Here is a 72,089-nt window from a genome sequence, read left to right as displayed (position 1 = left end):
ATGGATCAGTATAACAAAGACAAAATATAAAATAAAACTTACCTAGAATTGCAAATATCTAGTGAGAAATGATAATAAGTCATACTTTAGTAGCACTCATTTATTCTTTCTTTTCACAGTCTTTAGGATTCTCTCAGGAGTTTTTATAGACAAGGAAAGTGGGTTGCTTGAGACATAACAGCACAGTTTAAAGACATTAACTTTAATTTTTTTTTTTTTTTTTTGGCCGCACCGTGCAGCATGTGGGATCTTAGTTCCCCTAAAGACATTAACTTTAAACTTCTTTAAAAGTTTTCAGGTTTTTCAATCATTTCCTAAATCTATTATTTATAAATTATATATATTTTGTCTATCAGACACGAAACACTATTATCAAATATAAACAATAGAGGATTTTTTTTCCCCCAATTTCAGGAAATACAAACTCAGCAGCCATTTTTTTCTCCCTTACAACATTCTTTTATGTAAATTAATAGAAGTATCCATGAATCTTGGTTGGGAAGAATGTTAATGATCACCTAGTTCATTTTTTTTGTTTTATTTTATAGAAGCAAGACTTTATTCATTAGATTTCAAATTTAGTGAGGGAAAGAAGTCCATATCTAGGACATAGTAGGCATTCAGTATATGTTAGTTAAATGAATGAATGAAAACGTTAATTTTTAATTTGAGTAACTTTAGCTCGTTAAAATAATTCTGAATCCTGATTCAGTAACAAAAAGCTCAATGTATGTCTTTTCTCTCTGAATGAAGGTTGGGTTGTAAGAATCATAAGTACCTTTTTTATTCTCATGTCTTGAGTGCCATTTAATCCTATTATGGAATTATTTTCATTGAGAGAGGAAAAAATAAATAGAATACACAATTCCTTGTTCTAAGGATTTTATAATCTTATGCAGAAGGTTTAGAAAGCAACATGCAGATGAGCATAGTACAAAGAAAAGGGAATGAGAAAATAGGCTTGATTCTAGACTTGTCTATGTATATTAATCTATATATTAGAAGTAAATGCATAGTTATCTATGTGAATATTTATAAAAATAATGGGTAATAAATGATCAAGAAAAAAATAAATAGTAAATATAAGTAAATAATTCTTAGAAACCCACCTCTATGCTTTACAAGTATAATGCAAGCGTTTCAAAATCTTACAAGACTATATGCTTCATGAGGACAGGGACCATTAATGTTCATCATCATATTCCTTTCGTAGAATAGTTGTTTAAATATTTATTGATCAGAGTCCTTGGAGAAATACATTTTATTTTAAAAATAAACCTGGAAATAATATAAAGGTAAAAGGCAGCCTGTGAGCCAATATTTTGATGTGGCCCTGTGGGAGACGTCATCAGAATGTGAAAGGTCTGCAAGTACAAATGGAGATACTCAGAATGCATATAGTTGCTCAAGGACCAAGCTATATTTACTTCAAATACTTTTATAGGATTTTGGGGGGACATTTATAGTAGGGATAATACTTAGGCTGTTGTTTTGATTTGGTCTCAAGAAAGCACAGAGAAACATAAACACTTTTGAGTCAAGATTTCAGCATCATAGATTTCTACATAGTGTGATTCCCAGTGGCAGCTTATAAAGAAAGAATAATGCATTTCTTAGAAGAAACTGAAACAGCAAACTTTTTCTTCACTAATAGTAAAGATAGTAAATATTTCTCTAGAAAGTGCAGTAAGTAAAAATCATTAGAACCTTGCATAGAGAACAAATAACTCTGTGCTTAACCTCTTCAATCTAAATTATTAGCTTTCCAGTATCATTTAAATAACTCTCAAAGAAAGATTAAGCCTCTAGATTCATGTAGAAATATTCCCACTCTTGGAAAGATGGTTTTAAAAAAAACAGACCGGTCACTTTAAAATAGTAGATAAGGTTACAAAATTATATCAGAAAGCACCTGAAAAAATATTCAACCAACCTATACTTTCTTTTGTACCAGTCAGTAATTATAATCCTGAACCCAGAATGGTCATTTTTAGATCTCATCTTTGAGATTTTTCAAAATCTTAAAACATTAGCTTTTACTTCATATTACGCAGGAGTTTTTACTAAGTACAGACTTTCGTCGATGCTTTTCTAATTACTTTGACCCTTTTCTCTAACATTGTACAGTTTAGTGAACTAATTTGCAGTTTGCCTAAAATTTACTTGAAGGGAATGTTATTATGAAAGTGAAAGAAAAGCAAACCTTTCATGTTACTGAATTGTAAATGAAATAATCGAGTCAGGCCATGTTTTGTGACGCTCTTCCTATCCTGAGCAGGGCTGCCTGGATGGGTGGATGAGCTGAGTTTCAGGCCTCAACCCACTGTGTCAGCCATAGCTGTTCTGCTTTTATCTGTTTTCCATGTTGGAGTTAGCGTGAGCTTTCCTTTGAAGAAAAGCCTCTGTCACTGAAAACAGAAAGATTTGCAGCCAGAGATTGTGATTTCTCTCAGGTCTGATCAGAACCAGGTTCTGTGACGTGACTAGTCATTCTGGTTGAATACTTTCATTGTAATTTGTAGGGTTTTTTTTTACTCCCCTAAATGCAGAGTTATCATGTTTTTGTTTTAGAGAACTAGCTGTGGTCATTCAAATAAATGTTTGCAAATTATAGTTTAAATTTGATTTACTTAACTTGGTTGGACTCTTAAAAAAAAGAATGGGAACATTTTCCACATACTGATATTTTTTCCCTGTAGTTTGAGATGAAGCTAATCTGTCTAAGCAGTGTTAAAAAGTGAACACCAAAGTTGGTTAGTGGAGATTTGCAAAACCAAATAAAATGGGAATGAATATGAGGCTTTTAATGAAGTTGCAAATATAACGAATGTGATTTTTTCCTGAGGCGTAGGAGGAAGGGTCAGTGTTGAGCACGTAAAAACACCCTGAGGGGGAACAATGAATCTGTTTTTGTTATTGTGGGCAAGAAGAAAATATTGGCAGATTCACTGTTCGTATACATTTCCATTAGCTGCAATCCTTAAGTTATTTTTGTAAACTGCTTTCTGTATGTAATTCTTCTCTGCCAGATCCACATTGAGTCACATGTAATTGGTTTCATTCTTAATAACTTGCAATTTAACCTGTTCTTTGTCCTAATTCTGTGTCCTAATTCTGTGAAAGAAAGGTAAGACAAATCGTAGTCTGGTTGATTAGATTACATCCTTTATAGCTATCCATGGCATAGCACTGTTATAGTTTCTATGGAGGATAGTCCAAGAACTATCGAAGAAATAAGATCAGTGTTTACTTTTGGAGGCAATGTCATTGTCAAGGAGGAAATAAGTTAAGCTAGATGGTATTGCTTCTACTTTACATATCTGAGTTCCTCAATAGATTGTAAGCTTTTGGGATCAGTTGATAACTTTTTCATTTCTTTATCTTTTCTTCTCAACATCAGTGCTAGTATATGTTAATATAGTTTTTAGTGAATCAAGTGTTTGTTGAATTAATGAATTAAAACTCTTTTGCCAAAAGTAATAAGAAAATGTACACATTTAGCAATATCTCCCTTAAGGATAGTGTTTGAGCAAAAAAAATTGTAAGTCTCTGTCTGGTTGGAGGAATGAGTTAGGGATAAAACTGATAAAGCTATTTTTTTAGTACTGATTTATCTCCAGGAACACAATGCCAATTTTTACAAAATATCTCCTTTATGCCATCTGTTTTGATAGGATTGTATGGCTAAGCTATGGGCTTACACATTGAATTTCAGTTATTTTATGGGATATTTTCTTCTTATCTTAGTTTTTGGTCGTCTGTTTTTCTCTTGGGATCTTCCATGTATGTATTTGTGTGGTTTGGGTCTAGCTACTTATCATTTCCACCTTAACAGACTCTAGCCACTTAGTGAAGATCATTTTTTGGTCTGCAAGTGTAAGGAATATGAAGAGACAACTTCCCTGCCCTTCTGACATTATAGGATATCAGTCGAATTGTTTTAAGCACTTTATTCCTATCTATGCTTTCTGTAGAGTAACTGCTGAAGAAAATGGTCATATTTTCCACACACCTCAAAAAGGACATTCTAGTGAAGATACCGGCCTTGTTTCTTCTGATGTACTTGAGACCGCTTCTAAATCAGCCCTTCCATCCCACACCATTCAAGCATCAGAAGAGCAGAGTTCAACACCGACACCAGTGAAAAAGTCTAGCAAGCTGAGGCAACAAATAGATATCAAAGCGGAGCTGGAAAAGCGGCAAGGAGGGAAGCAACTCCTCAACCTAGTGGTCATTGGTAATGCCCTTTGTTCCTCTGGATTGTCAGTCAACTGCTTAAGCCCAGAAACTTTCTAGTGGCAGCATGGAAACTCGTTCCACTCTGCATTTCTCTGTGGGTGTAAATAGACATGAAGCAAGGAGGCATTGCATCATAATGTCAAGTTTCCAAGGTCACTCTGGGTGAAATAATGCCAAGTCACTAAAGAGGTCATTAGACTTGGTTGTGGCATTTTCATTTTGTGAACATTTGAAAATTGCCTGTCTCATTGATAATCTTAATTTCCAGAAATAAAGGAAAATTTCCCCCCTTTAAAGAGACATGCTTTTTTCCCTCCATTTAGACATCTTAACTGTTATTTGATAAAAATTGGTATTTATTACTCTAAACACTGACATGAACTATTGAATTACATATTCCTGCAATGCCTCAATGTGAACAACATCTAGAAAATGTATCTAGTATTAATCCTCAATCAATTTTCCTTAGGTCATGTTGATGCTGGGAAAAGTACTCTGATGGGCCATTTGCTTTATCTTCTGGGTAATGTAAACAAAAGAACTATGCATAAGTATGAACAAGAGTCTAAAAAGGCTGGCAAATCTTCGTTTGCATATGCATGGGTCTTGGATGAGACTGGCGAAGAAAGGGAAAGGTAGTCACTATATTTCAAAATTTTCATTCTGAAATGGTATATAGTCTTTTAAATAAGTATGTAAATATGTTGAATATGCATGAAACAAAGCATGAAATATTTTAGAGACTATTTTTAGAAAAAAGTTTTCAATTATCAGGGAAATGTTTTTATTGTAGTTTTCATTGTAGTCTACATACATTTTTTACTCTTCCAAATTCTATGAAAATAGTTTAAAAAATGTTTATTAAAAATTTTTTTTAAAAGCAGAGAAAAAGGCAGTAAAAACCCTTAGCTAATTATTCTGTGGGAGAAGTTTCGGTTGTCACTTCCCTGAGTATATGTCAAATTGTCTTGATTTTGAATGAAAATTATGAGCAAGACTCTTAATTTAAAATTAATATATATAATGTTAATATACATAAGATTATTATATCAGGTTATAAAGGAAAGGTAACTTTTTGTAGTAAACTGTCTTCTGTCTAGAATCAAAATGACCGGTAAATTCAAATTACCAGGCTTAATTCATCTTTATACTTTCTGTACTATGCTTTTATGAGACAGAGTCAACAAACAAGTAATTAAACCTGTCTCCTACCAGGTAGATCTAATCCATTTGGTTACTTCTGTATGTGTTACTGTGTTCAATGCTAACTTTGGTGAGATTTTAGGAGAATATAGATATTCATATACCTCTGGCCAAAGTATTTCTTTTGAAGTCTTTTTAGATATTTCATGTTAGAACTGGTAGGGATGGGGAAGCCAATGGCACCTTTGTCAGGAAAGAAAGAGGACACTTACAATTAAGTGAAATGGCAAATATACCTACTGTCTCAAAATAATAAAGACTGAAGCCCTCTGAAAATCCTGAATCAACAAAGAAGTTACTCTGTTCTCTGATGTCTTCATTCTGAATATGATTAGAGAACATATTTGGATTTTCATACTTTTTAAAAGTATGTTTATTTTCTTGGAGTATTGATATAAGATAATTCTCAATAAAGCAGGTCACAATATTCCTTAGCTCTTCTGGTAAATAGAATTTTATATCATAGTGGTTTGAGTTTTGTTTTGTTTTTTTCTTGTAGGTGTCTTTCTTATTCTTCATAGTATCACAAGCTTGTTTTACAACCTAGTAAGAAAAAATAGTTGGACAGTTACACATTTTGGGAAAATGAATATTGGAAAACAGAATTTTGTATGATATCAGTATTAGAAGACTAAATTTCCACCTATCAGCTTATTAAGCAGATTATTGACATATGGCTTTTTAGTTTTTTTGTACTATCTATTAAGTAGGTAAAGAGATTGAGGACAGTATAATTAAGTTAGAATGGCTTTGTTTGAATTTACTTCATGTGTGAGTTGAGCAGGCAAGTAAGCTAATAATCTATCTCCTAGAATAATTAATAATTTTAGTGTTTTTTTAACAATAAATCTGCTAGTTGGCTGTCATATTTTTGCTGCTGGTAGTTTTCTGTTGCTCAGCATGCTACAATTTTTAGAATATTCCTTTATTCTGTAGGTAGCAGAAGCTTCCATATACATAATGGGAGTTTTAATTCACCACTATATATTCCTTAGTAGCATTTCAAAAATACAGTGAATTGCTTATCCTACCATGTTAAATATTTATAAATCCTCTGTTCTGCTCATGTGTTGGACAGAAATTAGTAGCCTGAGTGACATTTTCATATCCTCTCAGTTACAAATGCAGAGCAGAGCTGGGTCAAAAGAGTATGGTCAAAGCAGTCCAGGGAGGAGCTCAGACTCAGTCTTGGTTCATCACTATTCTCAGGCACTTACTTGGGGATTATTAAAGAGAATTAAGTATCATTTTTGCAAACTCAAATGGCCCATGGTTTCGGATTAAACTAGAATAACTTGACTAAGGAGACCCACAGTTACCTGACTGCTAGGGTGAACACATAATTTACCATTATAATTGTTGGGACACTTTGGTAGTAGAAGGGAGTGCTCATTCCTTACTATGGACTATCCTGGGCAAACCAGGATGAATAATTACCTAGTTTATTGCCCATGTGATTTCCCTTTTTAAATTCCTGCAGTCTAGAAAGACTTGCTACTTTTGTAGACCCTCCTGGGCTTCCTTATATCTGAATCTATGTTTTTGTGGCTAAGAAGAGGCACTGTGTTGGACTCCAAGAGGATGACATGGGATGTAAAACCACTACTGTCCCTGTCTCTCAATTGTTAAAAAATTGTTCATCTCCTTTGATATTTCCTGTTTGCTAAATGTGTAACATACTGACCAGCCTTACAAATGAAAGTTTTATAAGTTTATTTCTATAATTAGTGAAGCATAAATGTAAGAAAATGAGGAAAGGTACATCCTGATAGTGGTCATTCTTCATTTTTATCTTTTCTCATCTGCAATATTTATTGTTTCCCACTCCAGATATGTCTCTATATATCTTTCTTTGTTCACAATCTGTACTGCTTCTTACTGAAAAAAAAAAGGAAATGGGAAGCATCAATCATTTTGATTAAGCTCTTGTTGTATCCAAACCTTGTTTTAAAGCCATACCAGTGTAATCTGTTACAGCAGAAATTCCAGATAGCCTAATTATTCAAAATAATAGACTATATAATAGAATTCCCATTATTACTTAAGAATTTAGACTGTCATTTCACCTATATTATTAAATAATCCATAACACTGATTATTTCTATGGTGCATTCTAACCATTTTATGTTTTCTTTAAGGGGAGTAACAATGGATGTTGGTATGACAAAGTTTGAGACCAAAACCAAAGTTATTATATTAATGGATGCTCCAGGCCATAAGGATTTCATTCCAAATATGATTACAGGAGCAGCCCAGGTACCAGATATTTTCTTAACCAAAGTACACTGATTGTACATAAAATTTCCTGATGCTGAGGTTATAATGCTAGGATTATAACTTTTAAAATATTAAAATTTTAACTTTTTAAAAAATTTGAAAAAAAATAGAGAAATGTATTTTTCATGATCTCTATTGGTGCTTTATAAAACCTTTTTTAATTTATTACAAAGAAGCAAATGTGTAAAAGCTACAAATTTCTTTGTAGTAAAAATAATGGTAAGGGCTCAATGAGGCATAGCTTTATAATTCATTTATTACTAAGTTGGAGTGAATATTTCAACATCTGCCTTTTTACTATATTTATATTCAAGTCATATATCTTTTTAAAGAGCTAATTTATGCAGAAATAGTGAAGCTTGGGAGTCTTCCCCCTGTGGTTTATTTGCTTTCTTAAGATTAAAAAACCATTGCAATTTGTAAGCTTACATGATTCTTAATGAGGATACTGAAAAAACCAAAGATAATAACTTTAAATAATTAAAACAATGCAAATAGCACTACACATATAGGACATTGATTTCTTCTATAATAGATGACTACTGGAAAATATGGAGAGTTCAGAAGTTTGTGTCACTTGGCAAAAGTGTTCAATGATTGACCGTTTTCTGAGTTCTTCCACCCATTTAAAGGGAATGTTTATCAACAAATGTTATGAGCATGTCAACCTAAAAAGGATGTTATATGAATAAATTAGAATATATTTGAAGATAAATAAGGAAGTATTTGATTCTATTTAAGGAAGTTGACATATAATTTCAGAATATTAATTTACAGTCCATGGACTGAATGAGATAATGAAGATTGAAAAGTAATAATTATCACGTTGATTGACTACTGAATACAGGCCAGACTCTGTACTAGGTATTTTGCATGCATTTAGTTTAATCTAATCCTTGTAACAATTCTGTGAAATACATATTAGCCCCATTTTAAATTGATATACTTCTCATTGCATTTACCAAAGGGTATATTTTTCTTTGTTTCCTTATGTGTATGTGTGTGTACGTATGTATGTATGTGTGTGTGTGTATGTATGTGTGTGTATGTGTGTGTATGTATATATGTTTTCATTCAGTGAAAACTTACTGAATGTGCCAAGCACAATGGTAGGCAGTGTGGAGATATGATGGACTACAAAGCACATTTTGATAGTTTAATGGGAGAGGCAAACACCAGAACATACAATGACACTGAAATGTTTTTTAATCCTAGAATCTTAGAGTCCGGAGTAATCATAAAGAACATTTACTCCAAACTCCTGATGGAATTAGGGTAGGAAAGGATTTTAGAGATTATTTAATTGAATTCCATTATAAGACAAATGAAGAAATAGGCTCAAAGATATTAAGTAACGCACCCAGTGTATGAGGTACTGTGGTAGGCTTTTCTGGATACAGAGATACATATAGCACATGTTGCCTCTCCTCAAGGAAATCACAGTGTAGAAAGGTAAGACATGTAACAATGAAAGGCTAACACAGATGTACTACAAGAAGAATATACACAGTATACATGATGGATGAGGAGAGATCGCTTTTTACCACTGAAAAGGCTTCCTTGAAAATGTATAGCCATTTAAGCTCCCAAAGACAAGCTGTTGCTTAGAAAGAATAGAGAAATTGCCCAGTAATGTTTTTTGAGATGTTAATAGGAAAGAGGATCAGGAAGGATACTTACTGACTTAGGTATCTTAATACCAGTTCAATGACTTTCAATTTTTAATCTAAAAAAGTAAATATAATTTGATAGTTATTAGCAAAACCTGATGAGAAGGAGATTTACAGTCATTGAGCCTAGGATTTGGATGGTCAGGGCTTTAAGTAAACTACATTTATCCCCCAGTGTTTCTGTGAGGTGAGATAGCTGTCTATTTGCCTGAGGTGTGAGACCTGCTAGTGACTACACATGAGTGAAAGAGCCAATTTTCACATTGATTGCTTTAGTTTGTGCTCTTAACTAAGAATCCTTGATCAAAAGAACTGGATCTCATTGAAGAAATTAGGAGTTTAACATTAGAAGTCATGAAGGATTGGGTATGAATGATGCACTTAAGAGTAGATATAAAGCAGAAGGAATATTTGGGTAAGAATTGAAGGAAAAAGAATAGAAATAATAGTGTAAATTGCCCCCACCAAAGTATGTACATGATACTTCTGATTTAAATTATAAAGTTCTGTTGTATCCCGAACAAAGTACCTGATAAATTCTTTACTTACTTTATGATCATTTTATTTCCTATTATGGTGTGGATTATATGATGACATGTGAAAATCTTTAAAAACTGATAGCAGAAACATAACCCCTTTGCCTGGTTATAATAATTATTATGTAATCAAATATGGGAATTTTTACTTTTTTATGTCATTATTTTTTTGGCACATGCTCGTGCCAAAATTTTAATCCATTTGTGTAATTCCTTTGATTTGCTTTGTGTTTGGTGTCAGGTTGGAGTCTGCCTTTAAAATCTCACCCACACAACTAATTTAATAATCTGTCCTTTGAATTAAAATGCTGTGACATTATTTGCTGTTTTGATTGTTATTTTTTTCTTTTTTAGGCAGATGTAGCAGTTTTAGTTGTAGATGCCAGCAGGGGAGAGTTTGAAGCTGGATTTGAGACTGGGGGACAAACACGAGAACATGGCCTCTTGGTTCGTTCTCTGGGAGTGACCCAGCTTGCAGTTGCAGTCAATAAAATGGATCAGGTATTTAAAGGCTTCTTGAAAATTCGTTTTCGATGGTAGTTAAGATGATGTTCTGCCGTACTGATGACCTCAGGTGTGACTAGTATACATTTTCTTAGTCCAGTTGTCATATTTTAAAAAATAAATTCATGATGCTAATAGTAAATAAATGAGGTATTAGTAATTTTTAAGCAAGAAGATAAATTCTCACTTTCAGAATTAATTTATAAATCTTAAAGTCATTTTAAGTTATAAAAATGCATATTTATTTTAGTATAAAGAAAACCTGAAATAACCTATATTTCTAACTCCCCCGCCCAATTTTTAACTTTTCATTTTGTACTTCCATCCAATTTATTTTTACACGTAAAAATCTTTTCTTAATAATATTGGGTTCTAGTCTGTTTCATTATCTACTGTTTCAAAAAATTGACAATATTCTTGTTCATGTTTCCAAGTAATTAATAATTTTTATGCAAAGAGGCAAAGAGGTAGTTTTTATAGCTTTATTCTAGTGTATTTTAAAGATACACTAACATTTATTCAGACAGTCCCCTACTTTTGAATATTTCCAGTTTTGTGTATGTGTGTGTTTAGAAATAGTCTATTCTATGGAAATTTCTGGGCCTAAGGATATAAATATATATTTTAAGACTTGCTGTACATGATGAAAATACCTTTGAGAAAAGTTCTAGTTATTTACTTCTATATGATGTGTTCACTTCCCCAAATTCTTATCAACACTGCTGTTATTAAAAGATTGTATTCCAATTTGATATATAAAACATGATTTTTCTTCTTTAAACTTACTCTTCTATGAATGGTCATAATATTTAAATATACCTTGTATATTATCATTTGTATTTTTTCTTTTGGAATTTATGTAGTTTGCTCATTTTTGAAACTTTAAAAAAATCAATTTGTAAGCTTAATTTAAAGATATTACTATTTCCTTTTGATTTCTTTCATTATGCTTAGGTATTTTCTTACCCTGGGATCAAATTCATATTCACCTAAGTTTTTCTACATGCTCTTTTATAGTATCATTATTACATATACCTTTTATTTTTTCCCAGTACTTTAGTATGTAAATTTTCAGACATAAAGAAAAGTTGAAAGAATGTTACAGTAACACCCATATTATACCTGCTACATAATATTCTGCCACTTGCTTTATCTCATTTTTGTCTATCTACCCCTGTATCCATCCATTTATCTATCTTATTTTGACATGAATTTCCATGTAAGTTACAAGTTACAGACAGTGTTACATTTACTCCTAAATACTATAGCATGGGAATGGTTATCTAGAGTTCATATTACATATACATACACTAAGATGTCTGTTTGACTTGGGGGGGGTGTCAGTAATTTTATTTTATTTCAGCAGTTGGTCCAGGCACAATTTAATAAGTTTTTCACTTTTTCTCCCCACATTTGAAGTCACTTTTAGCATATCCAAAAAATTCTATAAACATTGGAGTTTGTTTCCAACCTTTCTGTTGTAAGAAAATTTACTTTTAGATCATATTAATAGTAAGATCTGACATTGTGAGCTTTAATTTTAATAGATTTCATATTTAATAGATTTTATAATTTTATAGTCTTGACTGTTTATATTTTATTGCAAAAATTTTAATTTTTTATATATAGCATGGTCTGAAGCATAGTTTTAAAAATAAATTGGATCTTTATCAGGTTAATTGGCAACAAGAAAGGTTTCAAGAGATTACTGGAAAACTTGGGCACTTTCTTAAGCAAGCAGGTTTTAAGGTAAGATAATTTTAAATTTATTTGGGTACTTTCCTTAAGTCTCATCTTACTGATATGAGAGAAAAAACTACTTTGCTATTCTTGTTCAGTATTTTAATTCTTTTTGTTTTTATTTCTCCCTGATATTATGTATGTCTTACATTCTTTGGATTACTTTGTTTGTTTGTTTGTTTGTTTGACTGACCGTTTATTGCCATGCCATGCGTGGCATGCAGGATCTTAGTTCCCCAACCAGGGATCCCTGCAGTGGGAGCGCAGAGCCCTAATCGCTGGACTGCCTGGGAATTCCCTGGATTACTTCATTTTAGAAAATTGCATACATTTTATAAATTGGCTTGGATCTAGTATAAGTAGAAGACTTTTTCTCCACCTATTAAATTAGATGTATAGGTTTAGGGAGGTCACAGAGGAATGTGGAAACTAGTAGAGAGAAATTTCTCCAGCAAAAATGTGAAATATGCCTACGTTACTAGGTAAAAATGCTTGAGTGTTTTGGAAACACTCAATGCTTAATGCTTGTAAGTTTCCCTCCCACAAAATCAAGAAAGTTGAAAACTGTTGTATCAGATAACTTCAGGGCAGTAGTTCTCTGATTTCTATTACTTTTTAAAAAGTACACTGTTGCTTTTGCAAACTTGGTACAGTTATGCTAATAGTGAACCTTTTAATTTTTTAAAAACAATGTTGTATTGAGTTTCATATGTTCAATCTTTTTTATAGGAAAGTGATGTAGCTTTTATCCCTACAAGTGGTCTCAGTGGTGAAAATCTAATCACAAGATCTCAGTCAAGTGAACTTACAAAATGGTATAAAGGACTATGTTTATTAGAACAAATTGGTAAGAATACTGCCATATTAATTTTAATGCATTATGAACTTGATATTAATTATTATTTAGAGTTCTTTATGGGGGACAGTGATATGTGTGAAAAAGCATAGGATTTGTAGTCAGAGGAGCTAGGTCACCGATTTTGAAATTATATGCAATATTTAAACTGATGCTAAATTTTTCTTGTTTAATTAATGCCTGCCCTACCTACCTCACAGACTGTTGTGACATTAATGAGAAAACACATGTGAAAACATTTTATAAACTAGAGTATTATATGAATCACAGTCAATTTGCTGTTAGTTTTTATTAAACAATTATTTTCTGAGAGACATGGGAGTATAGTGGACTCATTGGACATGAGTCAAAAATTACTTTAGGGCTTCCCTGGTGGCGCAGTGGTTGAGAGTCCGCCTGCCGATGCAGGGGACACGGGTTCGTGCCCCAGTCCAGGAAGATCCCACATGCCGCGGAGCGGCTAGGCCTGTGAGCCATGGCCGCTGAGCCTGTGTGTCCAGAGCCTGTGCTCCGCAATGGGAAAGGCCACAACAGTGAGAGGCCTGCGTACCGCAAAAAAAAAAAAAATTACTTTAAAATTAAACCTTGCCATTTTACCATTTTTTCCAGATTCCTTCAAGCCTCCTCAAAGATCTGTTGACAAGCCTTTCAGATTATGTGTATCTGATGTTTTCAAAGGTAAGTGCTACCTCTATTGGCCTACTTCAGTATGGTCCCTGCCTTTCCATTCACTCCTGACCTCTTTTGTTGGACAAAATTATTATGTTGTCTTCAGATTCTTCCTTCTTTATGCCAGTGGTATACAATTATAGTTACTTAACACCCCTGCCTAGAAGAATCTTCAATTTACTTACCATTTCCCCATCTCATACTCACCTTCCAAGTATAAAAAAACCCTGACCCTTTATCTGTCTAGCCTCATAGTTTTTTTCTCCCGTTGGATTCCTTTAGTTTCTGTATCCTTCAACTGAACTGGATCATTCAGTATTTCCTAATCACATAGGGTTTTTATTGCCACTATGTCTACCCATGTTGTGCTCTTCTCTCTCTTTACTTGTCCATTTCCTACCCATATATAGCAGTCTGGGTCAGGAAATAGACACCACACATACGTAAAATGGGAAGTTTAATATCAAGGATTATTAATATATTAAAAAGAGTGACTATAAGATACAAGGGCACTACATGGTACCCTAGGGCTGAGGAAGAGAACCCAAGGAAGGACAAACTCAGAAGAGGTGTTGTAGGAGGTGTGTTAAATACCTAAGAATACATCCAGTTTAATGTGTACAAGGCCCTACACAGAAAAATATAAAATGGAAATGGAATAAAAGGTCTTAATAAATAAAAGGATGTAACTTATTATTCCAATATATAACTTATATATTGGAATAATCGGTATGGTAAAGATGTCAGCTGCTCCCCGAGTCTCCATTATCACAGAGCAGGAAGTAGAGAGTAGATTTGGAACTGAGCAGCAATAAATTGATAATTCTGGGGTGATAATTGAGGTCACCCACACACATACCCTAAGGTGTTGCTCTGTGTTCTCTGTATCCTCTGTCACTGCATTTTTCATGCAGTTTTATAATTGTTCCTGTGCTGTTTATTTCACTTAGATTGTGAACTCCTTGAGGGCAAGTACTGTCACTTCTATATCCATATTTGCAAGACCTAGCTCAGTGCCTGGCGTATAAAACATACTTAATAAATGTTGTTTAATAAATGAATAAATGAAGGTGCTTCACAAAAATCATTCAATGAAATTGAAATTTATTATTATCATTTTCCAGCATTCTAGTAGAAGAGGAAGTACGGTAATTCTTTTCAAAATGCTTATTATCTATTTAAAATATAAGAGGTGCTTAATTTTCTTTTTGATTAATAGGGTTTGCTGACTCTACTTGTTTACCTCTTCTTTCTTCAGGCAGCTTCCTGGCTTCTGCCTGCATTACTTGCCTCAATCTCAGTTCCCGCTGAGATTATCAAATGAACTCTTGGTTGCCAACGTCAGTACACATTTTTCAGTTCTATCTTACTTCCATCTTACTTGAATTTGGCATTACTTCTGAGGCTTGTAGCCACATCCACCTTGAAACTTTTCCCCCTTGGTTTCTGTGACCGACTTTCTCCTGCTCTTCTGTTCCTTTCACCTCTCTGTATCCTCTCTGTGGGCTCCTCTTTCCCTGTCCCTTGACTCGTGTTCTGTCACTTCAGTCCTCTTCTTATTCTGCATGCTCCCTTTGGACCGACATCCATGATTTCATCTATCTCCTGCATCTTGATGCTTCCCAAATCTCCAACCCAGACCTGTTCTCACTCTGCAGATACATCTGCTAACTGCTGCTGGGCATCTCCACAGGGAGTGTGCTCCCAGGGTACCATTCTCATGGGTTTGGTGTGATTGGTGCCCCCCTGAATGCATCTTCTCCATCTGTATGTCTTGCAGATACTTCAAATTCACCAAGGCTAAAATGGATCTTGTTCTTTAATTTTCTATCTCACAGTTAATGCGCATCTCAGATTTTTCTGTTTTTGCGATTATCCCCCATTTACCTTATCACCTTAAATCTGTCATACCTTATTCTCAAATTCTTGAGTTTCTTCCCTTTCTGTAGTCCATGTATGCATTTCAATCAACCTCCCCATCTCTCTGACACAGAAACACCATCATGTCACTTTTCCATTCACAATTCTTTTCTGGTTTCCCATTACTTAACTGAGGATGAAATTCAAGCCCTAAGTGTGATTTATGAGGCCCCGTTATTATTTGTCCCATGTCTACCTCTTTTGCCTCCTGTCTTGCCCTTTCCCTCATTATTCCAAATGGTCCCCATATAAATTCCATATAAATGACACATGGGTCTTAGCACGTCCCACATTTGGTTATGACTGTGCCTTTGCACGTGCACACAAACTATCTGGTAAACTCCTGTTCCTTCTTCTAAGTGCCTTGCTAAAGTGTAGTCATTCCCCATCATCATGGATTCTTTGATGAACCTTGTTTTTTTTCCATTGCACATTATAAATAACATTTGTCTCAGGACAATGTAATTGTTTTTGCCTTTCTCTTCACTAGTGTAAACTCCTTGTAGGTAGGGGCTTATATTTTCATCTCTTTATTCCCAGAGTTTAGCACTGTGCCTGGTACTTAGTAAGTATTCAATAAATTTCATTTCAATAAAATTGAAAAAGGAATGAATTCCCACTTTTTCTAATATAAATATTTTTATTTATAAGAAAATCAAGAGTAGAATGTGGTGTGTCATATTTAGTAGATATATTAAAAATTCTGAAATGATCATTGCTTAATGTTCATTGAACTACTAGTTTTATATAACTACTAGGAAACTTAGTATAGCTAGCAGTATTAAACATAGATGATATTGTTATGTGAACCATTATAAAATTTTGGCATGTTTTGTAGATCAAGGATCTGGATTTTGTGTAACTGGTAAAATTGAAGCTGGTTATATCCAAACTGGTGACCGACTACTAGCAATGCCTCCTAATGAAACTTGTACTGCAAAAGGTATTCCTCTGCAAGATTCTTTTGTTAAATAACCCTTAAGTTGAGACAGCGGATTTTTAAAAGTAGTTTAGTTATTAACTCCAGAGTAAATAACCTCTTACTGAAATTGTAACTGACTGTCAAAATGATACTAACTGTTGAAGGTAAAAATGTGAAAACATTAAACGATTTTTTTCTGTTGTGACTATGTGTGTATAAATGTACATATAACATTCTAACTGTGGTAGCATTTTTTTTTCTTTTTTTTGACATTGATTCAAGAAGGCTGGCTAGGATTGACCCAGATGTATAGACACCTGTCAGATACATTTAAAATAGTATTCAGTAGCAGAAATTAAGTCTGACCCCATCCTGGCACTAAATAGTCAATGGCAAAGCAGAGTGCTACAGTCTGTTGTTTTGAAATGTGTATTTCAGAATTACTATAAGTTAACAACCTAGATCATGTTTATACCAGAAGAAATTTTTCACAGGAAGACTTAAGAAAATAAGATGCAAATGGAGAGAATCCTAATGTTGAAAAGAGAAATTGAGCTAGTTTTAAGTGCCGCAGTTATTGCTTTTGCATGTATATGACCTTTCATAATAGCTCATAACTGTTTCTATCTTCTGATCATTTGACCTTACCTGTATACATGTTCTTCTTTTTTGAATTCTGCTTAAAAGTTTATAATTCTGCACTTACCTTATTCTAGCTTCCAACTAAACTTCTGACTTCAACATAAAACTGAAGATCTGTTTTATACTATAAAGTAAACTTGCAAACAAAAGGTCTGTGGAAAATGATTCTTTTTTAAAAAGTGTATATTATTTTTATCAAACAAAATTTTCTTGATCTCTAAGCAAGTAGAAAGAAAAAGGTTAAATGGAAGTAACTTGGCTTTCATTCCCTTATTCATCTTTAAATTTAGGTTAAATTATCTCTGCTGTTGTTTCTTAAAGTGATCAAGAGCTGCAATACTATTGAAATACAAATTTCTTTATATGTTAAAGACCTTTTTGAGAATAGGAAATTTTTTTTAATATAATCAGACATGAATTAAAACCATGATCCTAAACCATGGTCATAGACCTTACAGATTGGCTCCTTTGTGAGCTCCAAAATCATAATTTGGTCACCTCTGAAAGTTCTACATTCTTTCCCTCTTTCTTTCCTGTCCCTACCCTACCAGAAAAACTCCAACCACTTATCTTTAACCCAGTGGTTCTTAAAGGGAAGCCATATGAGAAGCACTGCTTCACTCCTTGAGAGCCACCCTTCTAACCCAACTTGGAGATTCTCAGTCCTCAATTTCTCACCCTAATGCTTTTGATTGATTTATTTGATTTTTTAATGCACGCTTTTGTCTGAACACTTTAGGTGCTACTATGGCTCACTAACCAGTAGTGTCCTAAAAAAGAGAACTGACTAAATCTGCTACCAACAAATGGAAATTCGAAATTACATTTTCACTTTATTAACATATAAGTTCATAGAGTGTTAAAAAAGAACTTCTTTCTCCAGTGAAGAAAGTGCTTAAGAAGATAAATATCACAGGTAGGACAGTGTAACATGTTTGGGGGAAGGAAGTCAGATTATATATTATCTTCAGAAAATTTTATATTGTTAATTGAACTCCTAGTATGAAAGCTCTTAAATCCTAAGCTAAAGGCAATCTCTAGTCTATGTAAGTAGCTAGCTCCTGACTTGAATTCCACATTTCATACCAAAACTCAGATATGGTCATTTTAAATTTACATGTAAAAACTAAATGTAATTAGTTGAAAATTTGACAGACATTTTAAAATATCATAATTGTTAATGTTTTTAGAGTCAGGAACCTCTTTGATACCTTGATGAAAGTATGGCCCCTCTTCTCAGATTAATGCAGATGTGCACCTACATGAAACTTTGAATAAAACTTTAGGTTGTCTCAGAGCCCTTAAAGTTCTCCTTGAACTCCCAAAAAGTCTCAAAGAAACTCACTTAAGAGTATGCTATATGGAAAAAATAAGTATTTTCAGGAGGAGATGGGTGAATTGTAATTTACTAAAAACATGTCAATCAAGAACTGTTCCCCAGTGGTTGGTCTACATACTGTCTTCATCGTTAAGACTCAAGTTCCTATAGAAAGGAACTTACCCCACAGAATCAGAAAATATGAGAAACCTTTTAAAAGCCTTTATTCAAATACCTGAGTTTTATTGCCCTTTGCAATTATACTCTAGGATTTTCCCTAGGTAATAAAGGTAGCAATAGCTGGGATCATTTTTAAATTAAATTTTCTTACACTATTAATCTCCTCCTTTTCATAAAACTATTTATCATTGTGCATCTGTCTCTCTGGGAAGCAGTTCTTTTGAGCCATGAATAATGAAGGGGCCTGCCGAGGGTACCATCTGACTGAGTACCGATGCCCTGTGGGTTACTCAGAGATTGTTTACGTCGTTGTCTAATTAGAGCAAAGCTTAAATACTACTAGACATCTTCCCCAGTCTCATCTATTATGTTTTGAAAATAACTGGGACTGTACTATTATTCCTGTATCCATTAATAGAAGAGAAGTATTAGAATGGGGCCTATTTAATGAATATACCAGTCGTATAAATGAGTTTAAAAATCTTGATTAAATAAGTAGAAATCAGCCTTTTATGGACAAATACAAGTCACTTTATGTTTAGGGTGGTGGTCCAGAAGAGTCAAGTCTAGAGGAAGTGTGTTTTCCTCAGTGCTTACAGTTAACACTTCTCAATCTCAATCCATTCATATTGAAAATGATGAGTAGTGACTGATGAGGCACAAATCAGCCAAACTCCCTTGGTTGTTATGGTTTGATATTGAGATGTTTCACTGTATGCTTTGGTTCTTACTCATTTCCAGGAATCACTCTGCATGATGAACCTGTCGACTGGGCGGCAGCAGGCGATCATGTTAGTCTTACGTTGGTTGGGATGGATGTCATCAAAATCAAGTGAGTGAGAAAATGAGTTTAAGCGACCATTGTTTTGTATGTAGGACCTCAAAACGCGTAAAATTTGCAATTCACCAGCTCAAATGAAAGAATTGAGTGTTAATTCTGAATCTCATTTGGCCAGAAATAGGCACTGTGGAAGTGTAACAATGATAAGCAGAACCTACTAAAATTTAAATTAATACGTGTCAACGTGTGTACCTGACATGTTCTTTGAGGGAAAACAGTAATGTATGAAAATGACATAAGGTTAATAATGGTGTAAAGCCATGCTTTAACCCAAAAGGGACTATTTAGAAAAAGTCCCTAATTTACTGGATTGTTTTACCTTGTTAATGGTTTTAAAGGTTTCCTATTGGATGTGTATTTAATTATCCCCCCAACTACCTGCTCTCCTTTTTTGTTTTTGTTTTGTTGTTGTTACAGTGTTGGCTGCATATTTTGTGGCCCCAAAGAACCCATTAAGGTTTGCACTCGTTTCAGAGCCCGAATCCTCATCTTTAATATTGAAATTCCTATCACTAAAGGATTTCCTGTAAGTTTCAAAATGTTTGTTACTGTTTTTATAAATTCAATATAACTTTATCCTAAAAAGTAGTAACTCTCTTTATAGGTGATGTTGCTATTGTTATTTTCAACTAACATTTGTATTACTCTCATCCAGAAAAACATGAAATTGGAATTTGAAAATCATCTTTATTGTGTTTTTTTTAAAATTTTGATCCTTAAGTCTGGGGATGTTTTCTTCAAAAAGGCATTGAGAAGAAATTTCATAATCAATAGGATACAAACTGATGATAAAAAAATCGTTTAGGGAAAATCATAGACACTTTTTTGCTGAGTTCCAAATGTTACTTCTTAGATTGGGTCTTTCTGTTTTGGTTTTTTTTTTTTATAATAAGCTTATTTGTAGTTTTTCTGATTATAAAAGTAATACATTGTTATGGAAAATTTTGGAAAACACAGAAAAAATAAAAATGATAAGAAAATTCTGGGACACAGCAGTTAAGAATCCTCCTGCCAATGCAGGGGACACGGGTTTAAGCCCTGGTCTGGGAAGATCCCACATGCCATGGAGCAACTAAGTCTGTGTGCCACAACTACTGAGCCTGTGCTCTAGAGCCCTCGAGCCACAACTGCTGAAGCCCGTGCACCCTAGAGCCCGTGCTCTGCAACAAGAGAAGCCACCGCAATGAGAAGCCCGTGCAACGCAACGAAGAGTAGCCCCCATTCTCCACAAGTAGAGAAAGCACACGCACAGCAAAAGACCCAACACAGCCAAAAATAAATAAATAAATTTAAAAAATCATATTTAACATCTTATTAAAAAACAGAATCTTCTGTAATTGTGTAACCTATAATTATCTGTTCTTTACATTTCAGAGTTTTTTTTTGTGTACATTGGTATCTATGGGTATATTTTGGGGATGCTTGACCTAGGTAAACTTTAATTACGCTGAAGCTGTGAGGTTGGTTTGCACGTTATCATTGACTAGCACCATTTGAACATGAACATTTATGGGAAGAGGGGAATTTTATACTATATTGTTACTTATCCAGAAAAGATACTACTTGTGAATAGCATGAATTCTTTGTTTTATGTGTAAATTTTTTTTCAGCTATTTGGGGCCGTACTCTGTTTATAGTTTGGTACCTTGCTTTTGCCATTTAACTAATGGACATTTTCCCCATTAGACTTATTTTTCTTTTCTTGATCAGCTTATTATATAGTACAGGTTCTGCATGAGAATCAAAAATGTTTCTCGGTGGAATTAAATGGCTTGCCTTTAAAAATATAAACAGATCATTTTCTCCATTTGATGCATCTTTGAAATAAAAGTAAGGGAGTAATAGTAATTGACCTTTAAACTTTATTTAAATTAGTGATAGTATTTTAAAGATTGGGAATAAATTTATTTAGCACATTTAAATTTATTTTATACCTCTGCACCTTTATTTGAGATAACCATGTGCTTTGCTTATAATTCTTTGTAATTATTTCTATGTAAACTTGATCCTATAAAATTATATTTATAAAATAGTGTTTAAGTATTTTAGTTTTATAATTATATTCCATTTCTCCCATATGCTAAAAAAGGGGAGGGGCAAAAGCTGTGTCCAAAAAAACAGTTGTTGTTGCAAATACTTCTTTTAAATATTTAAAATTCATGTGTTGATAAGCAAGAAATTGCTATGAACGAATGGCACTCATTCTTAGAAAGCAGTATGTCCAATGGAGAGAAGCTGAAGAGGTTGGTTACTGTGTTTCTACTCATGCGGCAATAATTTTTGCCAGTGGAGAGGTAGAGAGGTCAGGAGGTTGGTAGTTACTTTGAACAGTAATACTGTCTTCCTGTGTACTGTAGTTCCTTTTATGAATTAAAAGTTTTTCAGTGCTGCTTTATGAGATTCTACTTGCTTATGTTGATTCACGAATACCAGGATGAAATTTGTTTCAGAAAAAAAACATCACGTTTTGCCATTTAATCCACTCTCTGTGGGAAGAAACTTAAACAATTTTTAAAAATTTAACCAAGGAGAGGCTTCCTAAGCAATTAAATTTCACTATTTAGGGACTAGTTCCTTAATACATAAATATTTTTGTTTCCCTTAGCTTATATGGTAAACTGTCTATATATTTAAGAAGAAAAAAAAAGAATGGGTTAGACTTTAACTAAATTCATGTTTTGATTTATTGTGATAAAATACTTATAGCAGAAAATTTACCATTTTAACCATTTTTAAGTGTACAGTTCAGTGGCCTTAAGTACATACACCTTGTGCAACCATCACCACCTCCCATCTCCAGAACTTTTTCCTTATCCCAAACTCTGTACCCATTAAACAATAACTCCCCCTATCACGCTTTCCCCCTGTCCTCTGGTAACCACAGTTCTACTTTGTTTCTCTATGAATTTGCCTATTCTACATCCCTCATATAAGTGAATCATACAATATTTGTCCTTTTGTGTCTGACTTATTTCACTTAACATAATGTTTTTGAGGTTCATCCATGTTATAACGTGTATCAGAATTTCATTTCTTTTTAAAACTGAATAATATTCTATTGTAAGTATTTACCACATTTTATTTATCCATTCATACGTTGATGGATGTTTGGGTTGTTTCTGTCTTTTGGCAGATGTAAATGATGCTTCTGTAAACACTGGCATACAAGTATCTGTTTGAACCCCTGCTTTCAATTCTTCCGAGTATATATCTCGGAATAGAATTGCTTGATTGTATGGAAATTTTGTGTTTAACTTTTGAGGAACCACTAAACTGTTTTCCACAGCAGCTGCACCATTTTTACATTCCCACCAGCAGTACACAAGGGTTCTAATTTCTCCTCTTCCTTGTTATTTGCCTTTCTTGTGTGTGTGGGTGTTGGGGGGGTGATTTTTTTGTTAGTTTGTTTGTTTATAATAGGCATACTGATGAGTGTGAAGGGGTGTATCGTGGTTTTGATTTGCATTTCCCTAATGGCTAGTAATGTTGAGCATCTTTTCATTTCTTTATGTATTTTGGGTTTTAATTTCTTATCAGTGTATGATTTGCAAATATCTTCTTCCATGTGCTGTGGGTTGTCTTTTTACTCTTAAGTATCCTTTGATGTACAAGAGTTTTACATTTTGATGAAGTCCAGTTTATCTACACTTCCTTTTGTTGCCTTTACTTTGGTGTCATATCCAAGAAGTCATTACCAGATTGAACATTAAGAAGATTTCCCACTCTGTTTTCTTCTAAGAGTTTCATAGTTTTAGTCCTTTTGTTTAGGTCTTTGATCCATTTTGAGTTAATTTTTTATGGTGTAAGATTCTTTTGCATGTAGATATCTAATTTTCCCAGCACCGTTTGTTGAAAAGACTGTTCTCTCCCTATTGAGTGGCCTTGGCACCCTTATTGCTGCTTAACCTATTTGATATTAATTTCCTTACATATAAAACATGAACAGTAATAGCTAATATATAAGGCCGTCAGTTAACTTCAGGTTTACCATGTGTTAGGCCCCACTTTAAAATAACATTATTGGGTTTTCCTCATTTAGTGACGAGACCCCTGATGCTGGGGATATTGGGGGGAAAACGGTTATTACAGGATTTGCCCCAGATCACACAACTAGAATGTGTAAAGTTAGGATTTGAACTCAGGTCTGCCTGACTTCAAAGCCTGTCTAAACTCCCATATAATATTTTACTCTCATTATCCAGCAATGAATACAATTCGTTACTGCTGAATATCATGCAATTCCCCTTCCCTCATTTTTATGGTGAAACAATTCACATTTGTTGAACATCTGCTGTACCAGACACTGTCTCTTCTGTTATTTAGTTCTTATCATAATCCTATAAGGAAGGTTATGTAATTTACTCAAGTTTACACAGTAAGTGGTGGAGGAGAAATTGGAACTGCTTCCTATGACCTTTTCCCCTAGTGAGTTAAGGGACAACCTGATTGGAGTGGTGGGACTTAGGGGAAGCAGCTGGAGATCCTGCAACTCCAGGCAGTAGTGCTGAGGCTAACGTGATTCCGTGTGAGTGCCAGAGTAAAAGACCAGAGATGCTGCAGCGAACAACTTTGTAGTGTTACAATTTTTTGTTTTAGGTGCTGTTACACTACCAAACTGTCAGTGAACCTGCCGTGGTTAAACGATTGATTAGCGTCTTAAACAAAAGCACTGGTGAAGTCACAAAGAAAAAGCCTAAGTAAGTGTTTTAATGCATAAATAATAAACACAGTTTAAGCACATTCCTTACAGATTAATTCATTTGTGTAATATTTCTCTTTGCGATAAGTGAAGTCTGTTTTTACTTGTTCCAGAAATCATTTTTTTAAAGGACTAGATGAAAACACAAAAACAAATATTTAAGCTCCTGTTTAGGTAGGAATGCTAGATATAATTTCAGTTATATATGATGGTGATGGGTGTGAATTGTAAATAAAAATGTAAATGTAAGTTTACATGTAAGTATCAAGCCCTAGATACTGATGATGTAAAAATGAAGGCATTTAAAAAATCAGTCCTACATTTTTGAAGATGAATTTGATTTATGCCTAGCCACTTGTCCCAAATTCCAGCTGATTGTGCTTCTTAACTTTCTTGTCACCCCCTCATGGGAATCATGCCCTATGCTAAGAATACCTCAGGAAGAGAGTGAACTAAACACTGTTTTTTTCCCACCTGGAAAGTACTTTCGTTTTCTGCTTGAAGTCCACCTGGTGCCTAGGCTGAGGTGGTCACCACATGTTGGTCCCCTCTGCTTACCATTAATAGCTAGGTCTAGGTGTGGACAGTTTCCCCTTGGCTGGGATAGGCACGGGATTTTTCAGAGGAGGTGCTTCCTGAGAATCTTGAGTTTCTTACTCTAATTCAACTAAAGGTTGACCACAGTTTGGTTTGGCTGCTTCAGCTTTGGGGTTTTCCTCACTTCAGCCCTATGGGGAATCCCACCCAAAATCCCCTTTTTTTTCAGTCCTGGGGTGTTCCTCCTCATTTGCACCTGTGTAAGAGGCCAAGGTGGTTAGAGGGTTAATTCAGGATTGGCTGCACGTAGAAGAAAGAATCTTCACACTGTTCTAAACCCATGCCTGTTTCTCCGTTAGTTAGAAAAAAGAGGCTACTTCACCTCTCTTTTAAAGATAGTTCTTTATTTTTAACCTGAGTCTTTAGCTTCTAGCATGAGTGTCTGCCATAATGTACTGAGAAGTGTGATAGAGCTAATGGCTGATGTTTCTTGAGGACCACTATTTTCTAGGCTCTGTCATAAGTGCTTTCACATGGTTTTCATTCTCAGCAACCGTATGAAGCAGGTATTATTATGTTTCCCATGTTTCAAATGAGGAAGCTGAGGCTTAAAGAGATTGTATAACACGTTTGAGATCACAAAGCTAGCAAGTGGCAGGCCCAGGATTCTAATCTAGTTAGTTGGGTCACATAAATTCTTTTGGCAGGAGGCGGGCTGTTTGGCTTGGAAAATTCTCAATCTGACATTGGCTCATCAGATGTAATCCTGAATTTTACCCTCCCTGCTCATGCTGCAGAGTCTAGCTCAATGATGGTAACTCTAGGTTTTCATATATTCTCATGCTAGTTTTTCCTGTCACCGTATTTGTAGCTTTGTCCTTTTATTTTGCACCAACACCATTTGGCCTTTCCCCTTTGTTTCCATTCCTGGCACATTGTAGACTCGATTGCTTCATATAGGATGGAATCAAGCTTTCTAGAACCAAACTTAATGCAAATTATGAATATATTAGATGTTCTCCTTCCTAAGGAATGGGACCTTAAGCTGAAATTGCCCAAAGCCAATATTTAGAATTTTGGGAATACGTTTTTTAGAAACTTTGGCTTATTGTATCTGTCTGTCCCTGAATTAATCTTTCAGAAGGGGAGTTTATGAATGCTGTTCTCTTCTAGAACACATCAAAATTGAATTAGGGAACATTTCAGAATGTCCCCTTAGGGTTCTCCCTCTTTCAGTAAGTCTGGTGGGGCCCGTGCACAAGGATGCTTGGTGGTTTTGCTTATTTGTGTGAAGCTGTTTGCAATCAGGCCCATGCCTCATCTCCCTTCATTTCCTACAAACATCATACTGTGAAAGAATCTTACATGATTTTATCCTGAACGTCTGTTAAAGAACCACTCTTCCTATGTGAGAAAAGAGAGAGGAGGGAGGGAGAGAGAGATCTAGGGTAGTGTGTTGGCACTAGGAGATTATCCTCTTTAAAGATAACTTTTTAACACATAATCTACCAATTAGGATTTCACTATGGAAGACATAGGACATTGCATTCCTTTCTTTAAATGCAGCTGCATCACTCTTCTTTAATTTCATGAGGGAATGAAAGGGAAGACTTTGGTGGAGGTGTCTTGAGTATTTTAGATTATAGTGTCCTTCAAAGGATAGAGTTCAATTTGGAGGATTGTTTAAAACACACACACACACACACACACACACACACACACTCATACTCATACACACACGAACTAGCTAATATTTCTTAAATCTAGAATTACTCCTCTCATTTCTTTCAACTAACCCCCTAAAATTCAAAGGCATATATTTTCATTTTAAGAAAATCCCTTTTTACTTTTTAAGTTTTTGAAAAACTAAGTTGATGTGTAGATGGAATGTGAAATATTTTTCAGGTTTTAATTACATTTCTTTACCTTTATTAAATTTCCATTTTATTTTTCGTGATAGATTGTTGACCAAAGGCCAGAATGCATTGGTGGAGCTACAGACACAAAGACCAGTGGCTCTTGAGCTGTACAAAGACTTTAAAGAGCTGGGGAGATTCATGCTGCGCTACAGTGGTTCTACCATAGCTGCTGGTGTAGTCACCGAGGTATTTTAAAGTGACTGATTATGTATCCATGGTTATTATGTCTTTTTCTACTTTCTTGTTAAAATTTTACTTATTTATTTTTATTTTTTGGCCGCGTTGGGTCTTCGTTGCTGCGCACGGGCTTTCTCTAGTTGTGGCGAGCAGGGGCTACTCTTCGTTGCGGTGCGCGGGCTTCTCATCGCAGTGGCTTCTCTTGTTGCGGAGCACAGGCTGTATGTGCATGGTCTTCAGTAGTTGTGGCTCGCAGACTCTAGAGTGCAGGCTCAGTAGTTGTGGCACAGGCTTAGTTGCTCCGCGGCATGTGCGATCTTCCCGGACCAGGGATCGAACCCGTGTCCCCTGCATTGGTAGACGGATTCTTAACCACTGTGCCACCAGGGAAGCCCTCTTTTCTACTTTTTAAGAATGATTACTGAGATTTTATGGCTTAACGGGAGTGCAGTTATATTAGAACAACATTTTAAAATTTTATTAAAGATTAAAAGAATGACGGGAAGAAAATGTTTCATCTTAGATCTTCTCATAACGAAACTTCCAAACTGTCTTCTCCACCAGTAATATTGCTCAAAATTAAAGGAAATCCATTGAAAAATACATCTGTATGCAGTCCAAATCATGAGAATAGACTTTAATAAGAGTCAAATGAATTGGGGGTAGTGGTTTTGTTTAACAAAGTGCCCTCATTACATTTTTTTTTAATAACTGGTTCTCAGTTCATTCATTCAGAAAGTTAATGTATCAGTAATGTTTCTGAAACATTAATATATAATGTAAGGTACAGTTGAGTTTTGGAGAAAATAGCCAGAAATGAACCAGAATTTCAGTGATTTAAATTTTCTCCCACACTATCATGATTAATATAGATCTTATGAATACATGCATGCCTTATTTTATTGCACTTCACAGATACTGTGTTCTACAAAATGAAGGTTTGTGGCAGCCTTGCATTGAGCAAGTCTCTAGGCACCATTTTCCCAACAGCATTTGCTCACTTCATGTCTCTGTTTCACACTTTGGTAATTCTTGCAGTATTTCAGACTTTTACATTATTATTATTACATATTTGTTATGGTGATCTGTGATCAGTAATCTTTGATGTTATGCCTACAAAAAGGTTATGACTCACTGAAGGCTCAGATGATCGTTAGCCTTTTTTAGCAATAAAGTATTTTTAAGTTAAGGTATGTACATTGTTTTCTTAGACATAATGCTATTGCACTCTTAATAGACTATAGTATAGTGTAAACATAACTTTTCTATGCACTGGAAAACCAAAAAATTCCTATGACTTGCTTTACTGCGATTCTCACTTTATCGAGGTGGCCTGGAACGGAACCCACAATATCTGCGAGGTATGCATGTATTTTTAAAAGGGGCTTCATTACTTCATATGCTTGTTTTCTGCATAAAAATTACTCAGTTCATTTAACTGGATGGATACTTTGGACATAGGGCTTTAGGTTGTATCAAAATTCAGTTATACATGTACCATGAAAAAGGCTGTGGAGTTAAACTTAAGTCTAAGTCTGAGTTACTGCTCCACTAATTCCTAGCTGCAGAAGAACAACATTTGTCCTGTAATTTATCCATCTATGAAAATGGGGTAATAGAATCTACCTTCTGGAGTTGTGAAATGAAATGGTCTGCATAAAGCACTTGGCACAGTGATTGCATTTAGAAAGCATTCAGTAAATGTTACCTAATAGCAGCAGCAGCAGCATCACATTTAACTGTCAAAACATTCTTTATAAAAGAGCATTCTAAAAATAAGATGCAGTCTCTTGTGGAAAGTAATGGAGAGATTATAGAAAATCTCAAATAACAAGACTAGGGAAGGAAAAAAGTTGCAGGAAAAACAAAAAAGTTTCACCTGATGTAATGATTACTCCACTGCCATTTTTTCCTTTTGTTGTTGTTGTTCATATAATGTGGTTGGTTAAATTATAGCAAATGCTTTTTTTTTCTTTTACAGATAAAAGGCTGATGGGTCAGAATTTCTACCATGTTTCTAAAGACAGTGAGATAGTTAACCTCCATGTTTTGAAAGAATCCAGTTATTCAGTTAAAGCAACAATGTGCAATTGATATTTTTTTAAATGAGAAAATTCAAGCTATAATCAGCTGCAAAGAAGTATTATTCACCACTCCTACAAAAATTTTAAGTTGCCAACTGGCAAAGAAAGGCTAATATTGCACTTTCATTTAAAAAACTAGCTTTTCCTTTGAAATGTTACTAATGGATTTACCTTTCTGAGACTTACGGAAGTTATCAGAAATATGTGTTAGAAGACATTGAATCATCATGACGTGAACTCTACTTCCAGCCAAACCACCAAATGTTTTCAGTTTTCTCTTTTGATTTCAACTTACAACACACATTTTTAAGGAAGAATAACTAAAATGGGTTATTGAGGTAGTTAATATTTGACCTGAGCAGTTTTTTAGTTAACTGTAAGAAAAGATTTGTTGAAGGTTAATAAAGGTATTTTGTGTTGAGCAGTGAGTGTTCTTCCTTCAACAAACAACCATTTGGAACTGCTTAGTTTGCATTTATTGGAAATTGTTCCTTTGGTAACCAAGATATTATTTAAGGTGTAAAGCCAGCTAATAAAATGCCTTTGTTTGAGCATAACAACAAAATGTGTTGTGTTTCTTCGATGTTTATGAGATTCTAAGTAGGACTTGGGTTTTATGGGATCTTTTTCACCTGAGGGTTTCCCCAGTCTTTCACGTGAATTCTTGCTTTTTATCCTAGTAGCAGATCAAATTTAATCTCATCCATTTCTAACCATAACTTAATTTTATTTTTCCCATTCTCACTTTTATAATTACATGTATGATGACTTTATCTCGTATTCCTTGTAGATTGTAAGTCCCCTATGAGTAAGAGTCATGTTTTTCTTTAAAGTTTCAACAAACTCCAAGGTATATTTAGTTAACAGGTATTTGTTGAGCTCCCTCCTGGGTACCATTGCTTTCGAGTGGATTTTGTCCTCAGCTGAGGATGGGACTGTGTTTTTTTTTTCCACATCTTTATTGGAGTATAATTGCTTTACAATGGTGTGTTAGTTTCTGCTTTATAACAAAGTGAATCAGTTATACATATACATATGTTCCCATATCTCTTCCCTCTTGCGTCTCCCTCCCTCCCACCCTCCCTATCCCACCCCTCTAGGTGGTCACAAAGCACTGAGCTGATCTCCCTGTGCTATGCGGCTGCTTCCCACTAGCTAGCTATTTTACGTTTGGTAGTGTATATATGTCCATGCCACTGTCTCTCTTTGTCACAGCTGGGACTGTGTTCTGATGGACCATATGATACAATTTTTTTTAAAATTAGTTTATTTTTTAATTTATTTTTGGCTGTGTTGGGTCTTCGTTTCTGTGCGAGGGCTTTCTCTAGTTGTGGCGAGCGGGGGCCACTCTTCATCGCGGTGCGCAGGCCTCTCACTATCGCGGCCTCTCTTGTTGCGGAGCACGGGCTCCAGATGCGCAGGCTCAGTAGTTGTGGCTCACGGGCCTAGTTGCCCCGTGCCATGTGGGATCTTCCCAGACCAGGGCTCGAACCCATGTCCCCTGCAATGGCAGGCAGATTCTCAACCACTGCGCCACCAGGGAAGCACCGATACAATTTTTTTATATTGGGAAATGGTGTGATTTATATATTGATGGCTTACCATATTCAACAGCATTTCTTCTTAATTGAAGAATAACATCCATATGGTAAAGTGTACAGAACATGAATGTGCTGCTTGGTGGACGATCACAAAGTGAACACATTTCTTTACTAAAAAGTATATGTGTAGCTGTCATTTGAGAGTAAACTTGCTAAGGCAAAAAAGCGTTTTATTTATATTAGTCAGAAATTTAACAGATACAACTGACAGAAACCTAATTTAAAGTGACTTAAGCAAAAAAGAAAGACCTGCAGTAGCCCTGACTTTCAGCTGGTCTTGCTCGAGTCACAGTGTCAGGCAAGGACTAATCTGTACTCTGCCTTCTCCAGTGTTGGTTTTGCCCTCAGACTCCATACGGAACCCCCTGCGATTCCACACTTAGATCCTCAGACCCTCTATCAAGGGCAAGGACAGGCTAAAAGAACATGTCTTTTCCAGAAGTCCTAGAAACATCTCACCATGGACTATAACTGAGTGTAATTTCTTTCCTTGGGGCATCCTTTAGATGTGATGTGAGTATCACCCAAAGTGCACAGCTGAGAATTATGGAAGGGTTGGAAGGAAATTCAGGATGCTATGAAGAAGGGGAAATGGATTGGGGGCGGGGGGAGGGGGTGGGATGCAAAAACAAGAAACATCCACTCTGTATAGCATACAAGGTCATGATAGCATTAAGAATTTTAGCATAAAACAAATAGTAGCAGCAGTAGTAAAATTGAGTTTATTTCTTCCTTCCTAAATTGTGATAGAGTGATCTTTTTATTTACATTATGTTTACAATTGATTGTTGTTGAGGGGTGGTAATATTAAGAGAACCCACTGTGGGAGGTTGGGGGTTAAATGACAAGGTGTCCGGCGAGCACGCCCAAGCTTGGGTTTGGTCTGAAATCCTCCCCCTGACACTTACCATACTAAATAGTACATCCATATTGGGTCACTGTGCTTCAGGTACTTCTTGTCTCTGCTTCTTCCTATTTATGGTCACGCTGTTTCTTTACACAAGTGGCTTTGTCCTCTTACCATGACTCTTCATGAGTCTCCACTGGATCAGTTGCCTCTGTGGTAACCTGGCTTAAAAAAATTTCAGATCCATGTTTGGGCTTGTTAGTGTTTTTCCACATGTTCGTTATTTATGACAATATTTGAATTTTAGAAACTCAAATATTGGTTTAGAAAACAATTTCTGGACATAGTTTGTTTTCTCCCAATAATATGCAGATCAGTAATAATTTTAACTATTGTTAAAATGTAATCATTCCCTCTAGAAAATTTGGAAAATACAGAAAAGTAAAGAATAAAACTCACCCATAGTAATATTGCCTAAATATCAATATTACTGCTGCTAACATGTTGATGTATTTCTTTTCTGTCTCTAGGGCATATTTTTTCTTGGAGTTGTGATCATTAGTCAAGCTCTTTTCATTTTATAATGTAATCAAGATTTTTTGATAGAAATATTAGTAGCTTTTTAAAAATGATGTAAAAATATAAAATTAGAAACCTAGATATATTGGAATTAGGATTATACAGCTAATTTTTTAAAAAGCTTCTAGGTAAGAAGGCTCAATAAAAACTCCTGGGCCATTATTTTCAAACTTCCCTCTAAAATAGTCACAGGAATATGTAAATAGGAAAACATTCCTTCCTTCATCCCTAAGAGTCTGCCGTATCCATGCACAGAGGGAGCTCTGGAGCACCGGTCGTCATGGGGCTGACAGTTCAGCCAGGGGCCCTTCTCAGCACTGCAAACTACAAATGAGAGTTAACAGTGTGAAAGTATTCAGGAGGAATGCACCCTAAAGACAACATTAGAAGGGGGCTAGGTGAGGGGGGACCATTAATACTGAAGTAAAATTGTAATACTTCTATACAAGAGTCTCTTGAGTTAAACTAATTCAACCCGTAAGCCACAATCTCCTACCAATTCAGGATTAGTGGAGGGAGGGGGGGGCAGGTTTTGCATTGGCAAAATCATCCAACAGGGCAGCTTTTAGCCTTCAAAGTAGCAACATCAAGATCCCACCAACAGTAAAAACCATTCTTTAGAACCCACCCACCTCCAGTAAGAAGAACCACGTCAGTGAGAATCTTAACAGTGGGGCACAAGCCAGCAGAACCACACATTGACATGAGGTATGGGTACAAGTGGCAAGATGAGGAGAGCCCAGCAATAACCCTAGTTGAAGACACCTAAAGTCCTTCTTAGCTTTAGAATCTTGCCAGCAGAGCAAAAGTAGAACGGATCAAGTAATTTACAACCTGGTTCTTTGAAAATGCCAAAGATATTCAAGATTTTTAAAAGGAAAAAAAAAAATGAACACGCTAGGGGTGAGATGAACCATGTAACTATATGTGTTAATGATTAATTAGAACACTGTCTAACACTGGGTTCTGCTCCTGTGTACCAGCTCATTGCTGTTTTCTCAGGGAACCCCCGGCCCTGAGAAAAATGGGTTACTATGTGCTTCAGTGGGACCTTGTCTCTCTCCTTGGAATATTTTCGTGGGTGCAATTTTATATTGACTTGTATGATTCATTTATGTTCTCCTTCCTCTGAAATGTAAGTCCCAAGAGGAAAGAGACCTTTTCTGTTTTGCTTCTGATTCTTTTTCAGCAATTGGTGTAGTCCTTCACACATGCAATTGTTAAATGAGTGAAAGAATTAACACTGGTGGTGGCATTATGGAGGATTTTCATTTCTTTACATCTGTATTGTCAGAAAATTACAAGCTTTTATTTCTATGATAATGCTGTGTGTGAAGGTGCTGTTTTTTAAAGTGAAGGGAAGAGAAAACTTGTTAGAAGCAAACTTTAAAACTGCTTCTGTCTGTCCTCTTGTCTAGTGAACCTCAGCTGTAATTTGGAGTCTTTCTTGAGCTGGGGTGACCCTCTTGATCCTGGAAGATTCAAATGTGCCTGCATTTCAGAAAGGGAACCAGCAATCGACTCGCTGCTAGGGATTCTCCTAGCTCTCAGGTGGACTATGAGATAGATGGTGGGAGTAATTGACACATTAGTACTTTCCAATACTGGGCTTGGGTATATTTCTTTTTATTTAAAGATGGTTAAGAAATAAGAGGCTTGTGGCAAAATTGGTAGTACCTGGACACATGCAGGCAAAAAGCTTTCTTTCAGGTGTATTGCAGGAAACAAAAGTTTTCTTTCAATAACTGCTGCATGGTGTCTGTGAGATGTAAGGGGATATTGCTGAGCTGAGAAAAGAATCAGAACAGGTTGGAAGAGACTCCATGGAAGCCTAAATCATAATAGCAAAATTTAAACATTCAGTGAAGCCTGTAAAATAGATAGCAATTGCAGAAGAGTTGATGATATAGAGGTTGTCCTTGGAAACCACTCCTAGAATGCAGATAGGTGAAAATGATGAACAGGAAGACCCCAAGATTGCACCATATTTTATGTAAAACATCACAAGGGAATTCTAATGAGATTAAGCCAATCTTGGAAACAAAACAAAACTCCCCCCAAAAATCATCTTCAAAGAAACAAAAAATTAGCTTTAGTCTTTTGAAACGGCAGTGCTAAATTCCAAAAGACAGAGGGACACAGGAGCTAAATATATAAAACTCAAAGTTAGAGGGACTGTAACTCACAAATTCATCACTCATATGACGTTATTTATAGGCGGGATAAGAGTCTCAAAAGATGTCCTTCTGGGAGAGGGTGAAGGGATTGGGGAGGCAGGATTTTAAATGTCCAGATCATGAAGAGGTAGTTGAACACTTCAAGATTGGGGACATCATGGTAGAAAATTCTTTAGCAAGCATATGTTCATGCCGATCATTTGTTGATGTCATCAGTCAAAGACCACCAGCACACAACCGTAGTCAAAATTATTATTATTATTTTTTTTTGATGCTTGTTGCAGGCAGAGAGACCGCCGTGGAGTCTAGGTGCTTCTCATAAGAAGGTGTGAAGAACTGAGCACATGTAGGTAATGAGGAGGGAGGGCTCAGGTGAGCAGGGGTTTCTTCTGGACTGGGCACGGTCAGAAAGTGGGAATAATTCTGCAGTTGGGTATCAATTTTCATATAGGAGGTAGGAGAAATGGAACGCAGTAAAGCAGCAGTCATGCATATTGACCACAAGAGGGCGATGTTAAGTCATTTTCATGGTTTGCACGGTGCCTTTTGGTCTGTGCTCAGGTGTGAGGACAGTATCTCACTTCATCAGGAGCACAGAATAACCTTGTCTGATGTCAGAGATTTAGGAATTGTCAGTGTTCAGTAGGAGAACACCATGGCCCAGCTGTGAGTGCCAGGCCAGCTTTTAGCTTTCAGAAGATCCCTTTTCTCTCTCACATTGAAACCACTTAAATATGTATTGGTAAATTAATGGTGAAATAAATGAAATAAATGTGGCAGCACTATTTACAATAGCCAAGACATGGAAACAACCTAAATGTCCATTGATAGATGAGTGGATAAAGAAGATGTGGTATGTATACACAATGGAATATTACTTAGCCACAAAAAGAATGAAATAATGCCATTTGCAGCAACAGGGATGGACCTAGAGATTATCATACTGAGTGAAGTAAGTCAGACAAAGACAAGTATCATATGATATCGCTTATATGTGGTATCTAAAAAAATGATACAAGTGAACTTACTTACAAAACAGAAACAGACTCACAAAGAAACTTATGGTAACCAAAGGGGAAGGGGAGAGAGATAAATTGGGAATTTGGATTAACAGATACACACTACTATATATAAAATAGATAATCAACAAGGTCCTACTTTATAGCACAGGGAACTCTACTCAATATCTTGTAATAACCTATAAGGGAAGAGAATCTGAAAAAGTGTGTGTGTGTGTATATATATATATATATATATTATATATATATATAAAATTTTGCTGTACACCTGAAACTAACACAACATTGTAAATCAACTATACCTCAATTTAAAAAAAAAAAACTTTTCCAGTCTTCTTTGTCTCTCACATTCCCTGATTAACTGTGACACAGAGCATCCTTTCACGCACTCATTAGCCGGCTGTGTTCCCTTTGCTATGAGTTGCTTTTCATATCCTTTGCTTACCTTTCTATGAGGTTGTTCATTTCTCTTACCAATTTGTAGAACTTCTCATATACATCATGGACATGAGTCCTGGGTGTGTTACATACATTGTATATAGTTTGGGCTGATACCATCATCTTCATGGCACATCTGGGAAGATGTGGGCTGGGGTGGCAGCCCTGGTTTTAGGATGGACAGTTCAGCGACAAGGCAGAGAGAAACTGGTGGGTGATGGAAAGAGAAAGTCTGCCTTCAGCCACCTCTGAGGGTGAGGGCAGTGATGCACTGAGGAAAAAGCACATGATTTGGAGACAAAAGGACCCTTACCAACTCTGCAATTTTGGACAAATTCACCTCTCCGAGGACAAAAGACGGGAAGTAATGACCTTTATGTTCTATAGGATTGTTGTGTGGAATAAATGAGTAAATTCATGTAAAGACCTGCCTCACGGCCTGGCACTTAATCAATGTTCGAGCAGTGAGTATAGTGTGAATCCAATAAAATGATACACACAGATGCCTTTTGACCATTTTAAAGGGCCATGAACACATAAGCGGATGTTACTTTAACATATTATTATCCATTTCTCACAACGTACTGGACAGCTGTGAAATATTTGGGAACTCTCTTCATTCGGAGTTTAGAGACTGAAATACTCTCGGAGAATGTCATGTCACCTCCCACTTTCACTGATTGGCAGATGGGGTCACTGGGGCTGGAAGTGAGGAGGAGACTTAAGTCAGGAGTGGGGAGAGCGGGGGGATAACCTTCCTGAGCAACGCAAAGGGGAAGGGCAGGCATGTCCTTTCCTATGGCTGGAACAAGGGCCCTTTTGATGCTGGAAAATTTCATAGATGGGAAATTTTTACCTTGTAGCTCATACCTAGATTCCTACGATCCCTCTACAGGGGAAGTGTACTGCCGAGTGCCGAACAGTGGAAAGGAAGAGGTGAGTATATTCACTCAGAGAAGACTGAAATCTACTTTGTCTGTTGGTGATTTATGGTAACTTAATTTTCTAGGAGCAAAGGAGATCGAGAAAAGGTGTAGGATTGTTAAACAGCAGAAGGAAGGTTTTTAGTTCTAGGAAGGTTTATTTTGTAATTGGGTATATATGATACACGGCACCAATCTCAGGTTACCATATGCAGAAACAAATAATAATCCAGGTAGCCTAACACAAAGCCACAACTCGCAGACATTCCTTGATGGGTGCCTAGTAAAAAGCATTATTTGTAAGAATGATCAGTATTACTAAGTGATCCTTTTTCTCAACCAAGTGTTGCCTAAATTTGCCATTATATTCATGGATTTCCACAAAATGCATTACTTCACAAAAATTAGCAAAATCTTAAAACCCAGGGATTTATTTTATATTATCCTGTAATAATTCTTCATGTCTTCAAAATATCTAGTAAAGTAAAACCAATCATTTGAATGATGAAATGCAGAATCAAATTCCTGCATATTTTTGAAGTTAAATTTAACACTATTTTTTTCTTACTCAAAGTACTTAATGGTGCACACATTAAAACTTTTTTTCAGTGATGTAGAATTAATATTATTGAGGAGTTTTGTAAAATATTTGCGATATATTTGATTAGTTACTGCACTGAGAGTATAAATATATTTGGAGTGATAAATGTGGCTGATGAATGTATACTCATCTAAATGGATTTATGCTCAAGTTAAATGGATTTTAATTTATTTTTTTAAGGCACAAAGAACTAGATTATTTAAAAGATAATTGTAGCCTTCATATGTAAATGAGTATTATATGCAAGGTTTTTTTAAAAAAAGAACTAAGCTCTTCTTTCTCCACTGTTAATAATATTCTAAATCTGTCTTCTTGCATTAAAAAGAAACCTTTAGACTTTCGGATTAAAGTTTGCAAATATTGGCTAATCTGTTGGTTAAGCTGTAACCTGCAATTTTGTTTGCTTCAAATGACCTGGGATAGACGTGGAAAATCCAGCTTTTCCAGCCCTCATTGTCTCAGAGTCCTTTCCAAAGTAAAGTTAAAATTGACAAGTATGCCAAATTCAGATGAAATATTTTCTGCAGTTAATGGCTCAGCCCTTGCAGAAGAGAGAATGAGGGATGGATACACTTGCTCGCAGAGGAATAGATATTTTGGATTTTCCAGCAATCCAGCTTGCAAACATTCCATCTGATACCATAAACCCCAGGTTTTTCTGGCTTGAAAAATATGGTTACCATGCAAGCCACATGCCCAATTTCCCCAAAAGTCACTCACAGAAAGTGCTGCCAGTCTGTCAACAGGACTCCCATTCATTCAGCGTTTGCTTTGTGCTGTGCGTTCATTAAGCCATTGAACACAAATTGTCCCAAATCTGAGTCATAACCTATAAATAAGACTCTATCATCATCCTTATTTTACAGATCACAGCATGCTTAGATTAGTGGTCACACACACACTCGCAGTAGCATTTGCACTGTAGCATTGGGGTCCGACTGCCTGGCTTCAGAGATCAGCTGCACCGCTTAATACCTATGTTCTTGACCTGCAGCTGAACCTCAGTCTCCTCATCTATAAAATGGGGATAATAATAATACCTACTTCAGAGTGTTGTTCTGAAGATTAAACAGACTGACATATGTAGAGCTCTTTGCATCTGGCATATAGTAAATGCTTTATAAGTATTATCTTTTGCTAATATTATTGTATGTAGTACATTATATGTGTTCTACATTAAATGGATGTAGGACATGTGACATAGGACAACTTAGAAAATATGACTGGACTTGAGTTTTCTGCTTTTCTAAAAGATCAGAGTTTTGCATCAACAACTGTAGGAAGATTAGATTTGACGTTGACTGCTGTAGGTAGGAACCGTCCTCTTGTTGGCTGGCAGCAGGGCGTCAACTACCAACTTTCCAGACATTTGTAATTAAGAAAAATCCTTTTATACCTATTCTAGCTCAGCTGAAGGTGACTTTGTTCACATAAAGAAAATGAGAAGGCATGTAGATCCGATTTGGGGTGATAGGGCAGCTGAATTGTCAGATCATGTAATACAAGAAAGATGCCGGAAGCTTGTGGAAAAAGATTCTGAGACTGAGCCTGGGTCCAGTGGTGGAAGAAAGCTGTGAGTGATTATAAATGTCATGCATGTGAGAGAGGAGAAGGGAGAGACACAGGCTCTGGATTTGCCATCTCTGGAAAAGGCATTGCTTAGACGTTTGCCTGAGAGAGGAGAAAGACAGCAGAAACCCTGATAATTCATTCTGCCTCCATGAACTGGCTTTGCTGATACCTTCCTATACATTGTTTCCTTTTGGATTTAGCTCTAAAACCAGGTCCCCAAGCTATCTGTTCAACCACAGATGCCCTCCTCTCCAACAGAGGACCTTTCCATTGGGCGGAGCCAGGCAGGGGACTGGGACTGTGGTTATGCCATAGCAGGCCAGCTGTGGTCTTGGGAGCCACAGAGATCTGGGTTTGCATCCTGATTCTGCCACTTATTAGCTGTGTGACCTCTGGCAAATTACTTGAGCTCTCTGTGTTTCAGTTTCCTTATCTGTAAAACAGGCTTAGCAATACTCATGTTACAGAATTTTAAAAGGGATTTAATGAAATAATTTGTGTAAAGCATTTAGCACATTCCGTTATATATAAAAATTAGTCAATAAATAACTAATATGATTAGTCATTCCAAGTGAAAATGACAGTCTGGGATGTGATTTCAAAGAAACTTTTAGACCTTATCAAGTATGTCAAAACTGCATTAAGAGTTTAGAGATTCCATACATCTTAATTAAGTTTCCTCTCATATGATATTCAGAAATTTTCTATATTTTGAAATTATTGAAAACGTATACCTGCTACTCAAATAGATTCTATTATCGCCACATTCTGGATACCTTGGTCAAAATGGAACATTTTTCTTTTATTGTGGTGCCCCGACTTTGCTGGTCAGGTAAACACCACTTTGTGGGCGACTCAGTATTGGGAGTGTCGAATACTTGCAATTAGGCAGAAAAAACGTTAGCCATGTACGGACCTGTGGATTCTGGATTCATCCAACCCTCGGGAGCAACAGTCTAAGGCGACCCTCTGCCGTTTGCTCCTCCGAGATCGAAGCCGCGGTGGAGGCCGCCAGAGCAGCTTTTCCGGGCTGGTCCTCCCGGAGCCCCCAGGAGCGCTCGCAGGTGCTGCAGCGGCTGGCGGATTTGCTGGAACAGTCCCTGGAGGAGCTGGCCCAGGCTGAATCCAGGGACCAAGGTGAGAGGCATCTGTGCCAGCCTCTTCCCTCTTTCCCACGCTTGCTCTCTCTGGCGGAGCCGGGGTTTAGCGCCGCTGTTCCTTCTTTATGGGAAGTGCACGCACTATCTTCCTGGCGGTTCACACGCTCCTTCCAGGTTGTCAGTTGATCTCTTGCCTCTTAACCGTGTGGATGGAACTCAGGACACTTTCTTCATGTTACCCCCACCCACTTGGACCTATCAGCTAGCCCACCCATGTGCTTCTCACGGCAGTGGTAGAGGATGGAAAGCCAAACCAGCCAAGGCCTCTGAAGGCCGAGGCTTGCAACTAGCCCACTTCTGCTTCATTCTGATGGCCAAAGCAAGTCAAGGCCCAACGCCAGTTCAGGAGGAACGGAAATAAATACACTGTATATTTGGTGGAAGGAACTGCAAAGATGTATGGCAAAGGGCATGGATATGGGGAGAGAGGAAGAACGAGGGCTGAGGGTGCAGCCCTCCACTAGTTCTAAGTAGAGAGTTTCAAAGCAAATTTGTTTCTTTTCTTTTCACTACGTGATTCATTTATTATTTTTTATTTTTAATTAATTAATTAATTAATTTTGGCTGCATTGAGTCTTCCTTGCTGCGAGCAGGCTTTCTCTAGTTGCGGCAAGCAGGGGCTACTCTTCGTTGTGGCGTGCGGGCTTCTCATTGCGGTGGCTTCTCTTGTTGCAGAGCACAGGCTCTAGGTGCACGGGCTTCAGTAGTTGTGGCATGATATTTATTTTTTAATTGAAGTATAGTTGATTTACAATGTGTTAGTTTCAGGTGTACAGCACAGTGATTCAGATATATATCTATATCTATATCTATATCTATACATATACATGTGACAGCTCTTCAACTTGTCTTATATATGTATATATGTATGTATATATACATATATATGTTCTTTTTCAGATTCTTACTCCTTATAGGTTATTACAGGATATTGAATATAATTCCTGTGCTCTACAGTAAGTCCTTATTGGTTATCTATTTTATATATAGTAGTGTGTATATGTTAATCCCAACCTCCTAATTTATCCCTCCCCCTCCTTTCCCCTTTGGTAAACATAAGTTTGTTTGCTAAAGGCAAAGATAACTTGAAGAGCAGTCACACAGTTTTTTAGAAAGATTTCTGATATGTCGGTCACTGTTCCACTCCCAACACAATTTCCCAATTTTTTTAACTGCTTCCCAGAAGTCAGGGTAATGGAGTAAATGTCTGTAAATCTTTGTAATGATATCTGTTAGGAAAGGCCAAGATCTTTTTAATTTACATGCGTGCTGTAAAGCAGCCTAAAGTTAAGAAGCAGCCTGACTCCAAACCCTTAAGAAAAAAATGCTTCCTGACACTGCAGAGTCTCCCTGTATCACTAAAGATAACTGAGGAACAATCCAGGGAAGCATATATCTAGGATGTGTATGGGGCACACGATGGGTGAGCAAGGGCCACACAGCATCCTGTGCCAGCTTCCCACCAGTGGTTCTGCCATGTGTCCATCTTAGTGACTCCACTGTGTGTTGAGGGGACAGTTAATATCATCACGTGCTTTTTTGGTGATGTGCAAATACAGCTGTCTTAACACCCATTATTCCAACCCCTCTGTAGCATGTCCAAAGCTTGGTGATTTTGAATTGAAAGAGCTGGTGTGGGTGAAGTGATAGCATCTGGCGAATTCCTGATGATAGCTATGAATTGTTCAGTCCACAAAACAAAGATTATTTGACTCAACTCTAACCCCCTCTACTTCATCTTACAACCTCACATCTAATTGTTTCACAGTTTTATCAAACTATGATCAACGCTCTCTGTAACCAATGAATGCCCACCCCAGGCTGGAAGAAACAGAGGCTACTTCAGTGTGAGCAGGATACGTGTGTGGTATTGCTTCCTCCCAGTCCGAGGTGAAGAACACTGACAGCGCCTTCTGCTGTTGACTTCTTACAGGGAAAACCCTAACCCTGGCGAGAACCATGGACATTCCCCGGTCTGTACAGAACTTCCGGTTCTTCGCTTCCTCCATCCTGCACCACACGTCCGAGTGCACACAGATGGACCACCTGGGCTGTCTCCACTACACGGTTCGGACCCCTGTGGGCATCGGTAGGTGCTGCAGTGAAAGCCTGGACCACAGCTGTACGTAGAGATGCTCAGTCAGTCCTGTAGAATTGATCTAAAGGAACAGACTTTAAAAAAAGGAAAGTAGAAATTTCTTCTACTTTATCTGAAATTTAATTGGCCTTAAAAATCCAATTCTAGTTTATTTTCTTTTTGTCAAATTCCCTAGTTATTCCTGGAAACGTGTTCTGGAGGAATCACAGAAAAAAAGAATGATACTGATTGTAAATTCACAATCCAGGACTTTTTGTCCCTTGTAATTAAAAAAAACCAAATTATTTCCAGAGAGCGTTGTGATTAAGATCACAGATTTTAGGTTATGTGTGGGGTAAGTGATTTAAATTTTGTGTGCTTCAGTATCCTGATCTGGAAACTGGGAGGATCGTTTAATTTTATCTTTATATATCTTTGTGTGAATTATGTAAGTTAGTAAGTGTAGAGCACTTAGAACAGTGCCAGGTACATGGTAAATAAACCTTGACTGGATTATCTACTTCCCTCTTTCATTTCTCTGCTTCTTGCACTTTAGAGGACATATAAATATCTGCAATAACTAAAAGTTTCCACTAGATGTCACTGTTTCCTCTGAGAAAAAACCAACTACCGTCCATACTTTACTAGTTATATTTTATGATAGAATAAAAGAAGATAAGTTAAAGGGGAAGAAAATGGAACATTTTACCTGAGCCCTTCGGAAATGGTATTTTCAAGGCGTTATGAAAGCTCAAACCTCCTGCTAAGAAGTATGCTAGTACATTATGCTGCAAAAATATTGTTATCCCCTAAAGAGCAGATTTTTCAGTGGGAAATTTAATAATGTAAACTATGTTCACTTTCATAGCTCAGGCTTGAGGGCAGAGTATAAAATAAGGTGGATCCATTTACTGATTCATAATGTAGGTTTTATTTTTACACGTTTTATGGTCAGAAGCCTAGGTGGTTTCAGAATGTTACGTGGAGACCCACTGTAGATGTTGGTTCTGTTACTTACCCAGCAAACCTATCTGGTCAGGATACAGGTGAGAACCTAGAAAGATTTTTTTTTTTTTAATTAAAAAATACTCTGGGTTAGCGAAAATGGATTTCACAGTCTCAGAACCTATTGCTCTTATTTTACAAATAATTCTGAACAGCTAGAAATTTTATGTCTCAATCCACAAGAGATTAGAAACAGAGATGGAGAAATTTAGAAGAAATAGGAGCTGGCCTGTTTGATTAATGAGGAGGGAGAAGTTTAAACAGTACAGAGATCAGTCTACAAATCTCAAAACTGATCACATTCTGAGAATGTTTAGGGACAGGTGACAGTCTTTTAGCCCCAGAACTTATATTGCTGCTGTTCATAAATATAATTGTAAGTCATCAAGAAAAGAGTAGACTGTCCTGATTATAGTCTTAAAAGGTACAGCTGCTTGTAATACAGTTTAGAATTAGTTCCCTGAAGTTGGCTACAAAAGTTTGGGATTTTGGAAGAGTAAGCTGAAGTTTGGTGTAGCATGAAGGAGTTTGCATTCATAAAGCCTGTCTGGCCCATCTGCTTTGAGGGGCATGTCATTGCTGGCAATGCTTCTGTTATCCTCTGTTAGCTGGTCTGATCAGTCCCTGGAATCTGCCCCTCTACTTGCTGACCTGGAAGCTGGCTCCAGCGATCGCTGCTGGCAACACTGTGATAGCCAAGCCCAGTGAGCTGACTTCTGTGACCGCGTGGATGATGTGCAAACTCCTGGAGAAAGCAGGTAATTGGGAGATGGGGTTTAAGGGGGGGCACGCGGTTGGCTTTGGAGATGTATGTTTTGTAGGCCTCGGCCACCGTAGGGTCACTGACATTTGAAAAGTTATTTTGGATAGAAATCTGCTCAACACCGAAACAGATCCCAGGGACATCTCTGATTTTTCGTTTCCCTGATCCTCTTCTGAGAAATCCCCTTCATCCACGGGGCTCGTGCCCACTGCTTCCTTTCTTCATCCCCAGAACATGCTACTGCAGGATAGCTCCTCCCTGCACGGGCTCCACGGGCAGTCCCCTGAGCATAGGATAGCAGTACAGCAAACGGCTTAAAGAGCTTGATAAACTCAGACACCAGCCTGCCCCAGACTGTGTCTCCAATAGTCAGTTTAAATAGTACGTTTGAAACAACAGTGGATTTTGATGCAAAGAAGAATATTGCTAGGTACTTCTCTGGTTTGCACAGCTATAGAATGCCTAAGAGAAACAGCCCATTTTCAAGAGAATTGAATATACACCCCTCAGTTTTCCCTGCATTTGGAACCACTGCTGAGATGCTGATATACTATGGTTCCTTGTCCCCCTTTTGCCGATGGTTTAAAACGTGGAAGGTGTGTTCCTGGTTTCGCCTGGAGTGTTCAGCCGACACTGCACCGGGGTTGGAAGGTTGCAGGCAGGAGGCTCTAGCTTGTAACCCACAGGAAGCCCCTCACTGTTAGGCCCTCAGCTCATGTCTCTGCCCAGCCTGGGTGGGAATGATGGGCAGGTGGTGGGGAACAGGCTCTGTCAGTCTCTGCTGTGCTCGTTTCCTTCAAGCCCACAAAGAAGGTGTTGCTGGGCTCACTTAGATCCATAGAAGGAGTGGTTGGTAAGAGCCCATCTCTCTCCTGTATGCCTTTTCTCTCAAAGCAAAAACATACACATTGGCTTCCAGGAAAGTTGAGCCAGTTCCTACTCCAGGGTTTAGATGACAGGTTAAATTGTGCCCGTTGAGGGAAGAGCACTGGGCCTCATGACCCTAGTTTAGCTGCCCATTTCCCTTGTATCCTATGGAAGAATGAGGCCACCCAGCCTAGGTCTTTGGGATGATGTCGATGGCTGCCCCAGGCCTCTGGAAGGTGCATGATATGAACATCCCTACCTCCCTCCTGTCCCAGAACGTGCCATCCCTCCCTTACAAAAGAGACCGCATTCTATCCCTTTCTTTGAAAAATGGAATCTCTAGTATCTGCAAAGGTCCAAGGTATTTCTTCCCTGCCTCTTGACTGCCGGTTCCCTGGTGTGAGATAGAAGTGGGGCCTCCGCTCTGCTTTGATCCTGTGTTGGATACACAGGGAGCTGGGGGAGGGTGCCACAGAGCCGTGTTCCACAGACCACTCACTCCTAAGATCAGTTACGTCTTGATCTATGATGATTTCTCTTTTCTTTTTTTTTTAAAGCTTTGTTTATCTGCTGGTGCCTGACTTACGTCCTCCCCTATGTGACAGAGGATGTCAGAAGCCTACATCTGACATTAATTAATTAATTTATTTTTGGCTGTGTTGGGTCTTCGTTTCTGTGCAAGGGCTTTCTCTAGTTGTGGCAAGCGGGGGCCACTCTTCATCGCGGTGTGCGGGCCTCTCACTATCGCGGCCTCTCTTGTTGCGGAGCACAGGTTCCAGATGCTCAGGCTCAGTAGTTGTGGCTCACGGGCCTAGTTGCTCCGTGGCATGTGGGATCCTCCCAGACCAGGGCTCGAACCCGTGTCCCCTGCATTTGCAGGCAGATTCTCAACCAGTACGCCACCAGGGAAGCCCCTGATTTCTCTTTTCTAATCACCCTCCTCTTTCATATAACCCAGAACCTGGTCTGCCTGAGAGTTTTATGTTTCCATTTATTTACCCAGCATTGCTCTTATTCTTGTGAATGAATAAACCTATTGTACCGAGACAGTCTGTCCCTCCCTCCCATCCTCCCTCCCTCCCTGGGCTGGCTTTGCCAAACTTTCCTCCTCCAACAAACACTGAGAGTGATGGTCCAATTGCACCTGACATGAGCCCTCAGTTTCTCCACTGGGATTGGGAGGGGGTGTGAATGACATCACTTAATTCTGCTTTAGAGCACTCTAAGAGAAACTTGCAATAGTGTAAGAAAAGAAAGCTAAAACAACGTGCTAAGGCATTCTGGATATGTCAACAGCTAGCTCCTCTAGTCCGGGGCATTCAAACAGACTTGGTAAATGAACTTTCTTTGAAATAAAATCATCGAATATTTATATAGATACACCATGAATACCTCTTTGGGAGCCCTAGAATATTTGGTTTTTTCCCTTGTGGGCACCAAACGTTTGCTCTCATTCCTGAAGTGTCCACTGACGGCAGATTTCTGGCCCTTCCTATTAATTTTGGTTCTGCTCTGTTTAAGCTTAAAATTTTCCTTGTCGTGACCCAGGCACATCCTAGCTCTGGAGGGACTTCCTTCCCTTTCCTGTCTCTTAGCCTCCTACTCTGAGTTTTACTGAATTGTTATTTGCCAATTAAACTGCCTTCTTTCTCTTATAACCAGAATCTTTTAAGGGTAGAAGGCAGATTTATCTAGAAAAATTTCATTAGTGTCTGGATCAAATGGCAAAATGGTTCTGAGAAGTACTGGCCAGTAGATAGCTCTTAACTTATTAACATCGGAGCTCAAAGAAACGTAATCAATCAATGTATTAATACGACGAACCTCACAGAGCTGTTGGGAGATCTATAGGGTGTAGCCCACTTACAACAATGACCAACCCACAGGAAGTACCCAATAAATGTGAACGTTTACTGGTACTCTTTAAATTTTTTATTCTCATTAAAATTATTTTAATAGCATACATATGTAGCATTATATCTTATTTTTCATTAATTTATTTAATTTATTTATTTATTAATAGATCTTTATTGGAGTATAATTGCTTCACAATACTGCATTAGCTTCTGTTGTACACAAAAGTGAATCAGCCATATGCATACGTATGTCCCCATATGCCCTCCCTCTTGAGCCTCCCTCCCACCCTCCCTATCCCACCCCTCTAGGTCATCGCAAAGCACTGAGCTGATCTCCCTGTGCTATGCTGCTGCTTCCCACTAGCTATCTATTTTACATTTGGTAGTGTATGTATGTCGATGCTACTCTCACTTCGCCCCAGCTTTCCCCACCCACCCTGTGTCCTCAAGTCCATTCTCTATGTCTACATTTTTATTCCTGCCCTGCAACTAGGTTCATCAGTACCTTTTTTTTTTTTTAGATTCCATATATATGCGTTAGCATACAGTATTTGTTTTTCTCTTTCTGACTTACTTCACTCTGTATGACAGACTCTAGGTCCATCCACCTCACTACAAATAACTGAGTTTCGTTTCTTTTTATGGCTGAGTAATATTCCATTGTATATATGCGCCACATCTTCTTTATCCATTCATCTGTTGATGGACACTTGGGTTGCTTCCATGTCCTGGCTATTGTAAACAGAGCTGCAATGAACATTGTGATACATGACTCCTTTTGAATTATGGTTTTCTCAGGGTATATGCCCAGTAGTAGGATTGCTGGGTCACATGGTAGTTCCAGTTTTAGTTTTTTAAGGAACCTCCATACTGTTCTCCACAGTGGCTGTATCAATTTACATTCCCACCAACAGTGCAGGAGGGTTCCCTTTTCACCACACCCTTTCTAGCATTTATTGTTTCCAGATTTTTTGATAATGGCTATCATTAATTTATTTTAAATGTGATATGTTAAAAAAATTTTTTTAATGAGTATTCATTCTGTATGGCAAAGTAGGCCATGGCACAGTGGATACAACGAAAGGCAAAACACAGACCCCATGTCTGCCCTTAGCTGGAGTACCTTCTAGTGGTCAATATGTAAAGAACAGGAAAATCCATAAAACACATAAATGAATACATGCAGATATAGAGCAGTAGAGTTTCCTGATAGAAAAGATTGGGGCACCTACTTGGGGGTGTTCTTGGTCAGTCAGTCTTAGAGGGTGATGGTGCATCCACGTCATGGGGAGCTGGACCTTCAACTCAAGACTCACCTTCCTGGGGGAGCCGTCCCTCACTCCCCTGGGCCGAGGTAGTCAGTCTCTTCTCTGGAGGTACGCGGGCCTCTCACTGCCGTGGCCTCTCCCGTTGCGGAGCCATAGGCTCCGGACGTGCAGGCTCAGTGGCCATGGCTCACGGGCCCAGCCGCTCCGTGGCATGTGAGATCTTCGCGGGCCAGGGCACGAACCCGTATCCCCTGCATTGGCAGGCGGACTCTCAACCACTGCGCCACCAGGGAAGCCCAGCCCTTCTCTGGTTTCTTTAGTGCATGAATGCTCCCTCTACTTCACATTTGCCCACTGAACTGTGAGTCGTGGATGCCAGCTTGGAGCAGGGCTCTCCTCCCTCCTGGGGCCCGACCTGCCTGAGGATGTATTTGTATCTTCAGCCCCTGAGGCCCAGTCAATACTATGGAATGAATTATATAGAATGTTCAACCCTGCCTTTTTCTAGGACAAAGCCCCCGGAGAAATCCCGCCCGGGGCATAGTATAGGCAGAGGTGATGCTATAGTCTTTGTTTTACTATTGAACCAGAGACAGCCGTTAACATTCCCTCCCAACCCCATTCACGCTGTTGAACTTTGAAGGAGAATCTCCATGTAACCTGAAGTCCTCGACATACTGAGAAGAATCACTGAAACCGATACTGCTTCCCACCCAGGTGTTCCACCAGGTGTTGTAAATATTGTGTTTGGAACGGGACCCAGGGTAGGCGAGGCGCTGGTGTCCCACCCAGAGGTGCCCCTCATCTCCTTCACTGGGAGCCAGCCCACGGCCGAGCGGATCACACAGCTGAGTGCTCCCCACTGCAAGAAGCTCTCTCTGGAGCTGGGGGGCAAGAATCCTGCCATCATCTTTGAAGATGCCAACCTGGAGGAGTGTGTTCCGACCACAGTCAGGTCCAGCTTTGCCAACCAGGTATGTCCTCTGGGTTTTTTCTTCCCCTTTGTTTATTTGCTTGTTTTTAACTCAGTAGCCCTGTCAAGCTGGATCTGTTGCATCACAGTGCAAAACTGGGGTGAGTAAGTCAATCCAGGACTATTTCAGTGAAAGGAGAATGGTTACATTGTGTTACTCCATTGACTATCTGTTCAATCATAATGTCACTCAGAAGCCTTGTGGCGTCTCCTGTGCAGCGAACTCCTCTTCTTGAGTTACACGGCTTTTATCGGATGATGACTTCTTTTTTGCTTCTCCAAGCTTCCCCATTCCTTTATTTATAGTTTTCCCAGTCTTTTCTTGCTGTCCAGGTGTCCTAGCTCCTGGAAACCTTATTATCCCTCCCCAAAGCATCCCAAATGCATTCACACACTTAGAAATAAATACCTGAACAAGTCTCAAGCAAGTTTCTTAACTTAACATCATGGAGGAGCCTTGGGCAACTTTGTTCCTCCTGATTGTTGGACGGGTTGTTGTGAAGATGAAATATCAATGTGATGAAAATATTTATTTATGCATATATGTACAATCATACATACACAATACTGACAAGTCCAGAATGTGGTTTGTAAACTATTACATGTTATGTTCAAATGATGATAAGGATGATTTTTCACTCAGAAATCTGTTAGCACCTCTCCCTGGAACACTCAGTACCTCTATTTGGATGTGCAGTAGCATCTGAAACTTAACCTGTGCAGAGCAGAACTCTTGATTCCCCTCCCTCTCCTCTCCTGCGGTACCTCTGCTCTCCCCGCCTTGTGTTTGCCTCTCCAGGGAAGAGACTACCATCCACTCTGAGACACAGGCCCCAAATCTGGGACTCATCCTTGTTCTTACTTTCTCTTTTCCTTATACCTCACTAATCCACCAACAGGTCCTGTTAGTTCTATCTTTAAAATCTATCCTGAATCCTATCATTTCTCCAGAGCATCTATGCCAGTTTCCTTATGCTTTTGGGGTCCCATGCCCCTTTAAGAATTTGTTAACCTCAGTGGACTCCTATCACTTTTCTCATCTCCATTGATCCTGCCTTGTCCAAGCTACCTCCACTTATCCAAATGTCTGAAAAGCTCTCTTAACACTCCCCTGTTCCCACTCTCCTTCTCTCCAATTATATTCTCCACACAGCTGCCAGAATGATTATTTTAAAATGTAAATCCAATCCCATCATCTTGCTGCTTAAAGCCTTCCATGGTCCTTTCATGATACTGCGGATAAAATGCAAGCTCTCTGTGAGTCTATGAGCCTGTAAGACCCTGTGTGATGTTGCCTCGCTCCTCGCCCCCTGCCTTTGTCTTCTACATCCCTCTGACCCCTGTCCCTGCCTCCATCCCCACCCTCAGCCCCACTCACCTTCCTGCCTTTCCTCACACACTCCAAGCTCATTCCTGTGGCAGGTCCTTTACATTTACAGCTGAGAATTCTCTTCCTTCAAATCTTCATCCATCCAGCTCCTTCACGTCAATCAAGGGTCAGTTCAAATATCCCCTGTTCAACAGTGCCTTCCAGGACTCCCTTTAATAAAAGGGAGTAAAAGCTCCCCCCCCCCATTATTTTCTATTCTCATTCTCTGCTTAGTTTTCTTGTATTGTTTTGGTCACAACATGAAGTTATATTGTTCATTGAGCTTTACTTGTGCTGTTGCCTGTCTTCCCTATAAGACAGTGCATTCCACCTGGTGAAACTTCATCTTGTTTACCACTGTCTCCCATTGTCCAGACCAGTGCCTGATACGTGACAGGCACTCAGAAGTGCAGGGTGATCTATCCAAGAAGGAGTGGGCCCTCCTGTTTTGTCACTGTCCTCATGTGTCATTCTTGGCAGGGTGAAATTTGCCTCTGCACCAGCAGGATCTTTGTCCAGAAGAGCATCTATAGTGAATTTTTAAAGAGGTTTGTAGAAGCTACCAGAATGTGGAAAGTTGGCATTCCCTCTGACCCATCAGCCGACCTGGGAGCTCTGATCAGTAAAGCTCATTTGGAGAAAGTAAGTAAATCCCTGTGTGTAAGTTACAGAAAGAGTTCTTATTTTGAGAGGAGCTCAGCGCGAGGCATAACACTATCTGTGCTTTGAAATACTGTTAATTACTACCCTATTTTTTGATAATTATGATGTGTGGGAAATTGTCTCTGGATACAGAGTCTGAAAATGTTAGAGATGAATACAGAAATGCAGTCCAGGTTAAAGCAGCATCTACATGGCATAAATGAACTTGAGAAGTCAGTAAAGAGATGCCACCAGTAGAGTGAGGAAGGCAAGTTGCAGAGCATAAAGGTCAGGTGATGAGAATGATGTGAGCTGAGAGTGCCAGGGGTTTCCACCGGTAAATGTTCCCAGTCAGTCCCCAGGCAGTAAGGGTCTGCCTCTGGCTTACAGCAAACGGGAGTCTAGAAGTGGGAATCCAATCCAAATGATGCGGTCCTTAGTTGGTGGGGTGACTTGTGGGAGCCTCCGTGGGAGAAGCCATTGATGTTCTCTGGGTGGCTTATGGAATTTGGGTCTTCAAGGTCATTTTAATTCATTATCTGGTGGGACTCCCAAAATAAGTCATAGAATTTCAGAGCTAAAAAGACCTCATTTCCAGCTGTAGTAACTCAGGCCAACCAAGGGTAATGGTAATACACCCCTATCAGTTAACCAGTGAGGGACAGAGCCTTCACTTAAGTTTGAAGAACTCTCTGACACTGCACAGATTTGGTAGACTTACTACATTTTAACTTTTACCTTCACTATAGTGTGGAGCACAGATGCCCGTAGGTGGGAAGGTGTAGTCTCAGTCTTGCTGGTCTCTTCTTACTTGTTTTCTCAGTAAAATGGGAAGCAGGGTGAGGAGGGGAGATGGTGTTGAAGGTTTCAAGAAGGAGGAAAAGGTGTGAGATAGTCTTGCAGGAGATCAAGAGAGAGAATGGGCTTCGAAGTGACTGTATTGTTGCTGGGGCAGCCCCAAGGGCTCACCTGGAGCTGTGATCATTTATGATCACATTAAATAAATATGTGGTCATTTATTTAAAGTGAGACCGGCCAGCATGACTGTGTTTTCCTCCAGTCAAATTCACCTACAAGATTGCAGGCACATGGGCAGCTGTCCCCAGAGTGCCTGTGGTGGACCCACAGTTGTGGATGTTCCCACCCTTGTGGAGTGAGGCATCACCAGATACAAGAGGCTCCCTTGTCCTCCCTTATCTGGCTGTTCTAGGCAAAGGGATACACGCTACCTGCCCACACATGCAAATAAGTGGTGAAAAATAACCTCCTGCATGTTCCCGAATGCTTTCTGTGGCACAGAATTAACTTCCCAGAAGCATCTTCCAGTAGACTCAGGCCATGGTGTCATCTAAGGTCCCCTTTGCAATTCACCATTCACCTGAGACTCAAAGTTCTCTTTATTAACTCAGCAGAAAAACTGTTCTTCCGTCGTAGGCACTGTTATAATAACTATTTAAGTTCCCCAATGAGAGGAGGTGTATCAGTGAAACAAATCAAAGTATTTGACTTCCCTGTAGCAGTTGAAAGATTTGTAGCCCCCTGTCTTTTGTGTGTGAGAGAAACTGTCTCACACACACTGTCTTTTGTGTGTGAGAGAAACTGATGCCATTCACTGACTCCTATTGGTAGTTAGGGCTTTTCTCTGTTGTACTCTGAGTGTTTGTCCCTTTTTCCCCACATAGTGAACTTGGGTCAAATACAGGCTCACCAGGTTTCAATGTATTGTAACGCCTGTGGGCTTTAATACAATATTTGTGATGCTCAGTGTATCCCTGCTGGCCCAAAGGGGCCCTCTCTTTAGCCTGCCCCCCCAATGCCCTCCTGAGCTCCACCGCAGGCCCTCCCCGAAGCGTTTCTGCTCTCTGACAGCAAGCAGCCTCAGGCCATGTGAGTTATTCTGTCCCACACGGGCAACAGGACCTCTGTCTAGTGAGCCCTGGTTCCTTTCAGTGGAGAATGATAATCAAGGTCCCATGGGTGCCCCTTAGATGATGCCCCATGATAACGAGACAGCCAAGAGGATGTGACTTAAAGCCTGGTTGTGCTGAGCTCATGCGCTGCCCTTTTAAGAAGTCCAGCTCGGAAAGATGGTAGCTCATCTCAGCTCCACGGTTCTATTGCTTCTAAGGGGGAAGATTTTGCACAGTGTTAAAAATAGTTTTTCATAGTTAAAAACTTAAAAATAGTGTTTATCGTAAGCCATTTATTTTTATTTTTTAAGGAAGAGCAATGAAGATGGTATTTCCATAATCCCATCACACATAAAACTTCGGGTAGCTCTGGGTTCCCCTTGTTTTGTAGGTGGATCCCTCCCCTCAGCTGTGCTCAGAGTCCCCACCCCTCCCCAGTATAAAGTCTCAGAACCTTCCTGCTGTGGCTCAGAGGGTCCCTGGACACCTTCCATCCCTACTACTCTGCCCAGAACACGTGCCTGGATGCAAGGAGTCACAGCTTTACCCTCTGGGTCTCTCACCAGGTGGGCCCCTGATGGGGGCTCTCAGCTCAGGTCTTGTGAGGAAGCCCTAGGTGTCTCTGCCCTTTGAGAGGGACCCAGTGGAAGCAGCTTGGGAAGTGTATGCGTGTCTTTTTCAGGCTGTGACTCTTTTCAGTTCAGTGTGCCAAACCTTGATCTGGGATCAAGGCGGCAGCAGGCACACTCCACTGGCAGTCGTCTTTCCTCTCCTTTCGCCAGGAAGCTTTGGGGTCTGCGAGCCAAAGAATGGCCGGCTGCCATCCTTGCATTCCACCCCTCCTCTTCTGCAGTAGGTCTCTGTCTTCTCCAAATCAAATTAATTGACTTCCCTGGCGGTCCAGTGGTTAAAACTCTGTGCTTCCACCGCAGGGGGCGCGGGTTTGATCCCTGGTCGCCTGGTCAGGAACTAAGATCCTGCGTGCCGTGCACGGCCAAAAATAAATGAATGAATGAATAAATAAATAAATCAAATTAGCCACGGGATCTTTGTTTCCATCCTGTGGGATTGTCACAACAGATGGTGATGCAGTGACAGAAGAATCCAGCTAGAGGCTGTGACAGTTGTTTTGTAATGGCCAAGGGCTCCTAAGTGCAAGTGTGACTTCGTAGGTTCCCAGGACGGTGGCGCGGACCCCACAGGAAATGGCAGGTGATTCTATCCTCAGGGAATGCAGAAAAATCTCCCTTGCCTATTTCACAGGGTTGCTTTTTGTTTTCATTTTTGTTTTCCTTTTGACTCTCCAGAATCCTTCCCTGCTTGACTGTCTGGAGAATCTGGCTCTAGGCCAGACTTCCAAAGATGCAGATAGCCAGAGAGAGAGAATCCTTGAGTGTTGACAGTGAGGCGGGGTGGGGGGGAAGCACAGAGGAAGTTCACGGGTATATCCCCCAATAAGGCCAGGCTTCAGGTCTAACTAAGGTCCACTCTTGCGGTTTCCTGTCCTCCTCTGTCAGTTAACCCCGCACCCCGATGTACACAGTGGGGAGCATCCCTGAAATCTCTTAGCTCGTGAGTGTCAGATCGTGCATTAGATCATCATCATCATCACCATCACCAGGAACATCAACGCAAACGACAGCAGCTGACTTTCAAAAACTTACTATGTGTCAGGTATCACACTAGGTATTTTATATATATTATTTTATTTAGTCCTCTCAAGAGCCCTATGAATAGGTGACACAGTCAATCCCATTTTTCCAGTGAGGAAACTGAGGCGTAGAGCTCTTCTTTTTTTTTTTTAATTTATTTTTGGCTGCATTGGGTCTTCATTGCTGCGTGTGGGCTTTTCTCTAGTTGTGGTGACTGGGAGCCACATTGTGGCTTCATTGTGGTGCGTGGGCTTCTCATTGCGGTGGCTTCTCTTTGTTGTGCAGCATGGGCTCTAGGCGTGCGGGCTTCAGTAGTTGTAGCTCGCAGGCTCAGTAGTTGTGGCTCGTGGGCTCTAGAGCGCAGGCTCAGTAGTTGTGGCGCACAGGCTTAGTTGCTCTGTGGCATGTGGGATCTTCCCGGACCGGGACTCGAAGCCATGTCCCCTGCACTGGCAGAGGGATTCTTAACCACTGCGCCACCAAGGAAGTCCAGGTGTAGAGCATTTAAAATCCCTCAGCTGATAAGTGGAGGAACTGGGATTTGAGCACTGCTGTGCTCCCAAGCCCACTCTTCTAACCTCTATGCTTTGATTTTATGGCCAAAACTACTCAATATTAAGTGCTAACTACTCTCTGCTCTCTCCTCTCAAGAAAAGGTTTTATAAGAATATTTCATTGCATTTTATAGCACATTAACAGTTACAAAGTTGTTTTTCTGAGCTGCAAGTATAGATATCATTGTGTCATTCAGTGATACTTTCTCTAGAAAAGAAATTCAGTTTAGTGTGTAACTTATATGTTAAATAATTTGATAAGTTCACAATTTGAAAACTGACACTTCTCTTGGTATTTTATTATCCCAAGAGCTTCAAAGAGAGAATCATGTAGTTTTGTTTAGACACAATCATCTCAAGCCAGAGCGCTCCTTGCACTGTTTGAATCACTGATAAAAGTTTTGGCTCTATGTCCAGCAGGGGCCTCTGGAGACTCACCTGCACTCGCCTTGTTCACACAGGATGCTGCCTCTGGCATCTTTTAATTAATGTGACCGGGTCGCTTCAAAAGAGCAAGAGAGTCGGGGAAGGAAAAGTCCAGATGTATTGTGGACTCTACCCACAAACTCAATGAGAGCTTTCTGGGAAAGCTTTGAGATCATTGTTCATGTTGGGGAGGAGGAATAGTGGAGAATATAAAGCTCTACCAAATGCTCTATTTTTCAAATGTCTTTGACTTCATGGCTTATTAAGTGTTCTATAAACTGAAGCAAAATTAATAATGAGACATTATCTTTTTATTTTTACATGGCAAACATATAGCTCTACAGTGAATATAGTTCTACAATGGAGTACTAATCTAACATTGGGGCAGAATGCTCAGATAGATACATGATAATCCGTAGGATTCCAAAATATCATTCCACACTTTACCCTGCCTTTGATGTACTATTTGACTGTTGTTTTAGACTTTTACTTTTGGGGATTACTTTTCTACTTCTCCTATGCTTATAATGCCCCTCAAGGGTAGAAGAGTATATCATTGTGACTTCAACAACATTTTCAAATATAAATAGATATGCCATTATTATAATGAGTCATTTCTGTAACCAATATTAAAAAAAAACATCTGTCATTATCTCTGAGTCACTGGGTCAACTTATTACATAATTTATTTCCCCTTATTGTGAGCTTTACTCTATTACCTAGATATATTTTCACAATATAATCAGTACTGAGATGAGACATTAGAAATTATTTGTTCTGGAAGATCAGCTATTGAAGGGCACCCTGGCTTTTAATTAAGTCTTATATACCATTCAACTTCCCATTTTCTGCAATGGACATAGTCTCCCCCAAAGTGAGAAAATATTAGTCTGTGTATTTAACTACTGAATATACCTGAGTGTGAGTTCTAGCTTTACTGTTTATTATCCGTTTGAACCCTCTGCCCTTTCTGAAGCTCAATTATATAATCAGCAAATACGAGATAATAATACGTAGTTTATAATAGTTTTGAGAGAATTACCTGAGAATGTGAGAAAAGCATTTATCTGCATGCCTAGCACTTAGACATTAAATAAAAAACTCTCCTCCTCTTACCGATGAGGGCTGAATGCCCAGATAATACTTAGAGCACTTCTGCACTCAGGCTTACTTAGCAGCTGAGTGAAAATATAATCAACCTTAGATTTTGGGGGGGAATGACCTTATACATCTTGATGCTTCAAAAATATTGAATTTTCTCTGCTTTGTGTGAAGACAAACGATAAGTTGTTAGTATATTTTTTACCTCTCCAGGTCAGAAGTTACATCAAGAAAGCTCGCATGGAAGGGGCCCAAATTCTGTGCGGTGAGGGAGTGGATAAGTTAAACCTCCCCCTCAGGAATCGAGCAGGGTACTTCATGCTTCCCACGGTGATAACAGACATTAAGGACGAGTCCTGCTGCATGAAGGAAGAGATATTTGGTCCGGTGACGTGTGTCGTCCCCTTTGATAGTGAAGAGGAAGTGATTCAAAGAGCCAACAGTGTTAAATATGGACTGGCCGCCACGGTGTGGTCAGGCAACGTGGGGCGTGTCCACCGGGTGGCCAAGAAGTTACAGTCAGGCTTGGTCTGGACCAACTGCTGGCTCATCAGAGAGCTGAACCTGCCTTTCGGGGGGATGAAGAGTTCTGGTGTGGGTAGAGAAGGAGTCAAGGACTCTTATGAATTCTTCACTGAAATCAAAACCATCACCATTAAACACTGACCTTGGCCATTGGAGAAGCTGTTACAGTTGACGCCTGGCTGCAGAGAGAATCAGTCATCCAGTGTGGTGAACGGAATTCCTGGCATAAATTTCAGCCACGTCTTGACTCAGCAGAAGGTTATCTCTATAGCTTATCCTCTGTACTTAGTATTTTTACCCTCTGGTGAAGAGATGCTATCTCTTTTCAGTGAAGAGTTGAAGAATAGGAAGGCACAAAAAGGAAGCCAGGCAATGATCAGGCTCCTCGTAACTTGTGTCTTCATAGTATTTTTTCATCATTTTGATAAAATTCTTGGAAATTCACAGACAACCAGATTTATCTTTTTCATTTGCAAGTATACGGTAAAAATAAAAAAAATAATCTACAAAGCCAAGAGAAATCACCGTAATTTCTACCTTTGGGGAGATTGTAGAGGTTGTCTCCCCATCCATCAGACACGGGCATGGCTCACTGGTAATTGACTGTACCTCATTATGCAAGGGGGCCGTGAACGTTGATGATGTACTTTACGTGGGGTTTGTCAGAGCAGGCATATGTGGTAGGTCTCGCTAAATATATCTGTATAAGGACAAAGAAGAATAAAATAACTAGTACTTTTGGAGGAAACTTAGAACAAGGAGAGTTTGATCCATTCCTACTATGGAGACTAATCAATTCCAATTCTTAGCGTATGTATCTCAGGAGACTTAAAATTTACTAATCCTAAAGGGAGCAATAAATGTTAAGCAATTTTAGTAAGCAGTATGGCATACACCTTGTTTATGAATTGTCTTTTATTCATCCTTAGCCTCATCCTCTTAGGAGCATGGACCTTTTACTAAGTAACAGTGGTATATCTAGCACTTGTTTCCTGAATCCCCCAATAGTCAGAGGAGAAATCTGAGGTTTACAGAGATTAAGTAGCATGTTCAAGGTCACACAAATGGTGTGGGGCAGAGGAAGGATTTGAACCCGGGGCTCTCAGACTCCATACCCTAGGATCTCTGGCCATTTCGCGCTTACCTTGGGTTGTGCTTCAGAAGCAGCGAAGTCCTTATGGTTCATGGAACACATCGTGTTGGGTGTCCCCTCTGTGTCTCCCTCCTGCTTTGCCTCTCCTCCCCCCTACCCCTTTTCTCCTACCTCACTCCACTCAGTCATGCAACCCAATCCATGAAGCCAGGAATTCCTCCAGTACAGCCCTTTCCATGCTGACTGAAACGATCTGTTTGCATGTCTCATTTCCTGATGGGACAGGAGTTGCTGAAGGTCAAGGCAGGTGTTATTCCCCTTTGAAGACTCGGTTCACAGCCCAGTGCCTTGCACACAGAAGATGCTCAAAATGAGTTATGGGATGGAACGAGGTCTTCCTGGGGCACTGGGGTATTTGTTGCGTGGCGATTGGGGGTTTGGGTCAGGGGGTGCAGAATAATCTTTATACTTCTGTGTAGAACTTGGCATATGTTGGCTTGTTTACAAATGCTGAAAAATATAAGTCCCTCTGAGGTCAAGTGATGGGTGTCGGATCGTACCTGGTTCTTAGCTTCTGCCTCCTCTCCCCTCTCCTTTCCTTGCTTTCCCTCTTCCCCAGCTGAGGTTCCTTGACCTTGATCAGATAAGTCTAGGACAAGTTCTGAGTGTCAGCAGGAAGAAATTCAGTAGCTCCAGTGTCTAAGAATTTGCATCTTCACTCTTGTAGTTGGTCTGATCCAAGCTCATCCTTATTTCTAAGACCTAAGCCCTATTTTGATTCCAAATTCTGGCAGCTGAACCTCTTAGCTCCCAGTGCCTGAATACCCATCTCCCACCACACTGGTTTTCTGTCCAGGAGACTGTTCTCTCTAGGGTTTGGAGTCAGCCCTGCTCTTGTCACTTCTTTCCTGGGCTCTGGATCCCACTTTGTGGAGGGGCCTGCTTCCTACTGACACATTCTGGATGCCATTTCCCTGTATCTGTGTCTCTTTGGGTCTCTAGAAGCTCCTGTGGGCTCACGTGTCAGTCTCATGGATGCAGATTTGACCAAATGCTGTTCTCCCTCAACTCACCACTGCCTTAGTTCTCAGTTCAAACCATTGGCTACAGTGTCTTAGCGCCCCAGTTAGATTTTTCCTCATCTGTTCTATCCCAACCAAGTGGGTGAGTTTAGTCCTAAGACCTTACCCGTCCCTGGCCATCTCATACTGTCTCAGGCCCCACATCAGCTAAGGGTGCCATTTGGGTCTGTGCCTACCCCACTACAGAGTCCCACCAGAGTGGTACCTCTGTGGCCATGGGGCTGTGCTCAAAACTGAAGTAAAGAGAATCAGGAGAGATGGTCACAAGGGTTTCAACTATATTTGTAACATTTTATTTCTAAGCTGGATACTGGGCACTTGGGCATTTACTGTACTATTTCCTAAGTAGGAAATACTTATATAGCAAAGGGAGAGTGGCTGATGTGAAAGGCAACCTGGAGCATGCCCAGGAGAGTGCTGAGCAGAGGCGGAGCCACGCCAGCCTCCGAGGGCCTGGGCCCAGGCAGCAGGGATGGAGAGCAGGAGCTGAAGGGCAGCAACAAGGACCCTGCGGAGCAGCACTTCTCAGATTTTGATGTGCTTCTGATTCACCGAGGACTCTTGTTAAAATGCAGACTCAGATTCAGCAGGTCTGGGGTGGGACCTGATTACACTTTCAGTGTGGAAGGACTTAGAAGACACTTTGTGAAACACGGGTGCAGGTGTCTCCCCACTCCCCAGGTCCCTGGAGCAGCTGGCTGCAGCATCTGCCCCTCCTAGAGACAAAGGAAGTGCTCAAAAACCAGGGTAGAAGAGCTTCCTGGGGAGGCCTCCTGTATGGCTGTTGGCACAAAGCGGGAGATAACTCGGGCCCTTCGCATGCAACTCAGAGGAGGCGGAAGGAAAGGCAACTCCACCTAAGGGTGAGATCCACCGAAGAGTGTCACCATCTGTGATAAAGTCCGCCTCACTTCGAAGGTTATGAGGATACAAGCTGAACTGTCTGAACACCCTAGAAAGAAGCCTGTCGCTGACCCTCTCACACATGGAACTGTACAGTTAGTCCCCCACTCAGTGATGGGTCTTATGAGTAAACTGCTTTTCCAAACTGCAAAGAATAACTTTGCCAACTACCTATAATAACCAACCAACATACTTTCTTATTTAAAAAAATATTACTGACCAATCAAGGATCATCAAATATTTGGTAAAAGAGAAATGTCAAGATGTGTAAAAGAGTGACTCACCACAGGAGAAACAGATAAAAGAAAGAAGACAAGAAAAAGTGAACTAGCATCTTCAGAGTGGTTTGAGGCAATAGTGGGTTCCCACAAAAGAAGAGGCTACTATGAAAAAGGAGCAGGCAGGGCTTCCCTGGTGGCGCAGTGGTTGAGAGTCTGCCTGCTGATGCAGGGGACACGGGTTCGTGCCCCGGTCCGGGAGGATCCCGCATGCCGCGGAGCGGCTGGGCCCGTGAGCCATGGCCGCTGAGCCTGCGCGTCCGGAGCCTGTGCTCCGCAACGGGAGAGGCCACAACAGTGAGAGGCCTGCGTACCACAAAAAAAAAAAAAAAAAAAAGAGCAGGCAGGGAACATGAAAGAAGCCATGACAAATTAAAAATTCCCCAAATACATTTTAAAAATCAGGAGAATTGAACCATTGGTATGGCTGAAAACTAAATCAGTAATCTGGAAGATAAAGTTGAGAAAATAGCTCAGAATGTAGAGAATGACAGAAAAGGAAAGTATCCAAAAGTTGGGATGGAGGATAGATGTAGAAATCTATTCATATGTAACTAATCCAAGATTAGAGAACAAAAATGAATAATCAAATAAATTAGAAAAGATAACTTTCCTGACCTAAAAAATGACTTTCAGATGGAAAATACCCACCATGTGCCAAGAACTATTCTGTTGAAATTTTGAAATTCCTAGTATAAAGCTTTCAGAGAGAATTACCAAGATACCTACAAAAAAACAAAAAACAAAAAACCCAGAAGATTAATAATATTGATGCTAGAAGACAGTGGAGCAAGACTTCAAAATTCTCGGGGAAAATTATTTTGAACTTCTGCCAGCAATTATAGCCAGCAAACTGTTACTCAAGAATTAAGACAAAATAAGATATCCAATGACTGAGAAAGTTTGTCCTGTGTACTCTTCCTGGAATGACTTGGGGATGTAGTGCAGGAAAAGGAAAACTGAATCCAACGAACAGAACTGTCTGAGGAATAAAATGAAAAGATGTTTCCAGTTACCAGCTGTTAATCAGGCCTAGAAGGCAACTGGCCCAAATTAGAACAAGGAAGACAGGGAGTAGTGATTGAAGAACATGTTTAATAATCTGGAAGATCTTAGATATGTAAGAAGGTACATGTATGGCTGTTCTATCCATTAGAATAAAGGAAACAAAAACTATTCAGATATCATGATAAGACAAAGCAAACTGAAATGTGACGTGACTTGGAAAAATAGAAGGGGTGTAAGTAAAAAGAATCCATTTTTCCATCATTTTTTGGGGGGTGTATATTTTTGATAGCATAAAATCACATTCCCATCTTTATGGGCCTTACATACTACTTGATGCTGCAGTTAATATTTATATATTTTGAATATCTGAATACCTGTTACTGGTTTTCAGTTTTTAAAGTCAAACTATTTTGGAAACTTACCTAAATTAACCTTGGAAGATGTCCTCCAGCGCCCTGAGTGCTGCAGGTCTGCCCAGCAGCAGGTTCTAGAGAGGCAGACCCAGGAGACCCCTCCTCCCACCTCACCTGTTCTTTCCCTCCTGCCCACGCAGGGAGGGTGAGAGGCCCTTCTGGCCGTCTGTAATGGATATTCCCCTGAGCCTGAGCCCAGACTTTTAAAAGAAATCTTCAAAATCTGTGGTCCTTCTTTGCTTTGGATTTGCTTAGCTCCTGGCAATTTCTGGTGTCCTTTCCTTGGAGCTGTTTGCAGCTTCCTGTCACCACCATTAACAGTAGGTAGATCCTCCCCAAGCTGTCCCAGTGATGAGCCCCTCACTTCAGGCTTTGCAGATGAGCGTTTCCAGGTGTACTTTTAGGAAGACATTTTGCTCATGCGTATCTAAAGCAAGCCTTCTGGAATATGTCCCGGTGTTCATTAGTCTAACGGTCCCAAGCGTTCACGTTGTCAGTCTCTGTTGCCACACTTGTCAGCGCTGCAGTCAGTACTGACTCACCCAGGGCCTGGGCAAACCATTGGCGTCACTACTCTGAGGCTTCTGCCAAACAAATGCTAGGTAGCTCTTCTGGGAAGAGTCATATTTCTGATTGCAGCCGGCCATTCATCAAACGTCTGGAATTTGCCTAATCTTGTCTGTTGGCCCAGGATATGCCCTCTTCATGCTCTGATTAAGCTTTCGCATCCCACACCTCATTGCATTTCTCATCCACATTCCTTAGTCCAGTCTTTATTTCAGGAGATATCATTATACTCCAATCTCAGATAACTGCCATTCCAGTGTGACTCAACAGTTTCTAACAAAACTTTGAAAAATACTCCTTGGAATACTAAGGACTGGTGGAGTCACTGAATCATAACCAGGTAGAGTCTCCAGGGACCTTGAGATCACCCTGTACAGCTCTCTCCCACTCCCAAATGGACAGCTGAAGCACAAAGGGATTAACTGACTTGCCAAAGATCTTACAGCAAATAGAGCCTCTCATTGGAACTGGATGTACAGAAATACACAAGTATCAAAGAGGTAGAGGTATTCTGAGGACAATGGAAATAATTGCAAATTCGGGTAAATATTTTGGTATTCCTCCCACAGATAGTAAGCAGCTGGCCTCTATCTCCACTGAGGATAAGATATGGGGGGTGGGGGGAAGGTTCTTAATTACAGTTTGAGTTTTTATGTAAAAGAAGTACTTCATTTGAATGTTTCAATCTCAGAAATAATGAATGGTGAAGGAGGGTGGGAGCCCCTTTCTGGACTCTAAGCATGGCTGGTGCCCCTGTCAGGGGCAGATAAGCTGCAGGGGTGAGGGTTGGGAGTAACTTCTGTGACAGCACGAGCTCACCAGGTGCCGGTTGCCAGTGTGGAAGCGGATTCCCGCACGGGCATCAAACGTTCTCTCCGTAGCATGCAGCATCTCATCAAGGGGTCCACATATCAGATCACAAGGTCTCCCTCTGGGAAATAAGCAGCAGGGGCGCACAAATTTCTAAACAGGAGAAATCTGATTTTCACGCAACATCCTTGAGAAATCAGAGCGTGTAAGAATCATCAGGATGGGTAAAAACCTGAAGATCAGCATATTTGTCTCTTCAGGGGGATTTTTGAACTATTTCTCTGATATTTAAAGTTGAGCAGAATACCTGCTTCTGGAGTCCTTTTTGCATTCAGTTCAGGTATCTTGGGTGAAGTGCACTCTCCTACTAAGTAGTAATAAATCACCAGAAAGCAGTTCCAAGGGGTTATTTATAACTCCCTGGGATTCCATGGCCCCTGGCTGGGACTTGGGCTGAGTTAGTGGTCTGTGGTCAGACTGTGTTCCATCATCAGGATGGATATTGCCCTGTTCCCTGTGGCAGTGACATAAAGCGCTTATGAAGCACTTGCTCCGAGCTGTGACCGCCCTCTCCTCTCCTCTCCTGCCCTTCCTCCGTTAGCCTAAATAAAGGGAGAGAGTTCACAGCTCCTGGACAGTGGTCACAAGGAATGTACTACACCCTTTCCTCAGGATGTTCATAGTGCATCCTAATCTTGAGAAAGACTAACTCCCTGAACTTTAAGGTTAGAAATAATTAGACAAGAAAATCCCTTCCCTTGATTTCTTGTAACTGTCAAAAATGATGAGTACTGAAAACATTGCTCCAGGCCAGACTTCTCACTCTCCGTGAACCTTTGCACTATATTGTTTATAGAAAGAATATGACATCCCGTGGCATGATAACATGAGCTTTGCTATTTCTGCCTTTTGACTGTTCATTTTGCTTTGCTATCTATCACAAGAACCCAGATAGCTCCAGAAACCTAAATAAATGCTGTAATTACTTCAGACTGTTCAACACGCTCTCCCTGTCATTCACCTCTCCTTCATCACAGAAGAAATCTCCTTCTGTCTTCACCAACCCCTTTTGGAAAAATGATTTAAACCTTGGCAGCAATAGATAGATTTGTATATCCTATTTTGATTGCTTTGGAGGTCAACCATACAGAAAGCAACATTTAATTTTCAAGCTCTGAAGGATCTAAAGGTGGCCCAGTCCTGTTTTCCCTTTTGTCATCATTTGTATATTTTGAAACACATAAGTGTCATCCCTATGCTTCCCACGCAGTGCTCTGAAGATGAATTTCAACACTCTTCTATTCTCCACAGACTGCAAGCTCCCAGAAGGCAGGGATTATTTTTTATATTAGATGCATACCAGCATTTTTTTTTTTTTTTTTTTTTTTGCTGTGGCGCGGGGCATGCAGGATCTTAGTTCCCAGACCCCTGCAGTGGAAGCACGGAGTCTTAACCACTGGACTGCCAGGGAAGTCCCTGGTGCCTTTGACAGAGTGGAGACTGAATACAAGTTTCCTGTACTAAATTTAATAAAAATAAAAATCGCTATATGACTGTATGAACTGTCTTGTGTTCTGGAGAAATAACATACTATTTACGATGAGACTGAAACCAAGTCGTAATAATTAGGCTAGTCTTTACTTATTTCTGGGTAGGTGCATTCATCCCACAAACAAGAATACAGAATCCAGGCGTCCTGGCCCATCAGACAGTCTGATGCCAGGTGCTTGTTCTTGGCAAAAGGTTGGTGGCCCAAGTGGTGGGGAGTGGAGCCAGAGCCCTCAGACCACTCAGGAGGTGTGGCCTGGCCCAGGCCTTGTTCAAGTGCATTGTATTCAGAGAGTTCATTAAAAGTGACCCCTTGACCACCACTCTTCAAGGGCCTTGGTTCCACTGTGTGGCTGAAAGGCAGTGGTTGTGTCACCAGTGCCTTAGGTCTCCCAGAATGACTCAGAATTTCTGTAATGCTCTCCAAAGTGTATGTCTGGGATCTGAAGGAGGAAGAAACACCTTGTACTCGAAAACTTAAGAGAGAGTAGGTACTAACAAATCAATCTAATAAAAAAAGTCAAATTGGCAGCGTGAACTAACATTTTTGTGGGAATTTGAAATCAGATATGTATTGACTTAAGTGTTTCAGATTAAACTCACTAAAGCAATGCATTCATACCTTATAAAATGAATGGAATAATCTGGCCATTTAATGAGGAGTTGACATCAGGGGCCAGAAAAGTCCCTGGGGCCAGAGCTTGGACGTGTCATTCACAACTTCTACTTTCAGTGCCTAAAACCCTGAAGCCATTTTCTTCCCTTTTCCCCTTTTTATTCCTGTGATAGTTCTGTTATCATGGAATATGTAAAGTTCTGAATTACATCCATGCCCAAGAAACAAAAATATTCATCTTATTGCTGTAGTATAGAAAAAACTTTTCCTCTATCTTCTTAGGTTTGTCCCTGGGGCCTGTAAATTAAACTAACAAAAGACAGATTAACAAGAAAAAAGGTAACAAGTTTATTTATAATTTTATGTGTATGGGGGCTCCAGAGAAAAGAAATAAAGCCCCCCCCCAAAAAAGCAGTTATACCTGGGGGGAAGGGATTATATACCATTTTAACAAAGGGCAATAAATCGTGGAGAAGGGACTAAGTGAAGGAAAGAGGGTTAGGGCTTCTAGGGATGGTAAATTGTGGGAAGGTAAGTATATGGGGGAAACTAATGCTAGATAAGGGTTATTTAGTAAGATTTGTTGATGCAGACCCACCTAGGTGATGCCTCCATCTCTGGTGATAAAGGTTGTTCTCTTTCTGGTGTGGGAGAGGGTGGGGGACACCTGCACAAGGGGAATTTATGCCATTTTTTGGTAGGTATTTTGCTTTCAGTTCAAAATAATCCTTATACCATAATGGTATACTTTGGGGTGGCATATACTGATCCCCTTTATTTTATATATTTCCCATCTCTTAAAGAAAACAATGCCCATTACAGTCTAAGTGAAACAATATTTAGATGTTACACTTGGATGAGAATATTCTGGGAGAAAAACGTGCCCAGTTGGAGGGCAAGTGATGTGGATGCTGTGAGTAATTGGGATTTTTAAACATAGGGTTTGCAAGGCCCTGTGTACTCAGAGAGCTGCATACGAACAAGGAGAAAATGCAAGGGCTAGTACGGATTCTGTATTTCTGGGTTCCAGGCTTATTCGAGGACAGAAATGAAAAAGGTGAGTTCCAGTGGGTAGAATCATCATTTTAAGAAGGTCTATGAAAAAAGGAGTTGAACTAACCCACAAGGACTTTACCAAGTCTAACTACTAGTCTGTTATGGTAAAGTGGACAGGAAGTCCAGGTCATGAGTGTGAAATGGAAGTGGACATTTTTCATAGTTTTCTCAAGATTTTGTATCTGAAACGAATCTTTTCAGTAATAACTTAGAACAGAGATTTCATCAAGGGTTTGATTTTTAGTATGTTATATTTTCAATATTCAATGAGAACATTTTGAACGCCCTTTGTATTTGTAGGGTCATACAATGAAACAGAAAAAGAAGACCAGATTCTGAGTCTTTTGCTTTACAGAGCTTTTAAGTGAGGGAGAATGGAAAAAGATGACTAAAGAATAAAAACAAAATTAAATAATTAATTACAATTAATTAATTAAATTAAATTTTTTAATTAAAACGCAAACTCGTATAAGTAAATAAAATACAAAGCAAGGTGGAAATTATCACAAGGTGGTATTTTCCTCATAGGAAATGGTCAGGAAAGTCTGGAAGAGCACAGGGTTTAGTTAACGGGTGGAATACTGAAATGCTAGAAAAGGAAATGCATTTATGAGCATGGAGACAGTTTTAGTAAAACATTATTGTGATCATGTTACTCTTTTCTAGAGGATGATTCCATTCTTCAGGAATTGGTGAATTTAGTGGCTCTTGCAAAAGAGGAGTGTTTCTAAACAGAATCTCTTTTATCCCTTTGCCCAGGCTGAGGTAACTGTGCGTGAATTGTGTTCAGCGTGAGTTTCCTTAAAAGAAGCCAGGTCCTCTGAGGTAGGTTAACTGAAGCAATGCATTCTGGTGCTGGGAGTCTCTGTTTAATCTGGGGACACTCACTGTCTTCTGGGGAGCTATTTGGTTCACGATGATTTTTCACATCCTCATTTGCTTTCCTCCAGGAATTTCTAATCTCCCATTAAACTTTCCTTGGCCTGTTCGATGTTTATTTTATGGTGTGGAATTTCCCCCATTTGGATATTTATTTTTGACCTGCTTTTTTTTTAACTGAATGGAGATTTCCTGAATTAAATAATCGCATCCCTAAAAACGCATGTTTTGTAAGAAAAACTTTCTTTTAACAACTTCTCAAATCCTTTGAAGGCTAAGTTTGCAAACTGTTACATTGCTCTAGCAGGGTTTACCTTAAAGATGTTAGCACGGGATTTTAAAATGCAAATATTTCTATACCTACCTCCTCTGTTGGAGCTGTGAAATGATGTACATATTGGACCTGGCCAGATTTAAGGGCACACCGTGCCTCAATCCTATTCGACCTTATTCAGTCATTGAGTCCCACTTGGCTCACTCTGCCTTACGAAGGATGGAAAATACTGAGAGGCCGCCTGACCCATGGCGGGCTCAGAGCGGGGTCATTTACCAAGGTCTGGGCAGTGCTGAAGTGACTGGCAAATGACTTCAAGGTAATGGGAAAAATAGAATGCGGAGTTGAACTAGTTATCCCCAACCTCAAATCCTCCTCAGTGGGAATGACATTAATGAATTGCATTTCCTAACTGTGGTGGGAGACCTGGGACCACAGCACTCAGCTTCATTTGCTTTCAGAGCTTCACTGTGTTGGGACATAATTTATTTGGGAGTTCCCTGGTGGCCTAGAGGTTAGGATTCCGGCCTTTCACTGCCATGGCCCGGGTTCAATCCTTGGTTGAGGAACTGAGATCCTGCAAGCCGGGCAGCCGATAAAAACAACAGAATAATAATTGTTTGTTTTCCCATCCTGGTGACATAAGCTCACCAAAGCTGAGGAGGTCGGGATGACTCCTTTTACAAACGTTATTAAACCTTCTCTGTAGAACCAGACAGAGGGCCTGCAGTAGCAACTGCCTCGGTGTGTGTGATGCCTGTGTGGGCACCTCACCTGGGAGTGGGGATGTAGAACACCTTGTTCTTTTCATTTTTTATTTTTGGTATGTTTTATAGAGTAACTTTATCTGTGTGCCAGTCTCTGGAATTTTTTTTTTTTTTTTTTAACATCTGCCTCATCAAACATTCTCCACCCTTAGGTGTTTCTCAGATACGGTCAGAACAGCCTGTGCTCAGAGCTTGTATCACGGGCTCCCCTGCAACCTGTACACGCATTTCTGTCACTGAGTATTGCTAAGTAAGATGAAGCATTGAGATTATGGGGATTTGTATTAGGTTACAGATTCTTGAGACAGCATGTGAGTTTGCATGACAACTAATGTTCCCTGGTGCAGTTCTTGAGAGCAGCCTCTCTGCAACCTGTTCAGTTTTTAAGGAAATGGCTGAGTGGTTTTGTTTTGGTCCGTGGCAGGGAATGGGGACAGATGAGGAGACACTCGTCCTAGCTTCAAATTGTGCCAAAGAGAAGGAACAGAAAGAAAGTCCAGCCTGGCTAGTCGTCCTTGGCACTGACCTGGTACATGAGCTGATGTGCACTGAAGTACCCTCCTGGTACAGGGATGGAAGGTGGCTGGGGAAATATGGGCTCCTTTGGGGCTGGCTGTTTTCCTGCACTGAGCTGCTCTGTATTGGGAAGAGTTGATGCTTTTCATTTCTCTGCTGTCTTGAGGGCCCTGGGGTGGGAGAGCTAGGTGACCCCGGCAGCCACGTGTAGCCTTTCCCCACAAGAACCCTGGAGGACCTCTGGGAGGGGAAGTGAGTGAGATTTCGTCAGATCTATTTGTATACCCTGATCTAAGCATCATGGATCCTGGCCACTTGGTTTATGGCTCATGGTCTCTGTCAATCTGTAGACAGTGTGAGTTTCGTCGGGCTGAAAATGGCTTCGTTGTGAATGTTTCTTGACCAGCCGAGGAAGTACATGCCGAGGACGACAGTGCTCCTCAAGTAATGAAAAGAAAATGCCTCTCTGAGCATGAATTATTTTTTACATCTGAACTGGAGTTCACAAATCCCAGGTAACATAGTTTTATTTACTGGTTATAGGACTTGAACGGAGTGAGAAGAGCTTAGACTAGTAAGGTAAGAACAGGTAGTTTTGCTGTATCGTTCAACACAGGGTCTGGTATGGCTGGGGCATGGCCTGGTTAGCTGTAGAAGTCTAGAAAGAGCTAGGACCCTGCACTGGATGTCCCCAGCGAAGTGGGGCAGGTGCTGGGTGCTGGAGGGCCTGCCCAGCAGAGCTGGGGCAGGAAGCGAGAGAACCATTGAGGCAATGACCACCAGGGAGCAGTCACTGCAAACAGCTGGAAGCAGAAGGGCAGATATTACAATAGAAAGGAAGAGCAGCAGAGGTTCCCAAACTCTGGCAAGCAGGGCTGGTCTCAGGAGATGTGGTTGTAGACAGAAGGCTCTGCTGGAATTCAGGGGTGGGGTTCTGATTTCCAGAAGGGAGGTAGGAAAAAGCAAGACAGAACCCCAGTGCTAGACAGTAATGCCAGCAACAGGACGGTTACCCAGGGGGGAGCTGTCACTAGTCTTACAGGTAAAATAGTCTTATCTTAGGGACTTGGTTATGAGAACTAATGTGCAAGGTCAGGGTTAGACCAGACTTCATATTGACTTGAGCCTGGAGCTCCTTTGATCCCTTGTTTCCCAGCCCAGGGGATGCTCAGTCTGGCAGGGCTGATGAGCCTGTGTATGAAGTTCAAGTGGATGGTGTGTGTGGAAGATGGAAGGAGGTGGAGTGAGAAACAGCTGCAGAAGCTGGGACCGAGCCCAAACCGGATCCTTCTCAGTCCAGCAGAGCTATTGTGAGCTCAACATTAGACACAGCACTTGCAAAAGAAAATCCACTTGAAAACTATTAGGTGAAATAAGAATGGAAGGATTGAAATTTCATTAACAGAGGTGCCAGGCCATCTTCAACCATAGAACAGTTGCCTGTGCTGTCTGTTCTTCTGTCAAACCCTTCCCCCCTCAGGCTCCCACCATCCACTTCAGTCACTCCTACCTATTCTACTTAGCGTTTAAAACTCATTTCAATCACCGTTTCTCAGGGAAGCCTGCATCCCTGGCTGGGCAACATCTTCCTTCCAAGTTGAGGTAGAATTTTACATAGTTTGCCTGATTATTTAATTACCTTGGGTCTCTCCCACTAGAAAACAACTTCATGAGGACAGAGAGCCTGTCCGTCCTGTTGGCTAATGGGTCCCTAGAACCTAGACTCGTTCCTGGTATATTTCAGGTGTTTACTAATTATTTGTTGAATGCATGAGTATTTTGAGAGAAACGGGACTTATTTTTGTAGGTGAAAACAGGAGCATGACTGTTGGTATTCGATACTGTAGAGAGCTTATGAAAGTAGGTTATTCTGTAAACACATTTCAAAGACTCCCAATGAATTTGGGGAGACCAGACTGGAGGAAGCTATAAAGACTCTGAGTACTGACAATTAAGTAAGTCCTTATACATCAGGCCCAGGTTTGACCTAAAAATAAGCAAAAGTGAAGATAAGTAGTTTCTTTAAGGAAATTCAAGTTCACTTATAGGGCAAATAGAGGCCAACAAATTTTATTTTTCCTTCTCCCTACCCCCTGCACTCTGTACCCTGTCCACCCATATGTATGTAGATAAATAATATAAAAATAAACATTGAATACATCCTTTAAGATGACCATACGTCATGCCCATAACTAGAATGGAGGCTGTAGAAGTGAGGTACCCCTCATTCGGTTTCGAAGAATGTTAGAGTTCTTTGGTTTCCAGCAACAGAATCTACTACTGGCTGTGGTGTAATTCACATAATCAAAGGGAAGAGGCTAGAAGACCAGGCTTGGGGATTAATAAACACCGGCACATCTCTATGTAGCCAAAACTACTACTCAGTCTTACCTGGTTATGGCTGTGTCTTTTAAGCCTATTCCATTTTTATTCTTTCTATCATGTTGCTTGGGTTTCAAATTCTAGGAGAGAGCAGCTTCTTGGGTTGCTTTCAGCCTGGAACATCGTGATCAATACTTCCACCAGACGTTATCCAATGGGCAGAGCTAATTTCTTAAAAAATAATGGAAGTGTTATTTCCCAGAGAAGGAGATGAGAGTTCAGGGCACCTTCAACAGACAAATAAATAAACAAAATGTGGTGTATACATACAATGCAATATTATTGAGTGTTAAAAATGATGAAATTCTGATGGTTGCTACTGTATGGGTGAACCTTGAAAACATGATGCAAATTGAAATAAGTCAGATGCAAAAGGGCACATAGTGTAGACTTCCACTTATATGAGGCACCTAGAGTCATCAAATTCATAGAGACAGAAAGTAGAACAGTGGTGGGACTGCCCTGGTGGTCCAGCGGTTAAGACTCCACGCTTCCATTGCAGGGGGCACGGGTTTGATCCCTGGTGGGGGGACTAAGATCCCGCGTGCCGCATGGCGAGGCCAAACAAAAAAAGACAGAAAGTAGAACAGTGGTTACCAGGAATTGGGGAGGTGTTGTTTAATGGGTATGGAGTCTCCGTTTGGGATGAGAAAAAAGTTCTGGAGGTAGATGGTACCGATGTTTGCGCAACAAGGCAAATGTACTTAATATCACTACACTGTACACTTAAAAATGGATAAAATGGTAAATTTTATGTCATGTATATTTTACCACCATAAGAAAAAAAAGTATGGGATAGCTAAAGTCAATGTGTCAAGAGAGGGATAATAGAAGGTCATGGTCATTGGAAGGAAAAGCCACCTGGGCACTGGTGAGGTGAGCCAGAAACCTGGACCCAAGCCCAGCTCGTCAGTGAGCAGGTCACCAAGCCTCCTTGACCTCTTTTTCTCACTTGTGGTTAGAAACCAGGACCCTGTGTTCTATCTCAGAGGAACTGGGTTATCCTGTGAAAGTATTTTGTAAACTTATAAAATTCTACACACATGTAGGCATTACTAC

At 39.5% G+C, this 72,089-nt stretch overlaps 2 protein-coding genes across 6 annotated transcripts in view; both read left to right on the top strand.

Moving 5' to 3' along the window:
* Positions 1-29,492, top strand: part of HBS1L (HBS1 like translational GTPase) — a 73,594-nt gene extending 44,102 nt beyond the window's left edge. For all 3 annotated transcript variants that reach the window (XM_060283531.1, XM_030853402.2, XM_060283533.2), the window contains 13 exons: positions 3,975-4,237; positions 4,709-4,874; positions 7,581-7,698; positions 10,280-10,426; positions 12,104-12,178; positions 12,899-13,016; positions 13,635-13,703; positions 16,453-16,557; positions 19,418-19,508; positions 19,935-20,043; positions 24,114-24,214; positions 26,714-26,858; positions 28,831-29,492. In XM_060283531.1, coding sequence (XP_060139514.1) covers positions 3,975-4,237; positions 4,709-4,874; positions 7,581-7,698; positions 10,280-10,426; positions 12,104-12,178; positions 12,899-13,016; positions 13,635-13,703; positions 16,453-16,557; positions 19,418-19,508; positions 19,935-20,043; positions 24,114-24,214; positions 26,714-26,858; positions 28,831-28,842 — 1,519 coding nt within the window. In that variant the 3' untranslated portion in view covers positions 28,843-29,492. The remainder of the gene's footprint in view (positions 1-3,974; positions 4,238-4,708; positions 4,875-7,580; positions 7,699-10,279; positions 10,427-12,103; positions 12,179-12,898; positions 13,017-13,634; positions 13,704-16,452; positions 16,558-19,417; positions 19,509-19,934; positions 20,044-24,113; positions 24,215-26,713; positions 26,859-28,830) is intronic.
* A 6,888-nt stretch (positions 29,493-36,380) lies between these two features.
* On the top strand, positions 36,381-56,979 carry ALDH8A1 (aldehyde dehydrogenase 8 family member A1). 3 transcript variants are annotated; one of them, XM_030853408.2, is made up of 7 exons: positions 36,381-36,530; positions 39,680-39,827; positions 41,784-41,939; positions 43,541-43,690; positions 48,404-48,660; positions 50,509-50,670; positions 56,527-56,979. In XM_030853408.2, exons 1-7 carry the CDS (start codon positions 36,381-36,383, stop codon positions 56,977-56,979), a joined length of 1,476 nt encoding a protein of 491 aa, XP_030709268.1. The 3 variants fall into 3 exon arrangements, with proteins under 3 accessions (XP_030709268.1, XP_060139792.1, XP_060139793.1); XM_060283809.1 differs by lacking the exon at positions 43,541-43,690 and having other exon boundaries at positions 36,393-36,530; XM_060283810.1 differs by lacking the exon at positions 50,509-50,670 and having other exon boundaries at positions 36,393-36,530.
* The last annotated feature ends 15,110 nt before the right edge of the window (positions 56,980-72,089 follow it).

This window comes from Globicephala melas, chromosome 14, assembly GCF_963455315.2.
Source record: "Globicephala melas chromosome 14, mGloMel1.2, whole genome shotgun sequence".
NCBI lineage: Eukaryota > Metazoa > Chordata > Mammalia > Artiodactyla > Delphinidae > Globicephala > Globicephala melas.
Note: the sequence above shows the minus strand (reverse complement) of the source record. Positions and strands in the feature narration are given on the sequence as shown.

Excerpts from the sequence above, each read along its gene's own strand:
- ALDH8A1 (XM_030853408.2), top strand. The coding sequence starts at position 36,381 with ATGTCCTTTCCTATGGCTGGAACAAGGGCCCTTTTGATGCTGGAAAAT. Across the intron at positions 36,531-39,679 it reads CGAACAGTGGAAAGGAAGAG|ATCGAAGCCGCGGTGGAGGC; the intron begins GTGAGTATATTC and ends TGCTCCTCCGAG. Across the intron at positions 43,691-48,403 it reads CAAACTCCTGGAGAAAGCAG|GTGTTCCACCAGGTGTTGTA; the intron begins GTAATTGGGAGA and ends CTTCCCACCCAG.